We start from the raw sequence: 72,089 nt of genomic DNA, 5'->3' as shown, positions 1-72,089 counted from the left end.
TAACAGTTTGGTCAGAAAGGAACAGATTGATAGGCTAAAATATAGAACTCATTGGTGACACACTGTCCTTCCCTTGGGACACACATTGAGCTTCTGGAACAATGTGCCTTCCTTTTGTGCGAAGTTTTGAAGATTGGAAACGGCTACCAAACTTCGATGTATAATAGTTGAAAATGTATTTATTTATTTATGGAAAAAACATTGCAGTTGCTTTTTTAAAGAAAGAATGCATGTCTAAAGCAAATATGCATAATTTATCATTAGCAATACACTGATGTGGACATTTTGGTCAGTGCAGTTAACTGACAATTATTTATCTTTAATTATTACTTTTTATGTTTATTATTTATGTTTTTATTTAGGTATGAAGCTTATTTTGAAATAATATACAGGCTTTAGATTTTGTAATTTGTGAACTGTTCATCATATGAGTTGAGTTGTGGAATTGTGTAAATGTCACTGATATCATCTTGTGTAGTAATGTAACTGAAAACCTATGAAATATGATAAAGTACATTATCAGCTGATCAGTTTTTTGTAATAATGAATTCTTTGACAATATAAATGTAGTATTATTTGTCATACCAGTAAAGTACATTGAAACTGAAAACTGAGGGTTTTTATGGTGCAGAATTCTCCTGACATCTTAATACCAGCAGTGAAGTTATCGTGCTTGAGTGTGTGTGTGTACATAAAGCAAAACACGCTCTGCTGCTGAAAGGGCTTGCTTTGTTTTCTCTTCTCGCTCCATTATTCAGGCCTTTCATCCTGCTGCTGTTTTCTGTCACCTAAATCAACAGGTGGCTGAAGGGCCTGTTGGGAACTTTACAGATCTTTAGCTGCCCCAGATTTATAGGATGTAGTGTATCTCTCTCTCTCTCTCTCTCTCTCTCTCTCTCTCTCTCTCTCTCTCTCTCTCTCTCTCTCTCTCTCTCTCTCTCTCTCTCTCTCTCTCTCTCTCTCTCTCTCTCTCTCTCTCTCTCTCTCTCTCTCTCTCTCTCTCTCTCTCTCTCACAAGTTTTCCAACTACCTGCATTTAATGGATGGATGTGCATAGTCTTGTTATGTGCTTGCTGTCCTTTGGAATCTTGCTTATAGAAGTAGTTTAAAATAGAAGAAATACACACTGTATCTTTAATGCCATGTTTATTACAACCTAAGGTCAGATGAACTCAATTTATTTCTAAATGTCAGGCATAACATGGCATAATGAGATGTTTGAGACACTTTTTTAAAATGTGTACAAAGATGACCTGAACAGTGTTTTGGTTTTGTCTACCCTGATGAAGTACGACTGTAGAAATTCTAAAATAGCGCATTCACATTTTAAGTGTTGTTGTTTGATGCAATATAAAAATAAAGATAAAATCCTTTTTCCTGCAGAGCGCACCATGGCCAGACACGAGGTGCGAGAAGTGGAGCAGAGACAGACGCGGGACAGCCTGCGGGACTCTCCAGCGTTGCCTGAGATTGAGGATCTGGTCATCATCTATAACCGTGTGCCCAAGACTGCCAGCACCTCCTTCACCAACATCGCATATGACCTGTGCGGAAAGAATCGCTTCCATGTTCTCCACATCAACACCACCAAGAACAATCCGGTCATGTCCCTGCAGGACCAGGTAGCATCTCTATTACATGAGCTTGCTTTACATCAAAATGATTGCCATTTCTGTAAATACTATGAGATCATTTAACGTTTTAATTCAAATTATGTGTGCAAAATTCTTGTTCCTTTGCAAATCTAGTTATACGAGTCAACAAACCGATTAAGGCCATTTTCCCACCTAGTTTGTTTGAGCACTCCAAGCAGTCCCAATATACAGTGTAACTACTATATGTGAACACCACAAATCAACTCAGATTGCTCTAAAAGGAGCCAGTGTCTTTTTGTGTTTCAGTTAAATCCCATTTTAAGCCCATAACTAGATTTGGTTCATTTAAAATATACTATATGTGAGACCACCCTGAATGTCATTGAGATATTGCGATTTATTCATCACACTGGAAATGGAAGTTCAGAGCATTGCCTTGTGGGATACAGTGATCAAAAATACAGTAAAAACAGTATTATTGTATATTATTTTATATTGTGAAATATAAGTACAATTTAAAATAACTGCCTTCTATTTTAACATATAGAAAGTCTATAATTACTCCAGTCTACAGTGTCACAGAAATCATTCTAATATGCTGAATTTGTGCTCAAGAAACTTTTCTTATTATCAATGTTGAAAACAGTTGCTCTGCTTTTCTTTTGTGGAAATTGTGATATACAGTATCTCACAAAAGTGAGTACACCCCAACCATTTTAGTATATCTTCTACAATAATATAGAAATGAAACTTGGATATATTTTAGAGTAGTCAATGTGCTGCTTGTATAGCAGTAAAGGTTTACTGTCTTCTGGAAATAACTTAACATACAGCCATTATTGTCAAAATAGCTGTCAACAAAAGTGAGTACACCCTAAGTGATAACAGCTCTACGTCTTTTAACCATGCAAAGCCACATGTCCTATTCATCGTGTTCATGTTTTTGTCTGCTTGATAGGACCATACAAATTTGCGTATCTTGTATTAGAGCAGTTACAATTTGGTGCTTTGAGTACAATTCTCTCATACTGACCACTAGATGTTCAACATGGCACCTCATGGCATAGAACTCTCTGAGGATTGGAGAATTAGAATTGTTGCTCTCTACAAAGTTGGCCTAGGCTATAAAAAGATTGGTAACACCCTGAAACTGAGTTACAGCACAGTGGCCAGGGTCATACAGAGGTTTTCCAAGACGGGTTCCACTCGGAAGAGGCCTCGCAAGTGTTGATTAAAGAAGTTTAGTCCTCGTGCTGTGCGTCAGGTGCAGAAACTGGCTTCAAAAAACAGACGCATGAGTGCTGCCAGCATTGCTTTAGAGGTTGCAGAAGCGGGAGGTCATCTTGTCAGTGCTCAGACCATACGCCGCACACTGCAACAAGTCGGTTTGCATGGCCATCGTCCCAGAAGGAAGCCTCTTCTGAAGCTGGCTCACAAGAAAGCCCACAAACAGTTTGCTGAAGACAACCTGTCCAAGAGCATGAATTACTGGAACCATGTCCTGTGGTCTGATAAGTCTAAGATAAACTTGTTTGGCTCAGATGGTGTCCAGCATGTGTGGCGACGTCCTGGTGAGGAGTACCAAGAAAATTGTGTCTTGTCTACAGTCAAGCATGGTGGTGGTAGCATCATGGTTTGGGGCTGCATGAGTGCTGCTGGTACTGGGGAGCTGCGCTTTATTGAGGGGAACATGGATTCCAACATGTACTGTGACATCCTGAAGCAGAACATGATGCCCTCCCGTCAGAAACTGGGCCGAACGGCATGATAATGACCCCAAACACACCTCCAAGATGACAGCTGCCTTGCTGAGGAAGCTGAAGTTGAAGGTAATGGAGTGGCCAAGTATGTCTCCAGACCTGAACCCTATTGAGCACCCGTGGGGCATCCTCAAATGGAAGGTGGAGAAGCGACATGTGTGTAACATCCAGCAGCTCTGTGATGTCATTATGGAGGAGTGGAAGAGGATCCCAGCAACAACTTGTGCAGCTCTGGTGAATTCCATTCCCAGGAGGATTAAGGCAGTGCTAGATATCAATGGTGCTCACACAAAATATTGACACTTTGGACACAGTTTTGACATGTTCACTTAGGGTGTACTCGCTTTTGTTGCCAGTTATTTAGGCAATAATGGCTGTATGTTGACTTATTTTTAGAGGACAGTAAATCTGTACTGCTATACAAGCTGCACATTGACTACTCTAAAGTGTATCCAATTTTCATTTCTAGAGTGATTCAAAGAATAGAGAAAAAAAAAAAAAAAAAAAATTATAATTTTTTTTTTTTTTTCTCTGTTCTTTGAATAGAAAGTTTAAAACAGCAACATATTAATATTTATTAGGTGTTTAATGATTCCTTAATGTCACGATTCGATACATATCACGATACTGAACTCACGATACGATATTATCGCGATACTCCAAGTGCTGGTAACCCAATGCACAGGACAATGGTGACACCAGAATAAAAATATTCATGATTCTGAAAATACAAAATTATTTTAGACGAATATGCTTGCATTCTGTCACTGACTATATACATTTAAAATAATGTAGGCCACTTTTTACTGGTAACACAAGTCATTTGGCATTATCAGGACCCACAAATATTCCCCCATTGCATTATTATAAATTATATTATATATACCTTTTTTTTTTTTTTTATAACTATAGTGAATAAACTGTATTAATGAATGAAATGTTCAAGGTGTCTGAATAAATTTTGGTTTGACTGATACTGTGACATGATATATTGTTACACCCCTATTATTTATATTATTTGAACAATGAAAAATCTTTGCTGTCACTTTTGATCAATTTAATTAATCCTTGCTGAGTAAAAGTATTAATTTCTTTAAAACTAATCTTACAGACCTCCAACTTTTGAAGTTATTTAATCATTTAAAAAAAAAAAAAAAAAAAAGTAATATATTTTAAGTATACTCACTCACAGGTGATCAGAGTTTTAAAACATGCCATTCATTTTTAAATATGCTTACACAAGATAATTATTAAATAGCCAGACAACATCTATGAATATGCCAGCTGGCACATTTTACAGACACTCACAAGAAACCTTGTGCAGTTTGGACTGAGTTCACAGGTGTAGGGCGTTTGTACTGATGAGATTGTGATGGCATTTCCTTAATTTTCACTCTAACAGGCCAGGTGATGTCAGCACAGCGGCCCTGTGTTTCTGTCGCACACTTCCTCTAACAAGCCGTCTCATCTCTGGCTCCACCTCCATTATTCATAGCCTACTGTCAATATCCACACTGCTGCTGTGCCTTTGTGTGACAAGCAGCGTTGAACAAGCTGAACCGAGAGATAAAAAGAACAACAATGGGGTAAAAAAGAATGAAGCGCAGATTTTGTTGACAGCAGCAAAGAAATGCAATTCTCTATTCATCATATGTATTGTTAGGCTATATAGAGGAACGTGTTGTCAGCTAACGGAAATCAGTCTCAGGTTTTGACAAATGCAGCTGTTTTATTTGCAGTGTTGAAAGTGTTACCTTCAACAAAAAGCGTTCCTGCATCATTTTGACCTCACACGTGTCAACATTATTCAGCTCAGCGTGTGGCTGTGTCGGACTGCGATCATGAGCATACGTTTGCATTTGTATTCACGTCATTGCCATCCGCAAAATAAAATGCCTTGGAGCGGAGGGAGGGAAGGTGTTATTTGTGAGCGATTCTGCCAAGGTAATATCCAGTCTAGCTTTCAACAAAGCCTGTCGACGATGCAGGTGGTACAACCTTTTCCCTCCCGGGGGAGTATAGCTGTGAGACTATGGGGAGGATGTTTGGAGAAAACATTGCTGAAATGTGTTTGTGTCAGGTTTGTATTAAGTAGTCACTTGGCTGGTTTGTTCAGCAGCCTGTGACAGATGCAGTACGTCAGTGCGAGATTGTTATTTGAGATTTGGATATCGTTGATGCTTGAATGATGGGGGCATATCACACATGCATTAAAATAAATTTGGTGGTTTATAAACTGTGCACAGGGACAAATTGAATGTGTTATCTTGTGCTTACAGATGAGGTTTGTAAGGAACGTGACGTCCTGGCGAGAAATGAAACCAGGTTTCTACCATGGCCATGTCGCCTACTTGGACTTCACAAAGTGAGTTTTTGCTGTATTAATATAAAACCATAATAACAATCACTGTACGTAATTGCCTTATCAAAATTCATTCATAATTCAACAAATTCATTGTTGTCTGTTCCTAAAAAAGACATCCATCAGACAGCTACATAATTGACCGATATGAGAAGATACTTTTAGGTGCTTCTGCCCTCTTGTGGTTAAAAATGGAACAAGCCTTTATTTTGGAACAGTCTGAAGCTGCACTGAATATTGTATTTTATATTTATTTGCACAAATTTGCGGAGTTTATGTGCTGCTGTCATGAAAGGAAAAGGAACATATATCAAGTAGTTAAGAAATTCTTAAATTATTATTATTTATTTATTTTTATTTTTTTTCACTGCTGGTTGAACTGGTTGGAAAATGCATTTATCTTTATAGATTTGAAGTCTTTAATTTATTATTTTATATTCTTTTTGCACACATTCGTGGAGTTTATTTGGTGAAACCACAATTAATTTTATTTTATTTTATTTTATTTTTATTGAGCACACATCTATGGAGTTGTCATTAAAACACATTTAACATTTTTAAGAAATTCAACTTTTCACTCAGATTGTTGTTGATAATATAATTTATAATTAAAAAAAATGTAATTAAAAAAAATTCTAATATAATTTTTTCCAAATAGGTTTGGTATCAAGGGGAAGCCGGTTTACATCAACATTGTACGGGACCCCATCGAGAGGTTGGTGTCATACTACTATTTTCTCCGATTTGGAGATGATTATCGGCCAGGTCTCAGACGGAGAAAGCAGGGGGACAAAAAGGTATTGTATTTGAAGGTTTTCGTCTTAGAATATTTGATAATGCCTCCATTATGAAAAGTAACATTTCATGTTCTAACCATGTGAATGCTGAGATGCAATGTGTGTGACTGCATTTCAGACGTTTGATGAGTGTGTGTCGTCAGGAGGTTCTGATTGCACTCCTGAGAAGCTTTGGTTACAGATCCCGTTCTTCTGTGGCCATTACTCGGAGTGCTGGTGGGTAATATGAGCAGTCTGTTACTCTGTTTTTCATTTAACTCTCTTTCTCATTAGATAAATTGATTGAATCACCCTTTACTGATTTGTTCTCGAAACTATGTAGGAGCTGGAAATGATGTTGTTTGTCGGTGTATGCAGGAATGTTGGCAGTAGGTGGGCTCTCGAGCAAGCCAAGTATAATTTGGTGAATGAGTATCTGCTCGTGGGAGTGACTGAGGAACTGGAGGATTTTATCATGATGCTCGAGGCAGCACTGCCACGTTTCTTCAGAGGAGCAACTGAGCTCTACCGCACAGGTACTTGGCCTTTATCTAAGGATTAAAGGAATAGGTCAACCAAAAATAACAATTCTGCTCTACTACATATACTCAACGTTTTCATTCCAAACCTCACTTTATTTCTTCTGTGTGACACAAATGCTGAATACGATAGCTTTGTGAGAGAAACAGCCAGAAGTTCAAATGGAAACATTTATGAAAGTCCATGAGAGAAGTACATTAATAATGGATGAATGATTCTTCTGAGTCAGATCTTTTGGAAGAGAGTGACCAAAACATTATTAAAATTTCTCCTTTTGTGTTCCGTGAAAGAATGAAATTCATAAGGGCCCTATACTGTAAGTGTTGCTGCCTACATTATTTAAGCAGTGGGAAAACTCAGGATTTTCTTTGAACCAAGATTTTTAGAGCAGATTACACACCAAATGCTACCAGCACTAAAAATCTTCCCATTTTATTTATTGAAATTGCTTAACATCAGTTTTTTTTCCAACACGCATCACTTTGTAATTATGATTTTGAGCTCATATTTATAGCTACAATATGTAGATTTTTCGCCGCTATAGGTCGCCTATTCAAAACAAAGGCGTAGCTTGATGACGCAGAGTTTGAGCATGGAATCTTGGGGGATTCCGGTCAAGCGTATGAGGTAACACAGCACTGTTTATCATATTAGATACATTTGACTGTGTTGAAAATGATGTTATAATGTTACTCTGTGCGTTCGCTCGGCGGCTGCTGTGAGACACTTGTTGCACAATGCAGTAAGCTAGATTGATTTCAGAATATCATATTAATAAATGCTTGATAGGCTGTGTTGATAAATGGCATGCAATTAATTTTAAAACATATGATGGAGAAAATGCTGTATTACTTAGCTACTTGACAAAATAGTGTTTTTCTCTGAGGCATGGTAAAAGCATGGTACTCTTGGAAAATCAAGAGAACTAGGTTTAAACAATAAGACTAAACGTGTTGAGCTATATAACAATAATTCGTTTTCTGTCTGTAAATGTAACCAAACAGTTGTTCCCTTGTCTAATAAAACATGTAATATATTAAAGCATCTTTGGTGTTTCCATGGTTTCTACAAAATAAAACTGGAAACCGAGGGTAACGCGGGTATGACACCATTGACAGGCGACTCCCGGACACGTCCCAGATCCTTGGTTAAAATCACGATTTTTCTCACGATTTACAAAGTGTTGGAAACATTTGGGATATTGTAAGTACTCAAATGAACAAAATATATAAAACTGGCCTAGTGGTTTTTGGATATTTTACTGCAAAATTCTTACATATTGTGCTTTAACATATAAAGTTCAATACATTAAAGGCGCCTCATGTGTTACAGTGTTATTCAGGTATTCAGCATTGAATGATTTCTAACATTGATCCAGCATTGATGATACTAACCATTTAAACCTCCTGAGTGACCTGCATTTTATTATGTCTTTGACTTCAATTGCAGGTAAGAAGTCTCACTTGAGGAAAACAAGCGAGAAGAAACCTCCTACTAAAGAGTCCATCTCAAAGCTGCAGCAGTCCAACATATGGAAGATGGAGAACGAGTTCTATGAGTTTGCGCTGGAACAGTTTCAGTTTGTGCGCGCTCACAGCGTCAGGGAAAAAGATGGAGAGCTTTACCTGCTGGCTCAGAACTTCTTTTATGAGAAAATCTATCCAAAAGTAAACTAGAGTATACATTAGCATGGTCCAAGTGTCGTTTGGCCTGTTCATGTACTGTTCTGTCACTTTCACTGGGAAGAGAAGAAGAGGACATCTAGAATGTGGACACAAATGCCTGGAGGTCCTAGCCTAGAGGGCTTGAGGGTTTTAGAGCGTGTTTTTTTTTTTTTTTTCTTTTTTTTTTTTTTCTTTTCTTTTTGAGAGAGACTTTACACAGTGCTGATCACGATGCTCAGTATCAAGCAACTTTGAGCCCAGTATCTTTTTATGGACTTTCACAGCAGTGAAAAAACTTGACATAAACATCAAATTATCACATAATTCATCATGCCTTCCAAAAGAAAATGACAGAAGCTTTTTGGCCATCAGTCATTGAGAAATATGAATTTTGAACAGGGTCAAAAGGGTACTTTTTGTACCAGACATTTGGTACATTAGGAGCACCTCCTTATTTTACTACTAACTGTGGTTTTGTGAATTCCTAACACTTTCTTGCATTGTGTATATTGATTTTTAATAGAATGCCATAAACAGTGTTTACAGACTTTAGTAAAGGTATTGTAGCCAGAGGTTAGAAAGTGGTAAAACAGATTTCATATCTGTACAAATTGTATTTACATGTATATTTTATGTAATTGGACCAAATGGTTGTAAGAAATTCAAAGCTGTAGAGTTTAAAATTAGTTATTTAGAAAATAGACACTTTTGAGAATCCCACTGGTGCTTGCTTTCTTTTTTATTGCTCATTTTTTCCATCACAACTCCTGAAGACTCTAAAATAATGAAATAGAGGTTACACTGATCTCTGAGACTTTTGAATTGAAGACCATGACCTCCATGATCCTGTTTTTGTCTGCTACTGTATGAGACCTGATTAGTCAAGAACAGGTTCCTTGAGTCTTAACTACTGGTATCATCTTGTAGCTCAGTACTGGCTTAAGGTAACGTGGTCTCAACAGACTTCTACCCTCTCAGCAGTCCTAATTATAGTGTGTTCTACCAGAAGATATGAAAGAAAGAAAGAAAGAAGAAAGGCTCAAACCAACATTAGTTGTACACTCAATAGTGCCTTCATGAATCATTCATCCCACCCTGGTTCCAGCAGTTGTTCAGATTATTTAAACAATGTCTGTATTTGAAACTTTTAAAGCTGCCAGCTTTCCTTTTATATTTGGGTTCTTTCCTTTATCTTTCGTTACTTTTTTTTTTTTTTTTTTTTGTATAAATTGTCTCAAAGCATTTCAAATAAACTACTGTCTATGAGACCATGTTGTTTTCAGGATGCTTAGTTTCTCTTACAAACAACAATTCATTCCAGAGGTTTTAAACGGGACTTTTTTTTAGGACTCTTAATGTGTTAAATTAAGTCATCAATTACATGATAAACATATTAAAGTTTTACTGATTTATTAAATATATTGATCCTGTTAATTGATCATATGTGTATCAAGTGTTGCTTAATACAATATTTGTGGAAACTTTTTTTTTTTTTTTTATCCTTTGATTAAATAGAAAGTTCAAAAGAACAGCATTCAGAACAGAAATCTTTTGTAACAATTTAAACGTACTGCGTGTCACTTGTGATCAAATTAATGTATCCCTGCTGAACAAAAGTGTGTGTATATATATATATATATATATATAATATAAAATCTTGCTAAGCCCAAACTTTTTAATGATAGTTTGTTTTTATATTACAAAACTGTGCAGTTTTGGTTATTATTATTGTAATATACTATTATTTTCTTAATATCATTAATACACAAATGCCCACTTTCTATTTTCAAGTCCCGTCCTACATTTTATTTTCTTATAGAATAATATTTTTTAAAAAATGTCACGTGACAGAAAATGGGTTATGAGCACCATTGCACTTTGACTTTGCATATATGACAGATGTTATTGATGTAATCATGCTATCATAGAAGTGTAATAGTGTCTGCACTATATTAAATAACAAGTAATGGACATTTCTTATTATCAGTTGCTCAAGCTCAGTTTTACAGTTTTACCATTAAACAAGGGCAGGCTGTCATGGTGACTAGGAAAAATAACCTCTAATTCTAAAGTGGTAGGGACTAAAAGTAGGAGGAGAGTGAGCGTGTCCAATGTGAACAGTGCACAACGAACAGCCTTCATCTCCACACAGACAGACAGACAGCAGCAGCACATGTCTGCTTCACAAAAGAGAACTCAATTAACTTTTTTTTCCTTTTGCTGCAGGCGAAACAAAGCATTGTTTCATTAGGCAGATGAATACAGGCTGATAATTACTCCTCAATTAAAAAGAGCCTGTACCATGTATTGATTTGCAAGGGAGAAGGTTAATTAGTGTTCTGTTGATGTAGTGTTGCTATCATTTGTTTCCATGTCACTGAGTTTCCTAGCATGAAACATGATTTTTATCTGAGTTATTATTTGTTTAGAATATATTTAAGTTTATGACCTGATGGGTAAATTATCAAACACAGGGCTATAACATTCTGGCAGCCTAAAAGTTTAGATGTGACTAGCTGGGACATTGGCATGGTATTTGTGTCACTAACATTATAAAAACTAAACTAAAGTTGTTGTTGTTGTTTTATAATGTTAGTGACAAATACCATGCCAATGTCCCAGATAGTCACATCTAAACTTTTATTTAGTTTTTTATTGTATATACACTATATTGCCAAAAGTATTGAGACACCCCTCCAAATCATTAATTTCAGGTGTTCCAATTACTTCCATGGCCACAGGTGCAGTGGTGTAAAGCACGCTGCCACTGGACTCTAGAGCAGTGGAGACTTGTTCTCTGGAGTGACGAATCACGCTTCTCTGTCTGGCAATCTGATGGACGAGTCTGGGTTTGGCGGTTGCCATGAGAACGGTACTTGCCTGACTGCATTGTGCCAAGTGTAAAGTTTGGTGGAGGGGGGATTATGGTGTGGGGTTGTTTTTTTAGGGGTTGGGCTTGGCCCCTTAGTTCCAGTGAAAGGAACTCTTAATGCTTCAGCATACCAAGACATTTTGGACAATTTCATGCTCCCAACTTTGTGGGAACAGTTTGGGGATGGCCCCTTCCTGTTCCAACATGACTGCGCACCAGTGCACAAAGCAAGGTCCATAAAGACATGGATGAGCAAGTTTGGTGTGGAGGAACTTGACTGGCCTGCACAGAGTCCTGACCCCAACCTGATAGAACACCTTTGGGATGAATTAGAGCGGAGACTGCGAGCCAGGCCTTCTCGTCCAACATCAGTCCCTGACCTCACAAATGCGCTTTTAGAAGAATGGTCAAAAATTCCCATAAACACACTCTTAAACCTTGTGGAAAGCCTTCCCAGGAGATTTGAAGCTGTAATAGCTGCAAAGGGTGGGCCAACTCTATATTAAACCCTACGGATTAAGAATGGGATGTCATTAAAGTTCATGTGCACATAAAGGCAGGCGTCCCAAAACTATTGGCAATATAGTGTATATATAATTATATATAACTTCAATAAGTTTATTGTTAGTAGCATGGTAGCATTTAAATCTTTTTAACATCTTCTTAATTATGAGGAATGAATTTATTTATTTATTTAGTTAGTTAGTTAGTAGTTTCCCAGACCTGTTTTTCTAACTTACTTTTGCTGTTTGCAAAAAAAAAAAAATAGATGCAATGATAATAAAAAAAAAAAATTGATTATATGATATTGAAATGAATACTTTTGTCTTAATTTTTATATTCATTTTTTTGAGTTTAAAAACCAAAACCTTTTATCAACCCTGTTACCATATTTAAAATAATAATAAAAATAGTTATCAAAACATTATCACCTTTATGTCACAGAACCAGCCAACACCACAACACCAGATCCCATCACTCCACTCACACGATCTCAATCACCGGAATTCTAATCACACACACCTGCAAGCACTTATCATGGACTCCATATAAACCAGCACTCCACTAGCACTCACTAGGCGTTTCTCAATACCAAGTTCGCAAAGTTCGGACTTACGTCCTTGGTAGTTAGAACTTGTTAAGTTCGACTCAGGAGAACGGACTCCGGTGGACGGAGGACGCAAGGCCGGTGATTCTGCAAATGGCACAGCAGCATACTTGATAACATCACTCAGCTCGCTCTGGCTACTCTGGTTATCTCTGTATGTATATTTTAGGCAACAATAAAATGAAATGTGGTGTTATAAAAGACCACTCTGCCTCTTTTCGTTTTATTTAAAAAAGAAAAAAAACACACATATATATATATATATATATATACAGTAGGTACGGAAAGTATTCAGACCCCCTTAAATTTTTCACTCTTTGTTATATTGCAACCATTTGATAAAATCATTTAAGTTCATTTTTTTTCCTCATTAATGTACACACAGCACCCCATATTGACAGAAAAACAAAGAATTGTTGACATTTTTGCAGATTTATTAAAAAAGAAAAACTGAAATATCACATGGTCCTAAGTATTCAGACCCTTTGCTGTGACACTCATATATTTAACTCAGGTGCTGTCCATTTCTTCTGATCATCCTTGAGATGGTTCTACACCTTCATTTGAGTCCAGCTGTGTTTGATTATACTGATTGGACTTGATTAGGAAAGCCACACACCTGTCTATATAAGACCTTACAGCTCACAGTGCATGTCAGAGCAAATGAGAATCATGAGGTCAAAGGAACTGCCTGAAGAGCTCAGAGACAGAATTGTGGCAAGGCACAGATCTGGCCAAGGTTACAAAAAAAGTCTGCTGCACTTAAGGTTCCTAAGAGCACAGTGGCCTCCATAATCCTTAAATGGAAGACGTTTGGGACGACCAGAACCCTTCCTAGAGCTGGCCGTCCGGCCAAACTGAGCTATTGGGGGAGAAGAGCCTTGGTGAGAGAGGTAAAGAAGAACCCAAAGATCACTGTGGCTGAGCTCCAGAGATGCAGTCGGGAGATGGGAGAAAGTTGTAGAAAGTCAACCATCACTGCAGCCCTCCACCAGTCGGGGCTTTATGGCAGAGTGGCCCGACGGAAGCCTCTCCTCAGTGCAAGACACATGAAAGCCCGCAAACGTACAAAATTAGCGCTTTAGTAGGATACAGCGGTAAAGTTAAATAGCCTAAATATATAAAGTTATGAAACGTCACTTTTCCCTCAGCCAAAACGATTTGCCACGGAACAAATTATAGATTCATGAGACCAAAGGTCGCCCGTTAGATATACAAATGACTAATTATCTCATGTTTAACCGCTACAGAGACATCAGAGCCAGCGGCAAACGTCAGAAGGACTAGCCGAGGTAAGGCTGCTCTCGGCTGGGTACATGAGCGCTGAGCGCCCAGTGATCGCCTGGATCTCACAACTCCGACAACGTCAGATCAAATTTTCAGAAAGGCGCTATCTTTATCAATAAACCACACATTTGAGCTTTAAACCAGTACATTCTCGCCTGAAAAACTCTTAAAACTACATATCATGACATAACAGTTTAAATTACGCTGGTTTTCTCCTTTACTATTGACGCTTGCTGGTTAGTGCGAGATGCATTCTGGGATACCTGGCTGTCTCAAGTCCGCATAAGTCACCTCTCGATGCATCCTCGATAAAAGGGGCAGATCAAGAACACATTCGGGGATTTGAACTGTACTTGGCTAGATGTGAACTTTGAATTGGAACAGTACTTGGGCAGATGACATTTCACAAGTCCACAAGAACACAAGTACAGACAAGAATGCATATTGAGAAACAGTTACTGTTTGGTCTCGTCAATGATACGTTGTATTGCTACCCGACTACTAACCTTCTTAGACTGTGTTTCTGGTGAATTGTATTCACTGAATCTCCTCTTCTGTGGTGTGACAGAAGACCAGACCAATGAACATTATGGAGAGCGATGCTACAGCTAATCCATCTTCTGATCTGTTTACAGAGTTTGTTCAAACATTACAGCAATCACTCTTACCACTCACCTCTGCACCTTCTCCTTCTTCGACGCTTGGTGGTGCTGTGAGTCCCATGGCCCAACCAGCGACATTGTCTGGCATGGCAGAGGATTGTAGCAGATTCCTACTGCAGTGTTCGCATATATCTTCTCTCTCCTATCTGGCAGAGCTCTACAGTGTGCAAGAACATTATGGGAAGTCCAGTATGACTCGCCCAGTGGTGAGTTCTGTAACCATTAATCCTGAAATTTCTCCTCTGAATCGTACAAGATCACTAACGTTACTCTGTTTCAGCAGAGGCCCTCATTGATTTTAGTTCTACGGGGAACTTCATCTCCAGCCACTGCCTCAAACGTCTCAACCTCAGGAAAATTCCCTGCTTTCACCCACTGAACATCAATACCATTCTGGGAAAACCGCTGGGCAGAGGTATCATCACCCATTGCACTCTGACCATCACTCTACAAATAGGATGTCTCCATATTGAAAAAATCCCGTTCATGGTACTGGAGGGTTCAACAGCAGAAGTCATCCTGGGATGCCCTTGGATGGAACAGCATCATTTCTTGTGCCAATGGGGACATCATATAATGGAGTGACCAGTGTTTTCAGACCTGCCTTCATAATGTGTCAGCTCCAATTATCTCTCCAAAGACCCAAACATCCATCACTGTGAACTCTGCATCCATTTAGAACCCAGAATCCCAGCAGGAGGTTGAAATTCCCCATGAATATTGGACGTTCCAGGATGTCTTTAGCTACAAAACTTACACCACTCCGGCCATAGGACTGCACCATTGACCAGCTGCCTGGGACGGTTCTACTTAAAGGAAGGATCTATCCTCTGTTCATCCTGGAGCAAAAGGCAATGGACGAGTATATCGAGGAAACACTCACTCAGGGCTTCATTCATCCATCGACTTCCCCTGCCTCATCCAGCTTCTTCTTTGTAGCCAAATCGAGCTTTGAACTTCCAGACAATGAAGTATCGATATCATCTTCCCCTGGTCCCATCAGCCTTGGAACACCTGCGAGGCGCTCACATTTTCTCCAAGTTGGACCTGTGTAGCGCCTGCAGCCTCATCCGAATACGTGAGGGTGACAAATGGAAGACGGCATTCATCACTCCTGCAGGCCACTATGAATATCTGGTTATGCCATATGGCCTGTCCAACTCACCCTCCGTATTTCAGGACTTCATGAATTAGGGTGTTCCAGGAGTACCTTCATCGATTTGTCATTGTGGCCGAGCACTGCCAGCACATTACGCAGGTCTTACAAAAACTGAGAGAGTACCATCTATACCTTAAATTGGAAAAATGTGAGTTCCATAAGTCCACCATCTCATTCCTGGGATATGTCATCAACGAACAAGTTACTGAAATGGACCAGGGAAAGGTGAAAGCCATCCAGAATTGGTCAATCCCAACCACCGTTAAAGAACTTCAAAGATTCCTCGGCTTTGCAAACTTCTATCGTTGATTCATTGCCAACTACAGCAAGATTGCCTCTCCTCTCACATCACTGCTCAAGAATCGGCCCAAGTCTCTATCCTGGGATCCATCTGCTACAGGAGCCTTTCAACATCTCAAGGATGCCTTTTGCACTGCTCCAATCTTAGTCCATCCTGACCCTGAACTACTCTTCATTGTCGAAGTTGATGCTTCAACCACAGGAGTAGGGGCAGTGCTATCCCAACAGCAGGGGAATGCCTAAACTCCATCCATGTGCCTTTTTCTCCATGAACTGTCCCCGGTGGAGCAGAACTATGATATTGGCAATTGTGAACTTTTGGCCATTTAATTAGATCTCGAAGATTGGAGACACTGGCTGGAATGTCTTTGTGATGTCCGAAATCTGGAATGTCTTTGTGAAGCTCGTCGACTCAACCCCAGACAAGCACAATGGACTCTATTCTTCACACGGTTCAACTTCAAGGTAACTTACCGACCGGGTACAAAAAACTTCAAAGCAGATGCCCTGTCAAGAGTCTACTCACCTGAAGTATGTTCCACACCTCCAGAACCAATTCTCCCTCCAGCCATCTTCGCCAGTCTCATTCAATGGTCTGGTCTGGATGACCAAATCAACAAAGCCCTCCAAACCGAACCTGCTCCGCCAGGAGGTCCTGAGGGGAGATCTTATAAACCAACTACCCTGTGCATCCCCCTCATGGACTCAGTGCACTCCTCTCCAGGCTCTGGACACCCAGGCAGCCAACAAACCCTCTTGCTCCTCCATTAATGCTATTGGTGCTAATTACTGTAATCACCATAAAAAATATCAAACTGGAGAAGACACCCATTTTATATGATCCAGATGGGTAAAATTGAAATTGTGTGATAGAATAGATTATGGGCTCTGAAAGCATACTGTCATACTGTAATTTCTTTCTTTCTTTCTTTCTTTCTTTCTTTCTTTCTTTCTTTCTTTCTTTCTTTCTTTCTTTCTTTCTCTGGACCACAAAACCAGTCATAAGTCGCACGGGTATATTTGTAGCAATAGCCAACAACACATTGTATGGGTCAAAATTATCGATTTTTCATTTATGCCAAAAATCATTAGGCTATTAAGTAAAGATCATGTTCCATGAAGATATTTTGTAAATTTCCTACTGTAAATATATTAAGAATTTTTGTGAGTGGATATGCATTGCTAAGGACTTCATTTGGACAACTTTAAAGGTGATTTTCTCAATATTTTGATTTTTTTGCACCCTCAGATTCCAGATTTTCAAATAGTTGTATCTCTGCCAAATATTATACTATCCTAACAAACTATACATCAATCGAAAGCTTATTTATTCAGCTTTTAGTATAAATCTCAGTTTTTAAAAAAAATGACCTGTATGACCTGGTTTTGTATTCAAGGGTCAAATTTATACTTGTAATTATTACACAGCATCTAGTCCTTCTGGTAATTCTTCCTTCTTCCACAAGAGGGAGTATTGTGCTCACTGATCCGTCTTTCTCCTCGAATCAGCTCAGCTGGAACTGTTCAACAAGCCCCATTAATGCACCTGTACTGAGCCAAATGGTCCAAACGAATGGGGCATTGCCATTAAGAATACAGATTGCTCTATTAGAGCTGCACCGGCTTTCAGCTTTGGTGGCAGCTATAAATAAAGCTCTTTACTTTAGCCCCGGCAATTTGCGCCCCTCTCTCTCTGTTCACTTGCATAAATGACACACTACGGTTTAAGTCACTGTGTGCAAATGGTGGGCTGGTGATGCGCCTTTTCAGAGAATAAGTTTAGCATTTCTGAGAAGACTTTTAGGTCATGATGTCTTCAAGAAGCTTTTACCAAAATGAGCGATTTACAGGTCCAAATAGACTGGCATATTTAACTTCCCTGTTTGTAAAATTACAGATGAGCATTACATGATTGGCCATATTTTTAATAATAGGCTGAATGAGACTGCTTTCTTTATGTTTGAAGGATATGATCAGGACTACTTAAGGTTGAAAAGTAAAGCTCACCACCATTAGACTAGTACTGTGATTCTCTGTGCTGAAATAACCTCTAAATCAGAGTCAAAATAATGACCTCATTCAACTAATGAAGGCTGGCTGGGTTTGACAACCATAACCCTCTGGACCTTTGACAAAATCGCTGTTTTTCTTTTTTTCTGGGTAGATCAGAGGAGATTGCTGAGCTGTGGGGTAAAACTGGCCGTGGTGTTTTGAAATCGGTGCTCCATAAAACAAACAGAGCAGAGAGGAGGAGAGACACTGACCCCCTACTCTTCAGGACAGAAGGCAGGACCTCTGAGCACTTGGCTAAAGGGAATTATTATGCTTGTTTTGAAAACGCCTTCATCTGATGGAAACATGGTGATCTAAATCGGAAGGTGGGGGGGATAAAATGAAATTCAATGTCAACGGAGAGCCAAGGAAACTAGCACATTATTTCCGATCTGGGGGCGTTTAGGCTTCCTTGACTATATAAGCTAAAAATAGTAATTAAGGGAGTTTTTCCCATGATGTGGAAAGATAATTAGGAAAAGCTAAAAATGTAGGACGTGGTTTGACTTTACTATAAAAGGCAAATGACACAGGTACTGGAAAACTCTGATTACTCACTAGGAAAGAAATTGAAATAAACCACATAGAGACATTTCAATATGAACATCATGATTTTTATGATTAAGGCTTTGGTCTTACCCATTTGTTTTTATCTAATTGCTCTTTAGAGTTTAGGTCATTTCTACAAAAACATGAAAAAGACAATCATATTGTCCTTTAGAAAAACTGCCCATAACCATCTCCTTCCATTACTGTGGAAACAGCCTGAAGTCTGACGCTGGATGTGACCTTTGACTCTTAATTAGATTGATACTGTATATTATGGCTGTTTGACATTGAAAAATATTCTACCGTCCTTTCTCAGTGCCCCTCTTTCTCTTTAATGCAGAATTCAGGGAGGTAAAGAACCTAGCAGGCAAAGAGAGATGCAATCAGCATTTCAATCTTGCCTATTGTTCAGGCTTACTGATGAGCTTTGCAGTGCAGATAATGGAGTAAATTATTTACCTCTCTGCTCCCTCTTCTTTTGTACCTCCTTATTGTTGTCAGTGCTGTCAGTGAACCTGTGCAAAGCGGTATAGTCACAGGTTAAAGGCCTGCAGCAGATCTTGCTCAAAAAGTCTGTTTAAACGGTATTTGGATTTTTCCTTTTATCTTATCTCCTTTTCTTTTCTTAAGGGCCAATATACAAAACAGATGCCAATAGGATCCCTCGTATACACGTGTTATGAGTTTAACAATTAATATATGATGAAGTTGTTCATTTAAACATTTTTTTTTCAATCCAATCATTTTTTTCTCTCTGTTTTTTTTTTTTTTTTTTTTTGTCATCATAAGGGTGCATAATGTAGCATTTTGTCTTATTTCTCCATCTAGAACTTTCAATTGGCATAACATATTATTACGACACAACACGAGCATAATGTGTTTTTGTGTCAATTATGCCAAAAACAGAAGAAAAAAACAAACAAACAAAAAAAAAAATCGCTCAGGAAAAACAAAAACGATGGTATTATTACATTAATTTATTTTCTTATGTTAAATTTTTTTACGTTTATGCTCATTGAAAGCAGGACTTGCCGACATCTTGGAAGTGATATCAAATGACGCGTCTCCCTAAGGTTGGGGTTGATCGATGTACCCTGAGTTCACAGGTGGAATGTCCGACTTTGAGTGGTGTTCCAGACTTTCCAAGAACGAGGTGAGAAAAAGCCAAATTCCAATCTGTCTGGAACTCAGCATTACTTACTGCTCAAAGTCGAACCTACATATGTTTGTAACAAATTTGCGTCATGCCAGCCTACGGTCTACTTTTACCCGCCCTCAAACACTGTAGTTGTAGCTGAGGCCCGGAAGAGTTTAGTTCGTATTGTCGAGAAGACGCTGTTTTCTGTGCTGCGAAAGCAATCTACTTTACATGCACTTCCCAAGGATGGGGACTCGAATTGATACAGTAAATCTGGCATCAACGTTACTGTTTGTATCACAGTGTGTACACGTGCTGAGGAAGCCTTTGAGTGACATTCCAGACTTTCCAAAAATGAAATGAGGAAAATCCAAATTCCGAGCTGTCTGGAACGCAGCATTACTTACCGTTTGAAGTCGAACCTATGTATGTTTGTAACAAATTTGCATAATGCCAGCCTACGGTCTACTTCAGGGGTGCCCAATCCTGGTCCTGAAGATCTACCTACCGGCAGAGTTCAGATCCAACCCTGACCAAACACACCTGTCTGTAATTATCAAGTGCTACTGAAGATCTTAATTAGCTGGTTCAGTTGTGTTTGATTAGGATTGGAGCTGAACTTTGCAGGAAGGTAGATCTCCAGGAACAGGATTGGGCACCTCTGGTCTACTTTTATCCAACTTTTATGGTGTTACAGTGGTAAAATTATAAACATATTCTGAGACATGAAATGAAATGAATAACTCTGAATTTTATTAACATTAAATTGTCCTTCTCCCATTTTCACCCTTAAAAATTTTGGACTGTGCTGTGCTTTCCTTGCCTCCTCTGACGAGCCTCCACTGGTCATAAGACTCTTTTCCACCATCAGGCCTCTCTGATTTTGCATGTTTTTATGTCCACATGTTCTTCTTCAAGAAATGACAGTGGCTGTAGCATTTCTGTCGTAAATGGATTAAAGATTAAGTGGACATTTGAATATGGCCAATATTAAACAAGGATTTGATCATTCTGTAATGTGTAACAACAACAATCACCAGGTCGCTGGTGCTCTCTGCAGGCATTTGTTATAATAAATAATGTACTTAAAGGCACAGTATGTACGTTTCATCGCTAGAGGTTGCTTAGTCAAAACAATAACAAAGGTATAGCTTGATGATGCCATGGATGAGCATGAACGTTTGCCGTGGGACATGGTGTGATTGCACCGCCCAAAGGACGACCCTGGTTACTGTGGCATGAAGCAGGGTGGGCAGAGAGCCTGGTACATTTTACGTTGCTGTTTTCATTATACTTGTTTGCAGCAGTCTGCCGCTGCCACTGCCGCTTCTTTTGTTTTGTTGTTTATTTATTTTACAATTACTTAAATTGTAAACATACCCACATTGGACCAGTGGTTTGGAAAATGGATAGATGGATGATTCAGCTGCGGGTGCCATCTTCTGGCAGGACGCGGGAATTCATTCAGCACGACCCTCACAGTGCATTATTGGGGCTTTAGCACCGAATAGTTGTAGGAACTCAGTTATAGGAACTAGCCACTAGGATAGTTCCCCAAGAACTAATTTTCCCCGCAGGCCATGTTCCTGGTTGCGTTCGCACCGGAAATAGGAACTCTGAAGCGGCCGACAGCGGCTTCTTTAAGTGCAACATTTACAAACACTAAACACCGGTGGATGGAGGATGCCATGATCGGAACAGTGTTTGTTTTGTGTCGTGGGTTTCATGATAACGGAGATGGAATGTAAACGCATAATTTACGCAACTTTCAGTATTACATATCAACACAACCCTACAGACAACAGATAAATGCCCTTATTGCTGTTTTCCATGTTTTTGAAGTAAATATGTTTACACGGCTTTTTAAAAATGCTGGGTGCCAGTATTTGACAAGCGTTTGACCAATGAACGTACACTTACATCACTGATAGTTCTTAAAAAGCTGGTTTAGACCCTACTCTGAAGTAGAAGCTAATTTAGTTCACCCAAAAAGGAGTTCCTAGAACTAAAATCGTTCCTAGTTCATGCGGTGCAAAATCCGGGCTCTTTAGCCAATAGTTCTAGGAACTATTAAAATGTTCCTCTGGTGCAAAAGCCCCTTATGATTATTCTTTAGCTGTTGAGTCTACATCGGTTGTACACTCGTTATTGAGGCGCATTATGGGATTGAATGAGTACACTCGATAACATCCATTATGGTTTCGGACACCACTACAAAATGGCTGTCCCTTCAAACTTATTTAAGGGTATAAGGGCCGATTTCGGACACAGCCAATGTTTTTATTGTCAGCTGGAAAAATAGTTCTGAAAGTGATTGCAATGACTTTTCTATTCTTCCTTCACTATTTTCATAGGAATAAAATGATTATTAAAACTTTAAAGTTATATTTATTTAGATTTCTTTTTCCACTGTGGTGCTACAAAATCAGGAATGCAGGCTAGTTCATGTCATCTCAGTTACGCTAGATTAGGCAACAGCATGATGAACATTGGAGCGAGCGCATTATTTGGTGGAGGATAATAATGAAAATAAAAGGTAAAAACTCCCAGACTAGCTAGACATTTAATTTATTGGCATAATATTATATGAGGAATAGTGATATATAATGAGTTTTAATGAGTTGGCGAAAGCTTCTGGGTCGAGTAGTGGTAAAGCATAGGTTTCAAATGGAAAACCGCACAAACCAATTTATTTAAAGTAGGCTATTGAAAGACCCGTTGCTCTCCCTTACATATTTCATTGCGTGCTGTGTATCAAGGGATGCTAAAGAGTGAATTGAATCTGTAACCTGTGTAGCTATTTACAGACCAGTGTAGTAGGGGGGAAAAACAGAAAACTTAGAACACAGACAAACACTCACTATTTTACTCGCTGTCGGCCATTACAATCTCTGCTGGACACACTGGATTTTTCCAGTCTGCCTCGGTTAGAGGTAAATAACCTCCATGCAAATTGGTTTCACTAGCCCTGAGCCCCTCTTTTGCATCACTTTATTTAGCTGCTTTGAATCACTCATATTATTTCTTTTCGCTACTATTCAGTTCCACAAAAACCTCATGCTGACCGAGGGAAAATATTAGCTGCCTCAAAATATTTTCCTGCTTTTGCAACTTCACTCTACAATGTGATGATGACCTTCAAAAGACAAAATACAATTTTAAATCCCCAACTAAAAGTAGATCATCTCCCATGATTTTGATAGCTAGCCTACTTGAAAATTAGCAAATGGTTTCATATGTGAAATCAGTTAGGCTACTAAATTAAGAGTGTGTGCTGAGAACACATTCGTTTCTGAAGAACAATGATTTGTTTGCACTCTGCATATTAGAACAAAATCAGCATTCAAGACCCACACAAATTATGATGAAACTTCCACATGCATAAGCCAAGTATGATGTTTTTACAACATGTATACATTAAGACAGTATGTAGAAGGTTTGAATCTCTGATTCCTCATTCTCTTTAACTTGAAAGATTAAAATAATGGAAAATTAATAACAGGCTGCTCTAGTACTTACGTTCATCAGCCGCTAGGTGTCACTGCTTCCTTGTCGAATATGTAATATTTCTACAGCGAAACGTCACACTTGTTTGTTGATAGTACAGTCAAGGGGTACTGCTGCTGCTGCAGCTAAATGTTTCTTATTTTAACAACATTTTTATTTATAGGATTAAGAAGTAGAAAAAAATCTATATATACATTATTCATGAAATAATTTATATGACTGTAGTATTGACTGAGCACCTGACTCTCTCACACACACAATCCCTGCGTGCTAAATTACCTAAAATGATGCCTTCAGAAGGCACTGAAGTGTTTATACTCTAATCATTATCAACAAATTTAAATAAATAATTAACTCTATAAATAACTTGCAAATGACAATTAGTTTTGAGCCCTATGCTTTTAAGGGCTCCAAAGCTCTAACAGTGGTTGATGAAGAGTAAAGATGAAAAGAATAAGGTGATCATTTCTGAATGTAGCTATACCGCACTTTACTATACTAATGTATGTGTGTGTGTGTGTGTGTGTGTGTGTATATATATATATATATATATATATATATATATATATATATATATATAAATATAAACTGCTCTTCTATTCTAAAAAGCATGATGTACTGAAACTAGTATACCATTTGGACACCTTTAGCTTACTATTTTCAACATACTATAACTGGATACTAATTATAATCTTAAATAATAGAAGATGAATAGTAGCCTATATGAATTGGGATGCATCCAAAGTTTATTTATCAAATGCACAACAATACAGTTTGCAACAGTAATTGCTGGCAATGATATATTCTTTCTGCAAGTTCCAAATAAATTAGAACTCAGACGTAAATGGAGCAATTAAAGAGAAAAATAGGATATGAACGTATATAAATGTATACATTTTGCAAATGCTGCAATATGCCTTGTGTGGTATAAATATGCCATGTGAGGCAAATAGTGATGAAAACATAGGCTACTATGCTAATTTTATGTACTTTATTATCCAGTACGTAACCTTTACTAGCAAGTTACGGCCCTGCAGGACAACTTATTAAGATTTCGCTCACTCTGATCCACAACAAAGCAGGACTGTATCCACATATCATTACAGAACTGAGCGAAGTCTAACGGTGACCCAGCAGAAGCTCGCTCTCCTGCTGTGGAGAGGACACATGGCTGCGGGTTCTCTGTGCTTGAGTTCCAGAGCTTTGCTCGGGTCACACATTTCTGGAGGCTGCTTCCCTGACAACTGCCAACAAAGGGGGCATTGAAGAGAGGCACTTTGATGCCTAATCTACATGCGTTTGTACAGAGAAACCGGAGCCGCGTTAAAGGAAACAGGTGCAACTAATTACAATGCTCTACAGTCCTTTCTCTTTCCTTCTCGCTCTCTATTCCTTTCTCTTTGTATTTATCGCTCTCCCTTTCATACGATGACTATCACAGAGGCCTCGGAGCGAAAGGAGTTAGAAGCACAAATGTTAGGGCACATAGAGGGCGCAGTCTCTCCCGCACACCAGACATCAAAGCTGGCCACTTAAAAACATTCCATGACACTGCTGGCTGGCCCTGCTCACCAACGTGAAGTTGGCTGTTATTGAATAGCTTGATTTAACCTGTTGCCAAGTTAAATTAACCCACTTTAGTTTCTCTCTTTTCAAAGTCTTGACCTATGTCAGAAAAGTCAAATATGTAAAACAGGACTGCTGAGGGTAAAAGAGCCTCGCAATGAAAGTTTAGCTTGGAATATCCAGATGCTTGCCATCTTTTCCATGCTAGTTGCTCATTAAAAGTACTCTAAAATATGAAATAGCACCGAGAGGAACTAAAGAAAATAAGGCTGTCACTAGGGGTGTCTAGGTTATTTTTCGACAGTCCTGGCTCACAGGGTTCAGGTTCAGGGTTTTTTATGCCAAGGTTTTTTCAACATGTTTGTCATGTTAAAAATTAGTCTCTGACCGTGAACAGCAACATAAGTTACATTCATTACGCCATTAGATGGCGGCAATAATTGTCTTTATGAGCGAGTCACTCAGTTGAGTTTTATATTGAAACTTGTTGTGAACACGGAACAAGACGCAAATGACAAATGCTTTGACAAGCGCTGTCAGTGTCAGCAGGGCGCGGGAAATCCCATTAAATGTTAAAAGGACAAGATCGCAGCGGACATTCAAACAGATTTTTTTTATTATGAACATCGGACTGACCTGAAGAAAAATGCTAAATCGGAATGCAGGTAATACACTCGGTCACTCGATATCTCTCTCACAATACTTTTCTACATAATGCAGTAAGCTTCAATGAACAAAATGAATAGAGATCAAACATATGTTTATGTTGCTAAGAGTGGTTGCTGAGACAGATGCAGCAACATACACATTCAGTGGAGCAGCGATACTTATGTAATGCGGTCAGCTGTATGTTTTCAGGAATTAGGAATTACAGGAATTACAACGGCTTAGAACACGGCTCAACCAATCAGAATCAAAGGCCGGAACTATCCGTTTTATAAATTAAATTTGACATTAACCTTAATGTTTTTTTAACATACTTTTCTTTTTATTCTAAATTTTCCTCAGTTTAAACCCCCCTGTCATATGGTTAATAATATATTTAATGAGTTAGGTCCAACTGACCAGATTTACATGTAAATTAGTGATTTCTGCCAGTGTTTTAGACAAACTTTTATTTTTAATTACAATAATTGTGTTTCTTAATTATCAATGATGCAAAAAATAGATATATGTTTGCATTAAAATCGACCTGTCAGTTCTTGGGCTTGATGCTTTTGGTTGTGATCAACAGTGATATCGATATGACCCTTTACTCTCAAACAGATGTAAACACTCAGGTGATCACTCACTCACACTCAGTCTGAACAACTCCATTATGAGTCAATGAGTCCCATCTCTGGTGTCATTGTGCTTACATCTCAAGAGCCTGCAGCGATCCTCCAGCTGGAGAAAGCTGAGAGGCCTTCAGCCTTTTCCCATCTTTCCCGTACAATAAAGAGGTGTGACTTACCTTGAGTGACAATGCTTCTGGGTGTCAGGTTCAGTCCGTGGACCAGCCCCTGCATTATGTAACTGCAAACCGCCTTGACCGGTAAGATAATATAACTGATGTTAGCAGCAGGAACAATTAGGGCGGGGTGGAGACATCAAAACCTGTGTGTATCATTCACTGGAATCTGAAAAGCGACCAAATCAGAAGAGCTCGGAGCACAGACAGGTGTCTCAAATCAAAGCTGCTTTCTTTCTGAGGACTGCATACTCAGAACAGCTTCAGAGCCTTTTGAAAAGCTCTGTGAAATCTGACCAGCCAGTTGGGTGATTTGTCTTCCAAACAGAGTAAAGAAAAGTTTGTGAAAATGAGAGTTGAAGGAGACTTTTGCACTTGTGTCCTGATCTTACTAGGATCCCCGACTGCTCCTTAGAAGCAGAGGATATAAATTTGGAGCCTTATTTATGCCACTGCATTTGATTTCCCAGCATTCTTCTGCTCTCTTTGACAGCAGGAATTTGATGCGGAGGCAAATGGCCAAATCCGTAAAGATAAATCACCTACAAATGTAAGGTACTCAGAAACATAATGCATTATGGTTGGAAGAGAATAGCTGGCAAGCTGTAGCACACCTCAAAATCACTTACAGATTTTAGAAAACAAGGATATAAGCTGACCTTACCATTTTGTGAAGTGGAGCATATTTTCATTTTGGTGGCAGGTCATTTTGTGGCCGTAACAAGCGACAGATACAGTATGTACAAGCTCCAGCGTGGCCACTTTGCTTTAAAGATCTATTTATAACGTAATGTTGCACACAGCATGCCTGTCATCAGCACACCGCCGACTAACCACCGGCCCTAAACGACTGATAGACACACTGTGTAAATCACTGTCTCCACTTCAGGATGTGGATACAAACCACAAGGGGCCTTCAACTGGCCACACTCAAATGTGACTTTGTTTTTAGCGGCGTGGGCTGACATTTCCCCTGGGCTCTGTCTGAGGATCATACTTGCCTACTATCTGAAACGGGACAGTGAAGTCATTGTAAATCACACATTAGTGTAAACCTCTGCCTCGAGCGTGGGTCAGACAGAACATGACTTACGTTCTCATCAGGGTTGGGTCGAATCCAGTATACCGTACATTTCATATTTTGCACACTGACTGATTAAGTAGAGCATTAGAGAGAGGAATGCAGGTCTGAGTTTGGGTCCCTGGAGGAAGGAGATGAGGAGGTAGAGGTTGGGTCAGGATGGGATTAGGGGCGCAACGCACTTTCAGCCAAACTTTCCTCTCAGGTTTACTTGAGTCTTGGCCTTCTACTATTGCAATGTTGAAGTACTCAGTCAGGCTGTTGCATAAATAGAAAACTCTCATCTTTAGAGAACAGTGTAGCTTTGTTAATGTAATACACCAGTACTTGGTCAAAAGGTCCTAAATATCATGCATAGGTATAAGCAAGCACCCGTTTACACCTGGCTTATACCACAAAGCCGGTTTAGGTGGCTAGCCAGGTATGTTTCAGTTTAGTTTGCGCCAACCCTGGGTTTTAGGAACCATGATGTGGCTCTGCTTTTAGCGGTGTTCATTGCCATAGTAGCTAACAGCCTACAGCTAACCTGCTCCAGGGCAGGCTTGTTCTCTATAAAAGATGTTAAACTGAAATTGGACCAATCAGCTGTGAGCAAAGTGACACATCTCTGATGAAATAAAGTCACTCCCCCAGTTTCTCTTGCTCCAAATTAAAGGTCACTACATAGTAACAGTTTTTAAAGACAAAATTGTCTGGCTATAGCGAGGATTGTTTATTATAATTATTTAATATGATTTATATATTATTTATATAATTGTTATACCCCTAATCCATTACACATGAGCAATTTTAGTTTAGCAATCATTATGTAAACCAGGGGTGGGGAATGTTGGTCCTGGAGGGCCATTGTCCTGCAGAGTTTAGCTCCAACCCTGAAAAAAAAAAAAAAAAAAACCACTCACCTGCCTGTAACTTTAGTAATCATAAAGACCTTGATTAGCTTCAGGTGTGTTTAATTAGGGTTGGAGCTAAACTCTGCAGGACAATGGCCCTCCAGGATCAACGTTCCCCACCCCTGATTTAAACTAATCATTATTAGTGTAAATAAATATAAAAATATGCAGATAATATGTAATATAAATAAGATTTGGAATCAGCATCTTATATATATATATATATTTCTTCTTGCTGCGTAAATGCATTTATGTACTTCATATACTTCAATCTCTTAATCTTCGGCAGAAGAGAGAAATTAATCTCGCTGATTCTCTTGAAAGAAGTAAATTGCAGTTTCAAGGCATGCGATTGGCTGTTCTCTACTGATGTCACACTTTAAAGTGCACCAACTCTATAAACTCAGGATCAAAGCCTGAGTTGACAGAGAAAGTTGATGACCAGCATGATGGTACAAACAAAGCCTGACTGAATTGGTTTGGTTTTGTCAACTTGAAACTAATCCCATAACCCTGAGTTTGTTCGACAACTGCCATCATGGTATAGCCTTAGGTATTAAAATCTGACTTGGGTGATTTGATTCGATTGTGACAGTACTAAATAATAATACTAATATGTAATACGATCACTAAAACCACATTTGGAGGTGTTCAATGGCTTTGTGACTTAAAGGATTAGTTCACTTCAGAATTAAAATTTCCTGATAATTTACTTAACTAATGTCATCCAAGATGTTTATGTCTTTCTTTCTTCAGTCGAAAAGAAATTATGGTTTTTGAGGAAAACATTCCAGGATTTTTCTCCGTATAGTGGACTTCAACGGCTACCAACAGGTTGAAGGTCCAAAATGCAGTTTCAGTGCAGCTTCAACAGGCTCCACACAATCTCAGCCAAGGAATAAGGGTCTTGTCTAATGAAACGATCTGTCATTTTCTAAAAAAAAACATAAAAATGTATATACTTTTTTAATATACTTTATATATATATATATATATATATATACACTGGAAATCCAACCTCGAGAGGTCACAATAGATGTATTTCTGACGCTTGTTACTACCAGTTGTAAATGGTGATCTGTCTCGTTTGTCAGCTTGTTTCAACTGTGGAAAATGTGTAAATTATTATTATTATTATATTTTCAAATTAAAGGTACATAATTTAACACATATTTTATTTGATTCTTTTGCTAGGTAAGATACAAAAATATAAAGTGTCAAATAATAGAATATTTTCTAGAAATATGTTACACATTTTTTCACTATATAAATTTATACATAAAAATATATAGCTGCATTTGTATTTTATGCCTTAATATTTTGGGGTCTGTGGTATCAAAAAGTGTGAAAACCCTGTTGTAGGAAGTGAAGGATACATATCTAGTATTTTTAAAAGCCAGATATAAGCACCTTAGCAGACAGGATTGAACATGAATATTGGAAATGGATGTGCCTTAGTGCCTCTGTATACCACCTAAGAAGGCAGTATTTTTCAGGCATAGCCATAGTTTATTTATTTGTCTGGAAAAGGGAGCAAGAAGTAAGTGGTATTTGTTGGGGGGTTGGCTTGACTGACATGTCCAGTGTGCTGTTGGAAGTTAAATGCATTTACTGTTCTCTCCTCTCACACAAAGTGAGGGCTACGATGATCCTAATGCACCTGAGAGCCCAACAATGGGCCGGCTGATAGCTCCGGCAGAAGGTCTTCCTGCACCCCAGACACAGTCTCCTTTGTCCATTAACCTGCCAGCGGCAGGCCACTTGTCTCTCTGATCATGTGTAAGAGGCTGGAGGGGACAGAGTGACAATAAAACGCACACCAGTGTCCAGTCGTGTATATAGAACGCCAGACTTTGCTCTTGTTTAGGTATTCCACTTCCGTTGTTCTTACATTTGTAAGCAGGGCTGTCGTTCTTACATCATTGTAAATGAAGATACGTTGGATGCAAGGATGCGACTCTGACAAGAGCAGTACATTTGTTTGTGGCAACGTCTCCCTCACTACAAGGTGTTAGCTGAGAAAATCAATTCAGGTTGCTCAGTCTAAGAGTTCTTGAGTGCTCATCCAAATCAGTTAAATGAAGAGAGACTGTGAGCATTTGTTGGTGTGAGCCAAAGTAAAAAGCAATAATTGCCGTGTTCAAAGACAAATTACTGAATCTGCTCACCCAAGATAAATAAATGTTGGTTAAAGCTTTTAGCCTAGTAAGTTAATAACCTTTGTTTTACATTTAGAGGAGTGCCGAACTAATGTGAGGAATATAAATGTTGTACCACACCTCATGTTCCAAACAGTGAGATGTATTCTCTCATTCCCTCCACCCCATCAAAATTAGTTCAAACAAAAAAGAAAAAGACCTTACAGCAACATAACATTTATTACTGTGGTATGAATTTGGTCGGGGCCATTTCATAGCCACATCTGCAACTAATCCATGACCTGCTGGGATTTGTAAATAGAGTACAGTGAAGAGTTTGTTCCACTAATGCATTATAAACATAGAGGACGGCTCAGGGCCTTTGAGTTTAGGGTTACATTCAATATGGAACCGGATGCTTCACTAATGTAACACTTTGCACATGGTTCTGCATTTTGGAATTAATCATTTTCCATTGAAATCCCGCTGTCCTTTTGCGCAAAACAGAGAGAATGTTGCCGTCTCATTTCAGAACTTTGGTGTTTTCGGAAACAGGAGTAGAAAGGAAATTTGACAGGGACATAAATTCTTCCTTTTCTCTCTCTTTTTCCTACTCTGTTTCTCTCACAAGCTTTTCTTGAAGGTCCTGCTTAAAGTGGACAGCAGGAGCATTAATCACAGCCACAACTGCAGACAAACAAGGAAACTCACTCTTCAACCACGGCAACAACACAGTCGCCTCTGCCCTGCGCTGCGGTCTTAATGAAAGCTTTATCTTGTTAAACCACCAGCAAAACCAGCCTCTGAGAGTCGATCAGCACCTCTTTGCCCTTGAAAGCTGTAATGTCTTGTAGAACTTGTGTGAATATTCTACATCATGAAAAGCGGCCCACCCTGTTCTAGGTCTTTTTCTCTGCCTGTCTGTTTCATGGTTTTTCTGATTCTGCACTCAGGTTAAAGGCCACCTTCCCATGCTGCTCAAAAACGTCAGCTCAAACAAGACGCACCGCAATGAGAGTTAAAAGGACATCAAAATTGGTCTGCTGTCATCAAGGGTCTGTCTTATCCCTATTTGCCTTTCTCCAACCGATCCATCAGCGAGGTCTGATCAAAAAGGGATACCGTGTCTTCCAGCATTCCTTATTCCCGGGGATGAGTGTCCCTGACTGTCCCTCTGCCACCACTTCCTGTCAGCCAAGCCTGAAACAAAGACCTTCTCTCTCCAACTCCTTTTCTGCTCCTCCTCTCTCACTCGCTCTCTATAAGCCTGAGAATTGGGCATGAAATGCAACACATATTTATGAGATTATCTACTGTCTCGTGTTTCATTTCCATGTACGAAAGGAGAACATTTTTCATTCTCTCTGAGTGAAAACATGTGAAAAGGACAAAATGATTTTTGTGCAGTTGTTGTCCTCAGATCTCCAAGGGGACGTTAATTCACGTTGATCTTGTTTTGAACTAAAGCACTTTTCCCCCATACCATTAGAATGATAACAGCCTAAAATAATTCTCCTATCCCACCTCCCTCCCAACACGTACGTACAAACACGCGCACACAAACAATCTGTATAGAGATAATCCCGAGAGATGGATGCGCACAAAAACAGCCCAAAATGAAAAGGTCACTGAATTCAAAGCTGATTCAAAATGAAGCAAGCGAGGTTGTCAGCACGAAATGCAGCACAAGACTTCTTTGTCTCCTAAACAGCCAAAAGTCGACACAAGAGGAGTGATCAGAGGATGACTCAGTGAGGGGGAAACGTGCCCTGAAGCAAGAGGGGGAATAGTAGATAGCATTAGAAAGGCCTAAACCATTTATTTTAATTTTGCATTGCTAAAATTATGATGTATACAGCGTAAAATTAAAAAGCATTTGTGACATTTTCAACATACACTGCCCGGCCAAAAAAAAAAAAAAAAAGTCGCTAGGCAAAAACTAAAGAGTCTATTTCTAGCATGTTATATGTTTGGCAACGGTTCTTTTAACCCTTAAAGATGGAGTGTGTAGCTTTTCATTTCTTAAACAACCATGTAGGAAGACACATCATGGCCATATTCCAGGATGACAATGTCAAGATTCACCAGGGTTAAAATTGTGAAAGAATGATTCAGAAAGCATGAAGAATCATTTTCACACATGAATTGGCACTGACCTTAACCTCAGTGTAAGTTTTTGGGATGTACTGGAAGAGACTTTACAGAGTGCTCACCTCTTGCATTGTCAATACAAAATCTTGACCAAAAATTGATTCATCTCTTGATGGAAATAACATCACAACATTTATTTCCATCGAGAGGTGCATCATTTTTTAGTCAAGATCTTGTATTGACAATGCAAGAGGTGAGCACTCTGTAAAGTCTCTTCCAGTACATCCCAAAAACTTACACTGAGGTTAAGGTCAGTGCCAATTCATGTGTGAAAATGATTCTTCATGCTCCCTCCCAACCATTCTTTCATAATTTGAGCCTGATGAGTCTTGACAATGTCATCCTGGAATATGGCCACGATACTTAATACATGGTTGTTTAAGAAATGAAAAGCTACACACTCCATCTTTTAGGGTTAAAAAAAAATGTTGCCAAACATATAACATGCTAGAAAAAAAAAATCACTGTAATAATGATCCATCCATAGACTAAGTATTTGACTGTTACAATCCAAACAGTGACTTTTTTTTTTTTTTTGGCTGGGCAGTGTATATAACCATCCCAATCAACTATTTACTTGCTCTAAGGCCTCTCTTCTCACTACAGTCAGAAGCAAAAAATAAAACTGCATGTGAATGAAAGTGTTCAGGGTACTGTTCCAACAATTGTAACACACCAAGAATTCTAAACAGCACGTCACATGGGTGTATTCCATGTAGCCATTAACCTGAGAGGTCAAGTAAGAGGGAGAATGTTGGAGGACCATGTTTGTGTAACGTTACTTTGTGACTTCACAGGTCCAGGATTTCCTAATGTGTTTTTATTAGAGTGAAAGAGTTCATTAGCAATCTAGCACTGCGATAAAACTTTATGTATGGGTAGTAATGGATTATAAAACTACTAGAGGACTGTAGATAATAAAACATTTTCTCTGGAAGTTAGATTGATCCATAAACACAATTTAGCCTTGTTTACAAGCAAACAAACAAACAAAAAAATCTAATGAATAGAGATTTTATGATGGATGGATGGATGGATGGATGGATGGATGGATAGATGGATAGATAGATAGATAGATAGATAGATAGATAGATAGATAGATAGATAGATAGATAGATAGATAGATAGATAGATAGATAGATAGATAGATAGATAGATAGATAGATTGATTGATTGATTTATTACATTATCTACATAAAACAGTGCCAATGGCAGACAGTAAACAGTCTCTAGTATATCAAGCCAAAACATGTCTGTGAGAGTCCGAATATGTGTAATGGAAATACTTGACATACTCACAAAGATTAATCCATTTTGTCTAAAAGGGAACATATAGGCTTTTTAGTTAAATAATCCAGATTACAGTGTGCAGGCGTTTGCCAGGCAAACGAGAGATAAGATCTCCATTTCCTGCAATCAAAAGCTCTCCCACAATATAAGTCTTTATAAAAAGGCACTTACTCTGTATTTTCAGTCCCCAGTCATATTAGATGTATAAGGCCTATTTACATCCATTATCCAATTGGACTCAGGAAAAGGAACTCATGGAAATTAGGAGACATTTTAAAAGGGGACAAAAGGAAAGAACTGTATGACTGAGAGGCTTTTAAAAAGTTTGAATTCATGGCACATGATTGAAACGTAATTGTAACAATTTTAGTCTGTTCATTGTATGGTATAATTATGCAACAGAAACGAGGTGTTCTGAAGGTGTTATAAGCTACAGAATCTGCTCGTTTGCTATGTGTGAGTCTTACAAATGCTTCAACAGGTTTTTCACCTTCGAGTGACTCAACGTCAAGTAGTCCAATGATTCAGCACAATGATGTTTGCACTTACTGCCTTTGTTTTGGAAAAGTAAAACCTTTTGTCAGAGCAACTGCTCTGTGTCGACCTCTTGAAATTGAGTTTTAGCTTTTATATTCTGTGAAGGAAAGAGCCAGAAAATGTTTTGTTTGTTCACTGTCAAGCCATGGCATTTTCCATATTTGATATTAATTTGAATTTGTCACCAATTAATTGTTCATTAACCAGGGAGCATATCATCTGCAGAGAAATTAAAAATGCAAATTAGATATCAACCTAATATCAAACAATTTAGACTGGTGGTGACAAATGATTGACAATTATTCCCCACTTTTATTCCTAACTAGTGTTGCCATGGAAACCTTGATTCTCTTGCTCTGATTGGTTAACTACATTAATATATCGACCAGAAAAAAAAAAAAAATATATGCAAAAATATTTTATTTTCAGTTGACTGTTTAATGGATTGGATTCAGCCTACTTGACATAACCACAATCCTTTCTAACTGAATGTTTGAATCAATAAAAGGATAGTTCATCCAAAAATGAAAATTCTGTCATCATTTACTCACCCTTATGTTGTTCCAAACCTGTATGAGTTTATTTCTTCTGTTGAACAACAAAGATGATATTTTGAAGAATGTTAGTAACCAAACAGTTGACTTCCATTGTAGGAAAAAGAAAATTCTATGGAAGACGATGGCTACCGTCAACTGTCTGATTACTAACATTCTTCAAAACTATCCCTTTAACCCTGATGCACTCCTTTTGCTTGTCCAGAACAACATGAGTTATTAGGCCCAATGCAGAGGATATTTTCAGCAGTAGATGATAGTCGCGCCATTGCTGTCAGTAAGAGATGCTGGGCAGTGGTGCTTTGCAGCACTAAATGGGATGGTTGATTGAAAGATTGGGGCATCTGGCTGGGAGTGGCAGGCCAGAACTGAGTGGACTCATCTGAAGCCAGGCATCCAAAAGCTTTAGACATCCCTGGTCAGCCAAATGACCCAGGATAGAACCCATGTCCAAGAAGATTGCTTTCGGAATGCTCGGGATTGGCATAGGAGGGAGGGAGAGCGCTTATCTGCGGTCAATTACCATCCCGCACACAATGAACCAAATGAAAGATAGCTCAACAATCTGAGGTCTGGCAAAGTGTAGATAAGAGGGAACGGATCAGATATTACCAGTCAAGATAGATCTATCTGCAAATATGATGTATGAGGTGTGCGATATTCATCCTGGTTTAAGGCTTGACAGCTCTTAGATTGAGCTATCTCGGTATAGTCTATGTTTAATTAAGCACTTCAAATCACCTTGGGTAGAATCAGCACAGCTCCTCGCTGATTCACGTGTTTAATCAGGACTACTTGAGGGACAACTTGTGAAATTCAGCCATCTTTGACTGCTGTCTGGCAGTTAAAGCTGCATCTAATCAAGTATCTATACGGCATGTGAGGTTCCTAATGGCCTCTGGGTCTTTGTGAGCATGACTTCCGCTCTCTGAGGTTGGACATTGTTATTAACTGTACGTCTCAAACAAAAGCAGCCAGTTAAGGGACCGAGATGAGAGACCGGCATGACCTGAGTGTTTCATTTCAGGATGAGCTTAATTAGAATCGCTCCACATTCCCCTAAGGGCCAAAATTAGAGCCTATTCCTTTTCATTTTTTGTTGTTGTCTTTGTTATGCGCACATTGTCTTGGTTCATTATTTCCACAGGCATTTAAATTTGTGGTAATGACAGTTTGTGTCCACCGAGAGAAACGTCAGTTTAGGCCAAAATATCATCCTCTTAGTTTAAAAAGGGCAAATGAAAGACACCTTTTCTTAGTTTTCTTCAATTTTTTAGATTCGTGGCGAAAGCAATTAAAGGAAAAATCCTATGGAGAGAACCTTTTCCTAATGTGCGTGATGGCGAACATGCATTGCATTAATGAAACAATTCAAACTGAATAAAGAAAAGACCTTTATCTGATATCCAGCCAATTTAAGCATTCCTTTACCAGTTAACTATATCACTTCATTAGCCGATACCATGTTAAATGATCGAAATCTCATGAAATCGTCAGTTCCTTTTTTAAACCCAAATTGCAGCGAGTGCAGAGCCATTCTGCAGCGTATCAAAGATGGCAGAGGCAGGGGGGCCTTCTCCACAGGAAGTTCCTGCAAACAGAGTGCACCCACTTTTTAAACCCCATTTGTCTTGTTAATGGGCCCCACTGATTACCTGATTGCACTGGATGACTGTGGAGAAATCTGATTGCGTGAAATTATACAGAGCAAAAACTTTTGATTGGGGAATGGATCTGGGATGCTCGTTGCTACCATTTGACAGGGCCCCTGTGAAATTTGGCCTCATTGATTTCAAATCAGCAAAGTGTAGCGCATAATTGTAATCAGAGCCCATGTTCACTGAGCGGTCTATTTTAAAACCCAACTTCCTTGCTGTGCAAACTTTTGAGCCTTAACAGTATGACAATGGCATTAGACCTCGTTAATTACATGCCCTTTAAAATAACTATTATGAGGTCTAAACCCTTTCTGCCTGGAAGAACATAGAAAGGATTTTAGCCATGAGGGTCACTGCCTCGTACAATACGCTTTTATTAATCACAAGTCCAGCTGATACTTCAGATCTATTACTTCAATGTCTAATCAAGCCAGTCCAGTTCTTTTAAAATCAGGTAGCCATGGCAAATACGAGGGCTTGTCCAAATTGTATGCCTTTCACATCTGACATTTGTGTGATAAGTCATTTTTCAACCTTCAACAATGTTCATTGGGCAGTTGTGGAATAGTGTTATTTCAAAAATTGTTAAAAAAAAAAATATTTTAAAAAGACTTTTAGCTGAGAAAATATAAAATGAATGAACATGACCATGGCTCTTTTACACAAGAAATACAATACCCCTTAATCAACTTTAATGTAGCTAATGCTTAGAAAATGTCTATTTGATAATTGCAGCATTATTCTCTTATGTGTCCTTTTCCTTTGGTGTAGGCTTGATTAAAAAACCCTCTTCACATTTCACATGTGACATTGCCAAAGACCACAGAGATTACAAATGTTAAGAAGTCTCATCTCTCCTTTTCCCATGCATTTATGGACATCTTTAAAAGGATGAAACCTAAGAAATTTCCATTCTTCCACCAAAACTTTGATGCTTCACAAAGTTCATAAAGAGAACATAAAAGCAATCCATTTGAATCAAGAAGATTAAACAATGTCTTCTGAAGAGACACGTTAGCTTATATAATGGACAGATTTATTTTGGCTTTTATTCACATATAAACATTAATCAGCGCACATACATAGAGCACATCAAATATGGAAAACGGAAGCTCAACCGTACTTGATGTGCAAGAACCAATGAGGTTTGTTCTCGCATGTCAGCTTTTGAGCTTCTTTTAGATCCTATGAGGTTTGTTCTCTTTAAGAACTTTTTGAAACCTCACGGTTTTGGTGGAATAGACTTTCAATGGAGGGAAAGAAATCGTCACCTTGTAATTAAAAGGTTCTATCTGACATTTTTTGTCAAAATTGAGTTATACACATATTCTTATTCTGTGATAACTTATTTACATTATGTGATTTTTTTTTTTTTTTTTTTAAAGTTGTGTGAACGTTGGAATAACATGTCTTTACCTATTTTTTTGCAAAACATTCCTATACACTTTAAACCCAAATAAGTTGGCAAAACTAAATTTTTTTAAGTTAAGGAATTCAAAGTTTAAACGGAACTGGCAGATTTTAATTTTGTACTCGTACATTTGAATTGCTCTAAAATTGAAATGTTTGAGTAAACTAATTAATACACTTTAACTACATTTAACTTAAAATTATCATCTAATCTCAACTTAAATATTTTATTAGTGGAAACTTAGCTAGCTATAACTAGCTAACTGAATAAATGCTAACATGCTTTCATTATCATGGCATAGTACTTGCTGAATGAGTACAGTATTATAAATAACTTAATTTACCTGTTCTCAAACCAAGCCGCATGCTCCACTTGTCACCATGATGGTAAAAAAACATTACAGGAACTCTTCTAAATTAGCGCAACCAAATGCTAAACACTACTAAATCTCCCACTTAACATTAATCTTGCGCAAAAAAACATCGCGTAACAATTTTAGCATTTACTCTCCCTTTTCGAGTGCCATGGCAAAGCATGCTGGTAAATAGAAATCCTAGCCCAGTTTCAGTTAAATTTAAGTTCATCTAAATTAAAAGAAAGAGCTCAAATCAAACTCAAATAATGAGTTCATATTACTTAAATTGTGTCAGTTCTGTGAACTCAAAAGAAAAAGAAAGCTCTAAATACTCATAAAAGTTAATTTGACTGTACTAATTTGCTTAATTTAAGTTTGCCCTACTCAAACCAATTAATTATTTTGAGCAATAGGGTTTGCAGTTTTACGCTGAAATGAACACTAGTGGTAGTAAAACATCAACCATTTTTATTCCTTTTGAAACAATTTATGTTTACAGGGGCAGATTATAAGTTAATAAAAACTTGAATTTTCCTGAATTTTCAGCTCTGGTGTGAAGGGGACTTTTTTATGCAAACATTATATGATAAAATATATGTTATGACCTGAAAACATTTTTTACAATAGTGCATGATTTGTAAACTAATACATTTTGTAATTTGCATTACAGAACAAGCTCCACATGGCTTTTTTTGTAAACTTGCTTGGAAAATCACCTGGTACAGCATTGCACTTGATGTGGAGTGTCCAGTGACACACGAATCATGATAATATAGCTCAAAGACTTGTAGAAGCAAGCTCAATTGGCATGGTTGCTTCAGCAAATGCGTTTTTATCTCACATTTTCTTTTGTTAAAACTATTGGTTAGGCTTAGGGTAAGGGTTTAGAGTAGGTAAAACTTTCATTTCAATCGCAATAGAGCATGTTCATCTGTTTCAGATAAATCCAAACGTGCTTTTAGTGCCACTACTGGACATTTCACTTTGAAAGTGTAATGAAATGTGCAAAAAGCAACATTACTATCATTTTGTCTACAGAAATGTTGCCGTAGAATTTTTTTTTTTTTTTTTTTTAAATGAGCCTGGGTAGGAAATCTCTTAGGTTTCATAAAAATAACTTTATTTGTGATTTGAAGATAAACTAAAGTCTTATGGGTTTAGAAAGACATGAGGGTGGGTAAATGATGACATTTTTGGGTGAACTATCACTTTAAGGCTACATATTTCATCTTGTTTTATAGCTGTGACACCTTTGCCTACTGGTCGAGACCTTTATTTTTCCCTTTTAATTTGAAATGACTAAAAATATGAGATTAAATGAACTGAAAGCCATTGAGAATCATGAAAAGAAGCCTCTCTTTGTGTCTTGCAGCAGTATGAAGAACATGTGCTCCATAGGAATCAAGAGCATCTGGCAGTTCTGCTCACTTCATTAATTAACTTTCCATTGATCTGACATTCTGTGCTTTCAAGTCATTGTTTTTGTGCACACTGTTTGCGGTGTCTTTCCTTTGCCACGGTCAAGTTCAGCATTGCCATGGTTACAGCACTATATGGACATGAATGCATTCACCAGTTCAAAACTGACATTTAAATCAGATCCTAATAAATGTATAAAATATTATACAAATATAAATTATATGATACAACATTTTAAAAATAATTTTATTATTAAGAATAAAGTATGCGTCTGTTGACACTGTAGGAGGAAATTCAGTCCAGTTGGCGTCATCATATTGCTGTCCCACCAAACTTTCAACCACCTGCAAAAACTTCTAATGAAACCGTCACCAGTCGGGCAGAGTTTATGAGGGTGGGGAGGAATCGGGGGGGAAAATGTTAACACAGATGTCCAAATAAGAGTGTGAATGATTCATTCTGCCGAGATTAGCCTCCGTCTCCAACAGCAACTTTCCCAGGACTCAGGAACTCTCTGCCTTTCAGTGCAGCACACAGGATTGTCATCAGAAATTGATTTTCCTCCTGAAAGACAAATTGAATCGCATATGAAATACAACAGAAAGAACAAGAAAGTGCCTGTCTCCACGTCCTGTCTCCCCCTCATGCCTCATTCCCAGTACACCTCTCACCTCCTCTCGCGCCCTTGTTCCTTTCTGTCCATCCCCCTCGTCTCTTGTATCTAAGTGATCTGGAGTGTTCAAACCTAAATTAAGATCTGCGGCGAGATACACGGTTCCCATAGCTACCTCTCAAACAGTGTTGTGATTGCATTATAATCCGACAGTAATCAAATCTAAATGAAACAGGGATGATAAGGATGCTATTTTCAGTCAGTGTTTGTGAGAGCGAGTGTGTGCATTGCCTTTTCACTTTGTCCTTTTTCACTTTTTATTACCTTCCAATCAGCTCAGCCTCGCAGCGGCTTTTTTCATTACTTTGGGCCATTGTTTTGGACAAACATAGTTGTAATGAGCTGTAAGAAGAGGAGATTAGCCTGGTCAAATGATACGGTCTGACTGAAGGGATTTCACACACAAACACACACACCACATCCTCTGAAATAACTCTTCTAACTAAAATTTAGCCACATTAACCATAAATTTCCTATTGGCATCAAGAAAAAACTGTGGGATTTGTGAGAATATAACATTTCAAATGCTTACTTCTTTGATGTTGTTGAGGATGGCAAAAGAATCAATCAGAGGGTTGATTTTTTTTGACTTTGAGGAATTTTCTAAAGAAACATTTGACCACATACTGAAAAAAAAAAAAAAACATAATAATAATACAAAGTTCATTAAAAATGAATTTAAACTGTTAATCGATGTGGTGTTGCTCATCATTGTGTAGTTACTATTGGCTTTACTGTAGGCAGACAGCAGTATCAGTTTTATGGATTCATCCCTAGCTTGGCCTTGACTGAGCTACCTTGTAACTGGAGTCTTTTGTGCTCTGACTGCATTGTTTCTCATGAATTCATTTGTCCAAACCATTCATCTCATCAACTCCGTCTTCTCTGCTGTGCAGTAATGTGGAAATGTATTCCAAAGCTTTTTTTATTATGGACAAAATGTGAAATACACATTTTTCATTTTAAAAGTGCACTAGTAGGCCTTAGTTTTCATTGCTGGCTGCATTTGAAATCGCATACTTCCCTAATATACAGTAGGTAAAAACAGTATGTTACAAAAGTAGTGTGTTCAAATTCACAGTACTCATAAACAATGTTGGGGGGTAACGCATTACAAGTAACTTGAGTTACGTAATCAGATTACTTTTTCAAGTAACTAGTAAAGTAATGCATTACTTTTTCAATTTACAACAAAATATCAAAGTTACTTTTCAAATAAGTAATGCAAGTTACTTTTTCACATTTATTGACTGACAGCTCTCCTGTCTCCATGTTGAGAGAAATAAAGTGCAGGTGTTGTGTGCGCTGTGTGAACATGATGGTTATTGTAGTTCTAGACTAAATGTGAGCATTTACTCATCTCACTCACAAAAACATTCAGTATTCCTCAAAATGAATAAAAACAGTGAAATGCAATCTCAGAATTTTATGCAAACCTGTAATAATTAACTATATTAAATTACACAAACATACTTTATGTATTTAATCTCACTTTATTAACCAATGTCTTTGCTGCTGACCTTCAATGATCTAATTCAACCATACTAATAAGCAAAAATTACTTTAGATTAGATTTAGAAATAATAGGCTGCATCCGAAAACCTAGGCAGGTTATTTGTTGCCTCGCTGCCCTATCAGGCAATGACTTTGTAAGGCAGCGTTTGTGTATGAAGGCACCTCATGAAACTGATTTCAGACAGACTTCTGGGGAAGAGTAACAATTTAATGATCTACCGCAAATTAGCAGAAGCTTTGGTGAGAACTAAACAAATATTTAATTACAACAGTAGTAATTTCTCACTAGAAATTACATCAAAAGTGGAAAATGTTGGTCAAAAACTTACATTTACACACAAACTGACCAGCAAACGCAACTTTCAGACACCATCTTAATTTTTCTAGCTCAACTGTCATTGATATCCCACAATCCTGTGTGTTCCATTCTAAGGCAGTGAAGGATACGTCTATGCTGCCTTCAAAAATAGATCAGATGAAGGTATCTCAGGAAACAGGATGTGAAGCTAACACTGGATTCAGACATGCCTTGATGCTTTCCTACCTTGAAATGTGTCCTCTGAAGGCAGCATTTTCCAGTTTTCGGATGCAGCCCTTGTGTTGAACTTCCTTTTCTTGTATCCTTTTCTTCTTTATTCCAGAATGGCAGCACAGCTGAAAGGTTTGTTTGAGCTGCGCCCTCTACTGTACAGGCATAAATTTGCATTTCCTTCAGCCTGATAGGCTTATTCATTTCACTTTTGGTGTGAAAGGGCCTTAACATTAATTTTGCCAAAAAATATAACTTTTTTTATTGTTATTAAAAAACAAACAAGCAAGCCCAGCCCAGGTGAGAAAAAGTAACGCAAAAGTAATGTAACACATTACTTTTTTATAAAAAGTAACTTAATTAGTTACTTTTTTAAGGAGTAAAGCAATATTGTAATGCATTACTGTTAAAAGTAACTTTCCCCAACACAGCTCATAAAACAGTAGGCAAAAAGTACCCAGCTGACCTACTTCTTCCAGCAAGATTCTGAAGTGTGCATATGATGGACACTTTACTATCCCATGAAGTCATGGGAGAGGATTTGTGATTGGCAGTAAAGTGACGTAACCGACGATTGTAGGTCATATGATAATGACAACATGGTGAATGTAGTACGTTCGGATACTACATACTGCACACATTCATACTATATATACAGTATATATATATATATATATATATATATATATATATATATATATATATATCATATTAAAAGTACTAATAATTTTTTGACTAAAACTTTTTTCTTAAAAAAATGACTGGGTGCACCTGAGCAACATGATAGTACTGACTCTGAAAGGACAGAAAGGGCTTTTTTGTGTAAATATGAGTTATATTCTAGTGATTTATGGACTAATGTGTGAGTGACTCAGAAAGTCCGGTTCTATTTGTTTGACATGTCTGCAGGTTGTGTGCATGAGTGGGAGAGGAATCCCGCCGAGCACACTCCCTTAGGCAGTCAAGGAACAAACAAGGCTGGTGTGTGTGAGGGGCGCCCTAATGTCCATCATCCTGGTGAAATTATCCCTCCTGTTGCAGCCACTGATCTACAGACACATACGCTTGCAGCTAACCCCCCTCACCCCACATGCACACACAATGAGACAATACCCTCTTTCATACTGTCCTCATTTTAATCAGCATTAGAGAACTGGGGAAATCACATTTTCTCATCTTTTCCTGAGGTAGAAGCTCCTAATGACAGAAAGAATGGTAATTAGAGTGGATGAGAGGTGAGGACTGTTGAAGATGTCTTACATGAAAAGCAAGAGAATAGCCTTGGATAATACTTGTGACTTGATACTTTGAGCTTGTTTTAGATTATTTTTAAACCCTAATGTTCTGTCAAGATTGACTTTGACTGTCGAGACTGAATTCACTTTATGTTTGTGTTTATGTTTGGGGTCCAGAGACCTCAGTGATGCATGTGGAAAATTATAGCTAATTATAGCCTATAATACTTTCAATATTATATTAAAATAAAGGTTATTTAATATTATTTATATTATTAAAATATTTAATTTAATTTATTATTTAATTTATTTTAAATATTATATTATTAAAATATATTCATTTTAATTTATTTTAATTATTTTTAATTATTTTTATTTTCAGTTTGACCCCAAAACTATAAAAAATACAATATAGAAAAGAACTTACTGGAGTGCATTACTATAGTGTGTACACCAATCACACTATCTTAGCATACGAAAAATAAAATAAAATTTGGAAATGTCATACAGGAAACTGATACTTTAAAGTGATACTGATACTTTTTTTTTTTTTTTTTTTTTTTGGAGAAATGTAAAGGTCTTTGGGGTATTCAACCCCAAATAGAACATAAGGAAAAAAATGAATTTTTATTCTCATTTTACATTGCTATTATGCTATTATTATTGGGTTTTAAGTTTGATTTGAACTGATTTAAAAAATGAAACACTAAATAGTATAGTACAATTCACTTCAAATTATACCAAGGTGAACTTCATTCATTCATCCATTCATTCATTAATTGTATATATTTCAGATTAAGGTCTTTCTGCACCAGTCTATAAATACATACTATGGGAACATAACCAAAATGTGATATCCAAGTAAGGCTTCAAACCAAGGTTACCCTGCTGATCTACAAGCTTTAGCTGTTTTTTCTCTTCTAAAAAACTGTGAAATACTCAGATTCTTGCAGGTATGAGCTGCAAAAATTTTTAGAAAGGGAGTCCATGTAAATAAAAGGATAAAAGCAGTCCTTGAATGAAGTGGGGCTACAGCCAAGTGAAATATGCTCCCAATTACTGCGATGGCTGTAGAGGCCTAATAAAGTGAACGTCTCTACAAGACGCTGCACTATAATGGAGCCGGGCTAATTTGCTTTGACTGATGAATTTTCGTCTCCCGTCGCGCTGGGTTGAATAATTATGAAATTTATCACAAGACATAGCGACTCATTAAGGATTAGCGAGCTTTCATTAGAGTGATGTTGTTCGAGGGCCGTGGCTGTTCTGATCAGCATAATTATGGGCCCTACAGAGGGAGGGCCATGCAGGCAATGTGTCTTTTGTGTGTGTGGTCAAGAGGACATGAAAAAAGTGCACCTATACAGCACTCAATGGCTCATAATAAAATTGCTTCTGATTATATCTCAACAATTCATTTAATTCTGATCAACCCTTGGTAGCCTTGCATGTGACCAACTCTTGTATGAGGGTGGAAAAAAAGTTTGTAATTTTTACAGAAAATTTTGTAAAAATGCTACAGTAAAAACCTTTGCATAACTGTGGGTTACTTTACCACATAAGGTTAACAATTGTAAATGGTTTAACATCAAATAATATGTACTTTTACAGGAAACTACTGTCAAATTTATGGTTCTTGCAAGTAAAAACTATGAATTATTATAGAATTTACAGTGAAAAAAGGTAAAAGGACATTTGCAGTAGTCCCTGTGTGACAGATCATGTCTTTATATTTTGTTTAAATAGTTTTGTTTTTTCTTATGTGTGTTACCCTGATTGTGTCTTTATGTGTATGACCCTGCACGCCATCTAATTGAATTGAAAATCTAAAATTTGCCATGTTTTATGCACAGGATATTTATGATAAACTCTGATTTCCTTTTTTATTTATTTATTTAATTATTTATTTTTATTAGACCACCTGTATTATTATGTTTATCAGTACATTTTTCAAGTTCAAGTACAGTGTAAAAAATGTATGGTTGGTTTAACTTAAAAAAGTAAGTTACCTGCTTGCCTTATAATTTTGAGTTCATTGAAATTAAAAATTTGAGTTAATACACTAAAGGAGATTGGGAAACTCAAAATATTATATTTTCTGAACCACGTTAATTATCTAAGTTGGTTTGACTTAAGAAAAAAAAGTTGTGATCAAATCATGAAAATAATTTTTTACAGTGTAGCTTGATATATTAACTGTCACCATGATTTTGCCAAGTAAGACATGTTCCTGGATCAACAAATTTGGTTGATCCTGGAATAACATTCCTGTCTGAAAATTTTAGTCCTAACCCAATCCCTACCCCTCAACCTAACCCTACCCATAACTTATACCTGAAATCAGAGGGAAATGATAGAAGCACCTAACCCTGGTTGTAAGCCTAAACTTGACAAACTTTAAACTGTAAACCTCAAATCTGATTGGTTGATTGGAATGTTTTTCCAAGATGTTGATCTAGGAACTTATTGTACTTGGTGAAATAACATTCACCGTATATTAATGTTATATTACCTAATGAAATACAAGGTTATTAGTTGTAAATGATTCAGTCACCAATATGCCATCCTGCACGTCATCACGTTTTTAAGGCGATTGGCTGGCAACCAGTTGCTTTTTTTATTTTAGATATTTTTCATAGTGGTAAGATATATGTTATACCTGGATATGTGGATAATGTAATATAAATTTAGTTTTTACCTCATCTGAAATTCAGATCTGCAATGGTACTCTTGTCAATTAAACTTAGGGTATGTTTACACAACAACGATGTATTAAAAATGGAAAACTTTTTCCTTTGCTTTTTCCACGTACAGAAGACAATGTTGTCAAAACGATCCCCATTAACAAGGATCTGCGGAAACGACTAAAAATGCTGTTTTATGCTGCCAGGCCAGTAGTTGGCGATGTCACTTTGTAAAGAAACACTATGCGCCTACACGTAATATACACGCACATGACATCACAGTTTTCACATTTTGTAGTTGTTGTATTTTGTAGAGACAATAACGGTAGCCTATCATTTAAAAAAACGTGCACTTTTAAACCCGTTTTAAAAAGTTTGCATTTTCAGTAAACAAAGGGCCAAAACACATAAAAAGTTTTCAGTTTTTAGTTAAAACGGTGTCGTGTAAATGGCCCCTTATGTATACATGTACCATATCCTTGTCACAGTTTCACCAGTCTCCACTGTCTCACATACCCAACGCTCACTCTCACCCGAATACTGATCACCTGCACCAGTTCCCCATCAGCACGCCAATCAGCACTCCATTAGCCCTGCATAAAAGCACACACCTCACACTCAGTCATTGTCTGGTCTCATCAATGGACAACGGACTACTTAACCGCTCTACTTACCCTAAGATTCTCCTAGCGATAGTTCAACGTACAGTACTTCTTGTGATTCTTCCAGCGATCTCCTTGTGAATCCTCTCCTACACTCTCCTTGTGATCTCCCCACGTGTTCCTGTAAGTCAAGTTTGCCAGTCAGCCTGAATATTCATGCTCTGCCATCAACAAGGTCTTCACCCTGTAACACAACAAAACCTCTGTTATCATACTATCAACCTTCCAGAACCTGCAATATTGCCATACTCACTTGATTGTCTTTCCTGCACTTATGTTAACAAGAACACCGCTGTGGTTTGAAACTAACATCTGTCTCTGTGTCTGATGTTCCCCGACAATCAGAACACAGTATATAGATCTCATTTACTATTTAAAACAAGGAAAATGTTGGAGCTGTGACCTGGCAGTTAGCAACACATGTTGAGCTGTTGTGCTCATATGGGAGATGTAGATTTGAGTCCAGTTGACCCATGACTTCCTGTCTGTGCAAAAAAAACAAGACTTAAATTATAAAAAAACACACACTCAATTACAAATCACCCATAAGTATGTGTTTCTCCATTACATCAGCTACCCATGACTGGAAATTAAGACACAGTGGGCATCTTACAGCCAGTTTCCCAGATATGATTGTATAATAGTTTTAGTCTAATCTACTAAATGTGTTGTGAGTAGCCAATTATCCAATTGCTTGCGTGAGGACACAGTTTTATCATTGTTTACAACAATGTAATTACAAAAAAGCTTTGCCAAATAAATTAAAGAGATTAACATATTAGGACCTCTAATTGCATTTAAATGACATGCATAATGTATAAATGTTCACCAAAGATGGAGAGCTGAATTCTTGATGAAGTTTCCTAAACGTTTAGCTACACAAATGCTCCCCAATTAATTCTGCTGGGCCTGTTTCTCGAGTCCATGCGCTATTTGTTAAGGAATTATCGATTTGTATTTAATTAAGCTCACTTACTTGCTCGCTGCTGACACAAGATTGATCAAAGCAGTCAATAACAGCATATTAAAGAAATGACTTTGAGATTTTTTCTCCATCTTTATGACTGTATAGAACAAACAATCTGTCTTGAAATATGCAATTCGATATTTCTCAGTGTCACGCCACCCATCTAGGTGCTGCAGGCATGTTCCACTCACCTGGGTAAAGTACACTCGCCAGGCTCGTAATGGAAAACGGAGAAGGGTTAGCAACACATAGATGATATGAGACCAAAGACCTCAGGAACCATTGAATTCACATTTGAAAAACTATTTCTAGCCAGTTGACTTTTCATTTCGTTTGACCATAGATCAGCCCTCAATGAAGGGCAGTTTGCTGATTGGAAACGCCAAGCTACAATGCTAAATTCACTGAAAAGTATCAATTTTCAACCACTACCCTGCAACATTTTATAAAAGTCATTTGTATTTACAAATCAATAATCCATTATCTCTGTATTAAAGCAAGGCCTTGACACGGACACAGCTACATTGTAACAGCCGTGTGTGTGGGAATGTTGTCTTAGAATGGGGATAACACAGTGTTCTGTCCTATTCCAGTTCTTGTATCATACCTGAATCATGTCATATTGTGTTTTTATGGATCTAAAATGTCTTAAAGGCCTTTTCAGCCTTTTTCCATTGCTCCGTGATGGAGAGCCACTCAGTTTAACAGCATAATAATGCAATATCATGAGGGGTAAATTTCTTATTTGAAATGAAGCATCACGGTGAATACTCTATATCTCTTACCGGCTTCAATTGGTTTCCCCCAGAGGACACAAACTTCATTATGAGCTCTTTCTCTCCCTCCGTGGGGGTATTGATACTTTATACCATCTCTCTCTCTCACTCTCTGCTGTGTAAATAGCGCCGTTGCTTTATGCCTATGCGTTTCTTTTCCATTTGCGCTGTTTGTAATCACAACATAGATGCTGAGGGTACGCTATAGGACATCGGGAGATCAGAAACAGGGGCTTGGTGTTGCTCTTTTTTTTTAGTGGGATCCCCTAAGCACCCCTTCCTCATTATTGTGTGTGACTATCATATTGCAAAAGGAGAAGAGAAAGAAGTATTTTTTCTTGGCCATTTGTGAAAAGCTCATTAAAACAGCCCAAGAACAAACAAAGCTTTTCCTCTGAGCCCCCATTCAGAGTCATCCCATAATTTCCCACTAGTTTTAATAGTTGAGATAAATTAATTATTCCTTCGTGGAAAATACATTCTTTGCCATCTTTGGCTCATTGTTCTTGTTGGAGAGAATTGAGCCCAATCCTGTGAGAAATAGAGTTGCCTTTCCTGCAGGGAAATCAAACTGCTCACTGCAATCAGGCAGGACCAACGACAATTAAACCATTAGTATCTGGTATAGGAGACTCTTTACACAATGTACATCTTACTAATGAATCCAGAGGCAACTCATAATTACACAGTTTTGTCTCGTAAAGATTAGCTGCCCAGTGAAACTCTGTAGAACATCACAAAACGTTTCACTTCCTGCTTCTTCAGACTGGAACATTAAACGAAGACAGTTTTTAGAGTGACAACTGAAAATCAATTGGAAACTAATATAAAGATATCATTAAAAAATAAAACGGTCATTTTTCATTAATTGAATGTGTTCATGTCTTCATGACAGAGCACAATAACACATAAGATGGCATTACTTTTATACATGGCAAGTTAAACATTAAAGAAATTCAGTTTCACTGAAAAGGCCTTTTTGCAGAAAAAGCTGTTTGCATGGTTACAGGTTCTTTATTTGTGAAATGACAAACATTAAAGGGTTAGTTCGGAGCTTTACGAATCGAATCAGTGACTCGGAGCGCCAAAGTCACGTGATTTCAGCAGTTTAGCCGTTTGATAGGAGATCCGAATCACTGATTCGATTCGTAAAGCTCCGAAGCAGTGTTTTGAAATCGGCCCATCACTATATTGTTGAAAAGTCGTTGTTTTGTTTTTTTTGGCTCACAAAAAGTATTCTCGTTGCTTTATAATATTAAGGTAGAACCACTGAACTCACATGAACTGTTTTAAATATGTTTTTAGTACCTTTATGAATCTTGAGAGAGGAAATGTCATTGCTGTGAATGCAGGCCTCACTGAGCCATCGGATTTAATCAAAATATCTTAATTTGTGTTCCGAAGATGAATGAAGGTCTTACGGGTGTAGAACGACGGGTGAGTAATAAATTACATTATTTTCATTTTTGGGTGAACTAACCCTTTAAATCACTTTTTTTTTTTTTTTTTTTTTTTGCAGGAACCTGAGCAATAAACAACCCTACATAAGCAATTGCCATAGCAAAGAATTAATCTCTGTGTATAGAGCCTACGGACTATATGAACAGCCATTTCTCTCATTTGCTTTAGTTGAAGAGTATTGTGGATGTTGGTGTTTCTAAATCTCTTATGTTTTATAATTTTGTGACTAGTCAGCATCATCAGTTAATTAAATTAATGATTTAATAGATTATTTTCAGATTTTATTTAGGTTATGTGCATCAAGCCTTTTTGACTCTCTAGTAAAAAAAAAACAAAAACAAAAAAACAACTATTACTAACAAGCCTTTATTGTAGTTCTTCTTTGAACCAGTGGATGGCGCCACTGTAATAAGGAACATAAGCAAGACCTTGGCTGTTCGTAGACTGAATTTTCACCTTGTCCATGGAACCAAATTGACTTTTGTGCAGTTTGCATACAACCTATATATATACAAAATTGAAAGATTGAAAAGTTTCTTTCATATGGGAAAACATGAACATTGGAAAAGTTAGCAATTGCAACAAACAACAAAACCTCTTATTATATAAACAGAAAAATAGTCTGACATTGCAGGAGACATTATATTAATAGAATACTGAATACCGCTTGCTTATAATTTTTATATGCACAGCTTGAGCCATTTATATCAGTGGTTTTCAATCTCAGGCTCCCCACTGTCAGTCATATTTGAATGTATACATAGCCTATATGATTATTTTTCCTGTATAACAAAAAAAAACAAAAAAAAAAACAAGCTTGTTTCAAACTTTTTAAATAACAAAAACAAGGGCTCTCAGTACATTACAAATAATTATTTAGCCTATGTTTAATCTAACGATTCATCGCAAATTTTTTTTTTTTTTTTAAAGATGAGACAACAAAATACATATCATATAACCTAAGTAAAAATATGTTATGTAAATACTGCAGGTTATTGAGATGCAGAATTTGTTTATGCAGCCATTCATCATACCTTAAACTACTCTGCGACAATAGCCTATAACTGTTTAAATGAAATAAAACATGAGTAAATAAAGTGAAAAAAGTGCATTTGCAAACACAAACATTTTAGTTATGTTAACAATTGACAACTTGCCATGGTTGTAGTAATGCAATAGGCTATGAAAAGTTGCTGCTTTTTCTCCAGAGTTAGAAATATGATGCATATAGCCTATTTCTAGCAGATTTTGCGTTTTAATTGTGAAATTATTTCAATATAACTATTTCTTTTTAAATAATTGTACGGAGTTTTGGAGTCCCTTTGAAGTTTACTGAGGCCCCCTAGTGGGTCCCGACCATCCCGCTTGAGAACCACTGCCCTATTCAACCCCAAAAAGCAGACAGAGCCCACTCAACCGCAATCTTTCCTCCTTTGAACAGAGTGTGTCTAAGTCAATCTCGACTTCTCCTGATTGGCTGAACTTGTCATTCCGCTTGAATGGAGTACGTTCTGATTGGCTCCAGCCTGATTGACGTCATCCTGTGAGATGAGGTTTACTCTGGGCTTTTTTCTGTCACTGACACATGTAGAGCACAAGCGACAAGCAACGGCGAGACATCAGCGCGAGAGGACAGTTGCAAACAGAGGCGTTCGCTTCATCTATGGAAATTACTGAAGACATTCCCGAACGCTCGTTTAACAAATCAGCCGCTGATCTTTCCAGTGATAACCAGAACATTTGAAAAAAGGTGACGGCAACAGTGGAAATACAATCTGAAAACTCCATTTCCTTGACTCTTTCACAGCAGTGAGAAGTATTCATGCACGCGCTCCGTGTGTGAGTTTTTTGGACTGTTCGCGTTAATTTTATTGTCTACAGAGAAAACAGACTGCTGTACATTTCTCACCAACCATTCAACCATTACATTTCAAAGAGGTAAGTACATTACTCTACAACAATTCACGTTTTGTTTTATGAATAATAGTACATTCATAGTGTCGCGAGAGGGAGACACATTTGTTATGGAGCGACACAATGTTGCAGATTAGTATTAGAACCTCTACATTTGTAAGCATAAAAGATGTCATTTTTTATTTAGAACTTTTTTTATTATTATTTTGCGTTATTTGTGTTGCATGTCACGCGCGTAACAAATAACGTAATAACTATAGAGATTGTAATGTGGTAGTGGACATGAACGTTGCTCTTGTGTGTTTACTCGTATAAAGACCAGATATTTAGATATAAGCTCGATGGAAATTGCACGCGTTTCGAGTTTATAATATCATATTAATGCATAAGAAGTGCGCGCGTGCTGTACAGATGATCAACAATCCATAACATAAGTGCAATTCTGCATCTTTTGCTGTGCCTTGTGCATTGTAATACGAGCAGCTGTATTTAGGCTCTAGCACTGCGATCTGTATTACTGGCCATGGGTTGCTGATCTGTTTTATATTTCTGCACATCCCCTCGCTTAAATTGCCTGTCCGTGTAATTACTCGAGTTTGCCCATTTGACTTAAAAGCCACCCCCTCCCTCTCTTCAAATCTCCCCTCTTCCCTCTTACTGGGAATGAAACTTGACGATGGTCCGATCTTATTTATCTGGGGGAGTCACTTTCGGTCTCTGATTCATCTCCCTTTAGATTTAATCAGCACTAAGGTATTGCTTGTCCCTAAGAGCCTCCACTAATGGGGTTACTGAATGCCTCTCTCCCTCTCTCAGTGCAATGTTTTCTACCCCCCGCCTCTCTCTTCTCCTCTAATTACCTTTCAACAAAGATTTGGCTTACAGCCTTCCACGAATATATCTTAAATTTTAATCTTTCCCACTTCGGTCCAGCGGTCCTCCTTATGAAACCTGGGAAAGATTAAAATTTCAGATGTATTAGTGGAAGGATGGAGCAGAAGTGCACGCATGCGGTACTGATGGATCAACAGACCAAAGTACAGAACTGCAATCATAAATGAGGATTCGTGGTTAATGTGATTTCTGTCAGAGGCGGATATTTCTGTAGGCCAGCATTAACTGATTCTTGCATATGCTGAATGATCCAACATACCGGGGGTAATTTCACGCGGCAGTGACCAGTCCCCAAAGCGAACGCTGCTGAATGTTCTTCATGATGTTGGCTGGAAATCCGTCATCTGATAACCTTAGTGAAAGCGAGTGGAATATGTCGACCTCTGAATGGATCATACAACTTCAAGGGTTTCCCAATTAACTGCTCCAGTTCTTGGCCACAGTAGCACTTGGGTCTCTCTCCCTCACACACACAAAAACACACACACACACACACACAAAGGTTCAGGTAAATGTAGTTTAAAAGCAATGTAGACAACCTAACAAAAGACAGCGCCTCTTTAATTGTTCCAGCGACTTTAATGTTATCAGCGAACAGACATTTATCACAAATGGACCAAAGAGCTGACTTCAGCACTTAGATAAAGATCAAGGACAGCCTGCCACTTAAAACAATTCTCAGACTTGCTTGCAGGCATTATATGCATTTCAATTATTTCAAAAGAGCTTTTAGGAAGTGTGCCTCTGAAAACATTTAGTGTTTTGGGTCACCGTTCAGGCTCCAGGTGTTTTAGATATTGCAATGACAAAACTTCTGTCAGAAACTGACAGTCATGAGTGACTTTGCAAGATATATGGATTTAAGTAATGCTGATGGTATTTGAATACTTTTAGGGTCACAGTCCTTTTTTTTTGTTTTATTTTTTTTTTTAAATGGTTTATAGTTAAATATTTTTTGTAGGAAAGAAAATTGTGCAGAAAAGCTTTGAGGAAAAAAAAAAAAAAAAACTTTTTCATGATATCCTATAGCCACACAGATTTAAAAACTTCTTAACTCTTGACTGACTGCTCTGCTCTAACCATGTCTCCCTTCTGTCTCTTTATGTTTCTGCAGACACAATGGTGAACCCTGGAGGAAGTGCCCAGCCCCCACCTGTTGGAGCGGGATCTCTGTCGTGGAAGCGTTGCGCGGGCTGTGGGGGAAAGATTGCCGATCGCTTTCTCCTGTATGCCATGGACAGTTATTGGCACAGCCGCTGTCTGAAATGCTCCTGCTGCCAGGCACAGCTCGGAGAGATCGGCACATCCTGCTATACCAAGAGTGGCATGATCCTATGTAGAAACGACTACATCAGGTTAGACACATTTATTATTGAAGTCACAATCATGTGTTTGAAGACCGTGTCAGCACTGAGGTCTTTTTGTGTTCATAAAGGGCATTCTCTCAAGTTTCTTCAGATTTCTGATGCGCTTTTGAAATTAATTTTAAATGGGGTCTTCAGTAATGTGTTCTGATCTTTTGAGGATAGCTTAGTTTTGCTCGGCTGCTTTTTCATGGTCTTTGAAGCCAAACTTCAGATAGTTCATACATCTGGACATTATGACAGTCCAGCGACCACATGAAATGACATTAGGCATGTAATGATTAGATGAAGTGATGGTTGTCAAGAAAAAAAGATATTAAGGAAAAAGTTACAAGCCATCAAGCTTCTCACGGAGCAGAGCGTATTTTCCATTGAGAACATGTGTCTCAGATTGTGCCGTCAGCGGCCCTCGTTAAAGCGCGCTGGTTAAACCCTCAACGGGACACTCTTAAAAAAGAGGTCAAGCCACTGACATGTTGACAGAGCAGAAGACGAAGGAGATTCTTTCTCCAGAACATCTGCAAGTCTGTGGCTCTCGCCATATTTCATCCTTAAGCAAAAGGAGCCGCGCTGCTAGGGCCGTGTGTGTGTTTGCTTTACGAGATGCTAGAAAACTCCATTGGTAAGGCAGAGCTGACCTTCGACTCTGCAGGAATTTAAAAGAGTTTTCACATCCTCTCTGCCATGTTTTGTTGATCACAAAGAGACCATTTAATTAGCAAAAAGACCCTTTTTAAATATTTATGCAAGTAAGTCTGACACCCAAAGCGGTGGCTGGGTGACGGCCCGGCAGTCTCACTCAGCTGATGTGGATGGCCTGATTTGACAGGCTGATCCTTCAACACTGTGACCTCTGCAAGGGCAAAGTGAAAACCCTGAGAGAACTTCTCGCATTGAGAAGTTTGAAGCCTTCTTGGATTATTCCTTTGGTTTTGAAGAATGGAAAAACACAGTGTGAGTGACTTTGATAACGGAATGCCTATATTTTTCTTATTAAAACAGGAAGGGCAATTTAAAAGTTAATTCTTAAAATGAAGTATCCATGATATATTCCGCTCTTCCCGCCAGAAAGAGTGTTTTTTGGCAGAAGTACAGTCATTAGTGAGTATTTACCTTGGCATGCGCTTCGCCCTGGATAATTCAGCGAAGCCTTGCACTGACACTGCTGCCGGCAGGCTGGAACAACAGGTGTCAACCAGAGCAAACCTGAGACGACCAGTCCAAATGTGAAGAGTGCCTTCACTCTTTCCACTCCACCTGATCTGAAGGGATCAAGTCTACAAGACTCGCCGCTAGAATCGGGCCTGTGAGCCTAATTAAAACGAGCAGGGAGGGAAAAGTAGCTACACCTTTCTCCTTGTAATGAGAGCGCGTTGGGCGGGAGAACGGAGCTAAAACGCAGCTCGCGCGAGCCTGTGATCTGAGGAGAGATAAGAGAGAGGGGAAAAATAACATCTGACAGTGAGTCCACACAATTAAAAGCTTTAATTAGAGTCCCCCTCCATTTTCCTTTAGTCCTGATGGGTTTTATCTAATGAGATCTAGTGCCTGGCTCCTATCCGCTTCCAATGACGTGTCCGAAATGAATGAGAGCCACATTGCAAACAAAACATTTAATTAACCAAATTGGCTTTTGAGAGAGCTGGAGAGCAAGGGAGAGAGAGAGAGAGAGAAGAGGGGATTATTGCGAAGGCCAGTCCCCTTAGGGGATTTTAAAGGGGCCTCCCTTATTTTTGTAATGGATTATTAAATTGCCCTTGCTGTGTAAATAATGAAGTTACATATCCAGAATTATATTAATACCACTGATGCAAAAAGGCTTAGCGATTGATTGGTATGGCGCGAGTGAAAACGCATCCCATTTTCCCTAATGGCAGATGGGGGGAAATGACATGGGATGATAGGCTTCTGATACCACTCAGCTCGAGGCCACCAGTGCCAAGCACAAGGGCAACCGGCGTGAGTTGTAGATTTCAGCAGTTTTAGCCCCAGAGAAGCAGGAGGGACTCATTTGAAATCATGTTGTCCTTAAGCCATGGCTGATATTTGCGTGAGCTGAAGAGAACAGAGAGAGAGAGAGAGAATTAATTTGGGGAGTGAGCAATCATGTGACCGTTGGGTTGGGGGGGAACGCTGTCCTTTTAATTGAATAGAGCCAGGTAATTAAATGGCACTTTTCCAATAGAACGTGCTAGGTAAATCTAATAGTTGGTTATTTAATATCACTTTGAAGTCTGCCCACTCAAGCACTATGACAGCACGGGAGCATGTGAACTATTAAGCCAGGAAATACTTGGATCTCAGAAATTAATTAAATCGCATGCAATTTAGGGGAAACGTTTATCTTGATTTGTCATAACAGAATTAATTCAAGGCCTTCAATCCACTTGGGACTAGATCTGTTACTCTGAATTAACCGAGTGTCATTTGGCTGCTTTCAGCCCCCTCCGCCCGCTCTCTTTGCCGTGAAATCTCCCCCTACCCTTCCCTTCCACCCCACCCACCTTCTCTCTCTCTCTCTCCCGCTCTCCCTAATGTAACATTGCCATTATGCAAAGCCCTGCTTAAGTATCAATATGGCCCGGTGCTTTTAAGGTGCTTTGGCTGCTAATGTTGAGAGGCATTTTTATAATGGACTGTGTTGCAGAAATTATTGTTGTACCAACTTACATCACTCCACTCAAAAGGTTCCGCTTAAGAGGCCGAGCTTCTGCCAGATGGCCCAGAACAGCCCTGCTAGGTTGTATTTTACCTCACAGTTGGTATCCAAATTAAATCCTCTAGACATCGCCTATGGAGCGCAGACAGATTTCTTGTCTTGCTTTCGTAATGAAAGACAGTCGTAGATTGTAGCCCTTCTTTATTCTGCCTGCTCCAAGACTGAGCAAGTCAATAAATCAGCATTCCGCGATGTTTCGCTGACAAAATCCTCCTCCTCTGATTGATCAAGGACCTGAATACCTAGAAAGTGAGAAAACAACAAAGGAGGAGCTGATTTGAGGAGAAGGAAGCCAAAACTGGTGGTGTCATTGCAATTAAAGAGTCCCTTGGCTTTAATTATGGTGACCCGTGATATCGCTCCCCTATGTTCCCCTCGTCAGCACCAGAGTTCAATGGCGAAAGAGACCATTAGAGGTGAGGAGCAGACTGATAGCAACTTAATTGAGCACCTAAAGCCTTCAGGCCTTTAAATCAAATGCTATCAGCAGCCATTCCCTGCTCAAATAATTAACCTGCTACGCTACGTATAGAGCAGCAAGAAAATAAAAAGGTTGCCTGGAAGACAATGGGGCAATTAAAAGGGGAGCACACTCTGAGCCCGGATCCCAAATAATGCGTACTTGTAAGCGAATTTAGGTGCGAGCGCTCTGGGATTGTAGAATCAAGCACACGTCGCGGCTCGGCAGATTGCTTTCTCAAGGCCGGGGGAAGATGTCATTTTACAGGTGAATCAAACTGCAGCGTTTAAAGACCTTCCCCCCTGACATTTGCCTAGCATGACTGGCCCATCGACGCCATTGAAGCCATGCTGTTGTCACAAGCCTACAGCTAATTACGTTTGAAATTGAGTTTTGATTGAGCTGCTCCAATCGATGCCACAGCCAAATTTGTTTTCCCCTCCCCCCACCCTCACTCTACAACCGCCGCTGAAGAGAAACTCTGAAAGCTTCACTCGCTCATCGTGTAGTGCCCTTAATAAACGCCACATGCATATGCAAAACGTCATAGATGACAGCTGTTTCGATGTCGGAATGCATATGTTCTCATGTGTGCCGTGATGCTATATCGACTTCTACACAAAGCACATTATCGGTTTATGAGTTGGAAGTATTTTGAGGGAGGAAATCATCCTTGAATCTGTAACCGTGTACACGTGGAACACGCTCCCAACGTTTCCTTCATCCCTTTCCTCTCTATCCTTTTTTTGGCCTTTCCCCATTTCTCTCCCTCTATCCTTTTAACAGTCTCTTTCTTTCTTGCTTCCTTCCTCATATTTCCCTCCCTCTCCCTCTCTCTCTCTGGAGCTTGTCAGATGCTGTGGTCTTATTTGATTGCATAGGAAAAGTGCAGTGATAGAGCAAACAGCCAGTGAGATATGATGACAAATGGGTCCAGATCCCAGTAAATTACTTTCTGCTCAAATCGAAATTTCATTCAGTTTGTTGCTCGGCAAGATGAAGTAATCTAAATTGTGGACTCAGAAGGCAGATAGAAAGGAAGCAGGAGCAAGCATTTCATTATCAAGAGACTGAGAGAGAGAGAGAGAGAGAGAGAGAGGGAAGGTTAGAGACGAAAGAGATGAGCAGAAGCAAATCTAAAGTGTTGACACCATGATTGAAAAGGTTAACCCATGCACATTATATATCAACCCGGGTAGCCGAGGGTTTCTAATGGAAAGGCGGCGGTGACTGAGCACTCGCTTGAGTCCTAATGGCAAAAGCGCTGTGTCTCCGCCTAGATGTACAATCAAATATTCTTAGGCCCTGATTGCTTATGTTCTAGGTTATTATTAGGTTGCAAAAAATGAACACCAAAGGTAATACTTAGTCCCAGTGGCAGAGGCTTTTGGAGGACAGGATGCAGGATTTTTTCATTTGGTTTGCTGATATTACTATGATTTTATTTTTCCTACATCAGAATATTGAAGATGTAATTTGTTCTGCGTGTGTGTTTGAGAGAGACAGAAAGAGAGGGAGAAAGAGGCCTGGGTACAAGATTGAAATGATTTAACCTGTTCTTGCGAGGATTTCATTTACAGTAAAACAAGGCCAAACAGGTTAACAAACCTCTTTGATGCACACAGAAGTATTTATTAGTGTCTGTGTTAATAAGGACCATGTGTAATTTGATGGTTTACTTACCATAATGTTGTTCTAAATATGACCCATATGACTTTCAACTGTGGAACACAAAAGGAAGTTTTGAAAAATGTTCACGCTGCTCTCTTCCATACAATGAAAATGGATGGTGACTATAGCTGTCAATCTTGAATAAGGACAAAAAAATAGTCGAGTCACCTTTGTTTATATAGCGCTTTTTACAATTACAGATTATAAAGTTCATCCACATTACTCACAATACACTACTGTTCAAAAGTTTGAGGTCTGTATTTTTTTAAAAATAAATGATTACTTTCATTCAGCAAGGGTTGAAAAATGTGACTAATGACATTTGTAATATACAAAAAAAAAAAAAAAAAAAAAAAAATTGTAACACTTACAAATACAACTTGGGGTTTTAAAAATGTATTGGTAAATGTTGAAATTACCAGTGACTATTAATAAATGCTGTAGATTTATATTGTTCATTGTTAGTTCATGTTGACTAATATAGTTAACTAATGTTAACAAATAAAACCTTATTGTTAAGAGTTACCAAAATTTCTTTCAAATATTTTTAGTGGCACAAAATGGCATATTAGGATGATTTCTGAAGGGCCATGTACCACTGAGGACTTGAGTAATGGCTGCTGAATATTCACAATTAGATTTTTTTTTATTAAAATAAATGCTGCATTGGTGACCATGAGAGACTTCTTTCAAAAACATTAAAACATCTGACCAGCCCCAAACTTTTGAATGGTTATAGCCTTCTGAAGACATTCAATAGGGTTGTTTAAAGAAAAGACTGAAATTTGTTATTTTTAAAATGTCATTGACTAAAAAAAAACCTTGACTTGAATATCTTGCTTGATAGCCATACAGTGAACAAAAATAGATCATGTCAATAAATTAGATATTGATCTTGAGATAATGGTATGAAATTTGGCAGTAATGTTTGTCATCCCCCACGTAATTACCTTTTTTCTAATTTGTACGTACTATCTTAATGAACAATTTTGTCCGTAGTTATTCATTTTATATTTTTGTTCATGATATATTCTGCCACTTTTCACTGATGGTAATTTCTGTCATGCTATAACATTCACAGTGTTTTGATTTAGGCTTTGCCTGAGACAGATTCAGTCTTACATTTTTCTCTCTTGTTTCGACAATGCTAACATGTCTCTGTTTCTTTTCACAGGTTATTTGGAAACAGTGGGGCATGTAGCGCGTGTGGTCAGTCCATCCCAGCCAGTGAACTGGTTATGAGGGCACAGGGAAACGTGTACCATCTCAAGGTAACCTTTAATCTTTAAGTGACCACTGCTGCTCTAGAATTAAATGCTCTATTGCACTACAGAATCCTTTCACCCTCCATAGAGTCTTTCAATGATTGTTTCATGGCGTTCTATATAAAGAGTTTTTTTTAACCTATGATTGATACGGAAAAAAAAAAAAATTGTATTTTAGTCAGTATTTTTAGCAGTATCAAATGCCCATCTAGAATCTTCAGAAGAAATAATGAGAAATTAATATAATTAAGTAGATAATGATTTAACCTTTCCAGAGATTGATCAGAGATCTAATGCAGGTAATGTGCTGAGGATTGTGGGTAATGCAGTCCTTTTTATTCTCTCCTGCAGTGTTTCACATGTTCTACCTGCCGGAACCGGCTGGTCCCTGGTGACCGGTTTCACTACATCAACGGCAGCTTGTTCTGCGAACACGACAGACCCACAGCACTCATCAACGGCCATTTGAGTTCACTGCAGACTAACCCTCTACTGCCTGACCAGAAAGTGAGAGCTGCTGTCTTTCTGCTATCAAAGTGTCCCACTTAGATTCCTCTAATATATGTTCAGGACCATATATATACATACATATTTACATATACTCGTATCCAAACACACCATTCAGTCAGTCACTTATCACACTTATTGCTTCTTATTTCTGTTTTATTTACATATTGTAGTTTTAAGGTACAGGTTGTTAAATGGCAGCATATATAATGCTGAGCTCCTAACCCATAGTCAGGTCAGCCGTAATTCATCCTGGCTGAAAGCTAATTTATCACAATTATCGTTAACTTGCTAAAATGAGTTCACAGAAAACTCAAGCTTTTTAGTTACAGGACAGGTAAGGTGAAAATGATAACCCTGACACATTCATATTCAGTACTGATTATGTATAATTAATTTGCAGTGTTCCACAAGATGTAAAACATGCAAAATCCTGTTGACATAAATATTAATTTAACAAACTACATCACTTTGCTCCTTAAAGAAACAACAAATGGTGTGTTTTCCTTTCTTAATCTAGGTTTGGTTTTACAACAAGACTTAAAATAAGACAAAAGCTAGCTGGCATCAAGCATTCTGTCCCATTTTTGTCTGTGTTTTCAACTCCACAGTTCTGTCTGAATATTTGCTCCTCCGACGCTGCACAGCAAGCTTTAAATAAACAAAAACAGACGCCAAGCAGGCAAATTATTTACCTAATTCCACTTCTCGCCTTTGGGACCGTTTGCAATAAGACTTCATTGTGTAGTCAGCCACCAGCCGATTGTATCACTCGGCAGCACTGAAAATAACGGCTCAGTGACACATAATCAGTATTGATATGGAGACAACAGGGATGTGGGGGCTCGTACGGGAGAGATCGGACAGTTGTTGAGTCTCCTAGTGAACATTTATTTCACCTTCAACAGGAAAAAAATAGTTTGAGGAGAGCTGTAGCGAGCGGGGAAAGAGCTCCATTAAGCTCAGTGCTCCGTTAGAGGCCTTTTAAGGCATCGTCACTTTTACAAATTAGCTCCAAGAGCGTCTTGCGTTTCAAATTGAAAGCCTTTGCATTATCAAGCTTAATTTTAAATGTCTGTTTAAGCCCCCATCCTTCCATTCCTTCTCCTTCCTCTTCCCTGCTCTCGCTCGGCGGCTGCCACTGTGTAAATATGAGGCCTCATTGTTTATTTATGTGCCGACATCAATTGTAGTGAAAACAGCTGAATTATTAATGCTAAAATGCAATCTGAATATTGGCCTCGCTGCTTTAATTATAGCGGAGAGAGAGTTCTTAAATACACCCAGATGCCCCTCTTCACCAGCAGGAATAGAGAAGGTCCACGTTTCTCCTCAGGAGATACTTAAACAGTCGTGTTTTCGCTTGGTACATATAGATTTGAATCATTATTAAGAAACTTAGCTTAGCTGTTCACCGCCGCAGTGAAGATACACTGTAATTTATGATATTGCTGTGCATATTCTCTGCTCAAATTTAGCAGTTTGTGTAATTCTACTGCTTCTCCAAACCTATAGAAATGAGCTGGGAACCGAAACAAGCCAGTACAGAATGGCGCGTGTGTGCAAAAGAGAGAACCGAATGAACGCTTCCCTAGACAGATAGGAGGCCTCGTCCGGCAGCCATTGTTTTTATTATGTGCAATTTCATGGTGACATAATTGGTGCTGTCCGTGTCCACGGCTGAGGACATTTGATGCTCATTTATTAAGTAGCTCCCCGGCTTCTCCCTAATCTCTTTGTTCAGGACAGACAAATTACCTTTCTCATGCTGAGCCTGAACCCAGGGGATCCAAACCTTCACAGCCTCCGTCTCTTTAATTAGCCCTCCAATGTGGGGTGGCGTGGGGGGCTTGCAATTACTATTACAGTAGCCTGAAACCCCTTAGTAACTTGAGGTAAGATGGGAAAAGCAAATTGCCCACCTAGAATGTTTAAAAAACAAAAGGAAAGGAGAATGTTAGGGGGGACAAAGTTTGCCATGACTGTCTGTGAAAGCAGAACCCTGGCACTTAGATATTGGGATAATTGTCTCAGCTGCGCAAGAACTTAGCACTCTAGGGACTGTGGCACATCATTGTTAAAAATGAGACAAAAAGAGACCAACTTTACAATATGTGCTTAAAATGCAGAGGAAATAGGGCAGCAGATGGATTTAAAAGCCTTACTGATCAATAAGTTAAGCAGGGGGCTTTAGCAGAGCTGGCGGTCTTCATTTGACAAAAGAAATAGAGTATGTTCTTTAAGAGGACATGCAATTTTTATGACTCTATTTGAAAGCTATTTTATATAATTTCAGACAAGTTGTAAAACTGATTACCCGTGAGATCAGGTAAAAATAATCATTTAGTTAATTTAGGTCAGTGACATGACACTTTTTTTTTAAATCTGGATTTATTAAAAAAATACATTTAAAGCTCAATTCACACTTTCAGTGACTACACTTCAATTATGAATGATGAACAGGATTTTAATTTCTGTTTTAAGGAAAAAATAATTCATTTAATCTATTTCATGTATTCATACTTGACCAACACACAAAAAAGAAAAAGGAAAACTATATAAATAAACACAGGAAATGATATCATAGAGAGGACCCCTGCAGACCTTCATTACTATGTGTCAAGGTCAATAAGTCTCTTAAAATATCAGATAATTTGACATTTTATGACATGGCAAGTGAGAATATATTTTTATTATAATTAGGTTTGTAAAAAAAAAACCTTGAAATATATATATATACTTTAAAAAAAAAAAAAAAAAAAAGACAATTATTATTAAATTATTATTATTAATAGACAAATTTAGTGTAAGGAAAATGTTATAAATTTTTATTTGATAGTTACACCACTTTAAATCAATAAATGTAAATCATTTTTTGAAAATGGTGTGCAAATGAATACATTTCTAACAGCTTGGCACTTTTTCCGTTTCCTTTTTTTCTTTGACAAAATGTGTCATTGACCCATTTAATGGTTATAATTTCCTCTGATTTTTTTTCTCTGTTTAAGTGTGTCTAACAGGTCTCTCTCTTTGTCCTTCAGGTGTGTTAGGACGTAGGTGTTGCTCAAAGCAGGATGTGTGCCTTCATTTCAGCCCCTCGCTCATTGTCACAGAAGACCTTTTGGATCGGACCCCATCCCACTCCTTTCCTCAAAGCTCCGCTACTTTGAACCAGAGCTCCAAACTCAGGCTTGAGCTCCACCTTGACCTGCAATAGCCAGAGTCTCCCCTTTCACAGCCCTTTACTCCAAACTCCTGAATCATGGATGGAAAATACCCATGAGGCGGAATACTGAGGACTCCATGAACTGACCCAGGCGAGACCTCTGATCCTGAGGGACTCAAAGACTGACACACAGAGAGAGAGACCAGCCGGAGGATGTTGTTTTTGGGTAAAAAGAGACAGAAGGGTGAAATTTAAATGACAAATGAAGCTGATCCACTGCAGCGTTTTTTGAATCTGCTTTCATAACACTTGTTTGAAAATTTAGTGGGGGAATACTGACTTTGTTTTTTCCTTTATATTTTTGTCTTACCTTGTCTATTCTCCTTTTCTTCACAACATGGTATCTTCTCTTTCTATATTTTAGATGTTGTAAAGGGAATGTGTTTCATTTCGGATGATATAAAAATCCTGAAGACTGGGTTCAAAGAAGTATCCGTGGCTTTTTTGTGGAAATCCAATCATGAACACTCTTGGTGTATTTGTAAAACTACCATGTACAGTATGTATGCATGTAAATGTTTTTGTCCCATTGTGGCTACCGTACATACTACACAGCAGCTAACCCTGTTCCCTTTCCCTCCAACCCGAAATCACGCAACAAACAAAAAATGAAGCTCATAGCTGTCAACCTATAAATGCAGAATGAGAGAGAAATCTATTTGTGATATTTTCAGAGACATTTGCTCCAATATGGTGTATTTAATTAATAAAAAATGAGATTAAAAACATCCCTTTTTTAATCCTATTTAAATCTTTCGCTGCATTTCTGTGTCAAAGATTCTTAATATGAAATCTGGCTGGCAGCCGAAGTGAAAGTCCTCATGTGAAAAGTTTGTTTTTGTGCTCAATGAAGTGTTTTAAGCACCATATATTTACATTGGGTTAGTTCTAAATCTCTCACAGGTGTTCTTGTTGCTCAGTCACTCAATATGAATTATGTACAGTATCTGAAAGAACACTCTCTACATCCAATTTTCCATCAGGAGACCAAAGGATTTGTATGATCGCAGTAATTCATCTTGCTGAGTTTCTCCCGAGAACGGAGCTCATTAGCAAAACTATGCTTTTGTTTATGAGCCTCCCTGAATGCGGCGCCATCGTGTACCATCTATCCATCCTTTAATTGTCTATCCGTGTTCTTATGCCGTAATTATGAATGCAGATGACGGGGTGGCTAATTGAACATGGATAAACATGTATACTTTCTTCTCTTTTCATATGAACATGCTATTCATTCCACGGTCCTTGTAGCGAATGAGGACGGGGGGTGGAAATGCCCCTTTGAAGATTCAATTACCGCAGGGGGAGAGAAAGGTGTTGCAGCTTTTTGGGCCCGGACTGAATGGGCTATTTGCAGAACAAATCGGCGTTTGAAGCTGTTGCTCGACTTAATGGGTATGAAGAGGGTCTGATTTGCATTCCCAGAATGCCCTGTTATAATCCGCACTCAGTTGTCAGACAGGTGGACAGGGAGCATGGTGACAATCTTTCATCATATCCATAATTTTTATAGCACTTTATTACAGCTTGTGGCAAAGTCTAAAACATATCTTCATTAAATCAGAAAGTATATTTTGTTTAGCTCATACACTTCAAAGTTCCAAAAGGGGGTTTTCACAAGGATGCCATAGAAGAACCATTTTGGGTTCCCCAAATAACCTTTCAGTGAACAAGTTTTTATTTTTATTTATTTTTTTATATTCTACTAACAATAAGTAACTTTGCAACTACACGTCAATTAACTAAGAGTGTTAGTAGACTGTAATGTTAGGGTTCGGGTTAGTAGAATAAGTTGATGTGTACTTGCAAAGTTACTTATAGTCAGAAGAATGTGTGTTAGCAAATATTAAGCAGACAGTCTACTAATACTCTAATGAGAGTTAGTTCACATGTAGTTGTGAAGTTGTTTATAGTTAGTAGAATGTATAAAGTGGACCATCGAAATAAAGTGTTACCCATTTTGTAATCTAAAGAACCCTTTTCCACTATAAATAACCTTTTGTGCATTGGAAAGTTTACATGGATGTTAAGGGTTCTTCATGGAACCATTGATGCCAATAAAGAACCTTTATTATTAAATGTGTAGTTCAGGAGATCTTGCTACAAAACGTTTTTATCCATATACTTACTGACCTGAAGTGAAAATGTGCATTTTCTGTTGAAATATTCAACTTGATGTTCATGTTATTGCTGGGAATATATACTACTTGGAAAATGTCCGCCAATTTTAAAACATCTGTTGCTCAAACCGTGTTGAGGGAGATGTTTAAGAACACTAGAGCTACATTGTGAGAGCAGAAAACATCTCAATGCACCATGTACAGTTATTTTGTGGAAATACACTTTGCTTTTATTAAAGCAACATGGAAAGTGTAGTCATAACAGGTGTAAGAGTTTGCCTTTTTTCTCAGTGCATCAGGAATTCAAATTAGCCAGTCTAAATACACAGCCATCTCCTAAGTGCTTTAGCAGAGTTTGCCTCAGTTGTAAAACTCGAGGAATGTCTTTTGGTCTCTTCTGTAGGGAGAATCAAGCTAAAGTACATTTAAATAACTCTCAACAAAATGATTCCAGAAGAAAATCATAGAGCTCAAAATGCTTTTTGTGTGTGTGTGTGCGAGTAGAAAAGACACGCGGTCTCGTTGTGAAACCATAACAGTTGTCCGCTGATCGGTACAAATGCTCATCTAACCTTCTAGTTTAAGAGTGTCCTCTAGTTATTTTTACCATATGGTGCCGGTATAATGTGTAACGGATACAGGATCTCTAAAATACTTTTATGAGCAACAGGTGATTGTAGTCCAACAACAGTTGGTGTTGGACAACAGCTCTTCTAATTTCAGCAGAAGTAACAGTTGTGATAATAATTACATTGGTCGTGATGACTATAACATATTGTCATTATTTTCGAGTTATATTTAGACACGCTTTAATGTCAGTATACTGTGCATAACATAGCTTAGATACTTGAAAGCAGCTAGCTTGTTTCACTGGAACAAAGGTCAGGCTCACATCTGTTCAAGTAATTTAGTGTTTTAACTGCAAACACGAGGGCCGTGTATGTGACAATTATCTGCTAATGTTAAAGCAATTACCGGAGTAAATTGATCCTAATAAATGGAAATGAATTCAAGATTTCTCCAGCATTCATGTTTTACTAATTAAAATGTTCTCATGTGAAAGGGCTTTGATTTGAAATTGCATATATATATATATATATATATATATATATATATAAAAGTTAGTTCCTGTCCTTGATTCTGATTGGTAAATAGCTGTGTTTTATTCACGATAAAACACGGCTGTGACCGCTTCACCCAACGGTTCTGTGTATCACTGCACAACACCCTTAACAACCACTCTTAGCAACGTATACTGTATGTTCTCAATTGATATTGTTCATTGAAGCTTACCTTATTATGTAGAAGAGTGTTGTGAGAAAAACATTGAATGAGCGAGTTTATTACCTGCATTCAGATTTAGCATTTTCCATTAGGGCATAATTATGTTCATAATAAAAAATCTGTTTAAATGTCCGATGTATTATCTTGTCCTTTTAACAGTTAAGGGGTTTTCCCGTTACTGACAGCGCTAGTCAAAGCATTTGTCAGTTGCGTCTTGTTCCGTGTTCACAACAATTCAGTCTTTTCAATGTAAAAGTCTTCACTACTGACTGACACACACATAAAGACAGTCTTTGCCGCCATCTAATGGCGTAATAATGTAACTTCTGTTGCTGTTCACGGTCAGGGACTATTTTTTTCCGGCGGAAGGAAGGCTTTAGTGAAAGTTTACTTCATGAAAGTTGCATTGATACATGTTTTTGGCTTTATTATTTGTATTGTGTGGTAATCGTTTTATAAAAGCAGTAAGGTACTCGAGGCTAGTGCTGTATCGTGAATAAGCCACAGCTGAAGGGTGTGGTTAGGCACGACGCGAAGCGGACTTATTCACGATACAGCACAGCCTCTCGTACCATATTGCTTACATATATTACACGGCTCTGTGGAATACTTGATTCTGATTGGTCAATCGCGCTGTCCAGCGATAACAACCGCTGAAAACAGATAACACAGGTTCATCTGGGTTACTGAAGAAGGTTTTTTTTTTTTTTTTTTTTTTGCATTTGATGAGCTAATAAAATATTAAAACTCAGTCAAATCAATATTTCGTGTACAGTTATTTAATTATGTCATCCAGTATCGTGGACTCGCTCTCTTTATTTAGAACTCATACAAATGCAGCTGTTGCCATTTTGTGTTGTTTTGTTCACGGTTGGATTATAAGATAACAAACAGGTACGATTTTAAAACATTTTCATCTCAGATCAATATCTCAAATCCCCTTAATTATTTATATGGCGAAATGCCGTTTAATAAGTGGTATGACTGTACCGTATCCCTTAAATGTTAACGTTAGTTTGAACTTTCCACGCTAGCAACTGTGCTCTCTGCAGAAGCTTTGCATTTAAAGAGCTAATAAAACATTTGTACTCAGATCAATATTTTGTGTCTAATTATTTACTTATGTGGCAAGTAGCCGTGTAATAAGCGGGATAATGTACGTCCAGCCGGTTGTTATCTCAGAATATTTCACCTTCAGGCTGATGCTAAACAGCTCCGCCTCGCGTCCTGATCACCCTTTCGAGGATTATCCCGAGATAACAACCGACTGGATGTACATTATCCCTTATATATATATATATATATATATATATATATATATATATATATATATATATATAATATAATATTTTAGCCCTGCCTTTATAGCTGTAATTAATATTGTGTTTACAACAATAATTCTGTACAGAATATATACAATTTAATATAAAGCAATTAATATGTTTATAGGTTTATATATAATATGTTTTATTTTATCTTTAGCTCTGCCTTTATTGCTGTACTTACAGTGTGGTATGAATGAACAATGTTAACATGAAACATTAATGTTTTCCACTCCCAGAGCAAAACTCAATGAATGGAAGATAGTGAGCGACATATTTCAAAAATGTCATTTCTCCACTCATAATCCATATGTCAGATGTGGCTTTGATGTGGGGCAGAAGAAAGCGAGTTAATGGAGCTAAGCCACCACAATGGAGCCACACAAATGGCTTTTCTGCTCAGGGAGAAACAGGTCATACAAAGCTTCCCTTTGATTCAAAATGTGTATTATGTAGAAGAGAGACTAGTGAAGAGATAAATAGTTTAATCAGCACTTAAAGCCAAATTATTGGTCAGGAGAGGATTGTTTCCTAAGAATGTGGATGTTTAAACAACAGTATAGTTGGAAATAAGCGGAGACAATAAAATTCCTGATTTTCTTGTTTAAAAGATGTATGAATGAGAGAGAGAGAGTGATAGGAAGAGAATCTCTTAGCAGCGAATGAATAGGCTTTGACATGTTTGGGCCTGTAATGCTGTGATATTTGAACAGGTCACAGCTTGCTTGTTGGAGACAGGGTACATACAGAATAAAAGAGAAAGGATTAAGTACAGGAAGTAAAAAAAAATCACTGCAGGCCTTTTCTCTGATAGGTGCTGAGAGTGTGATATATTGTTCTGTGAATAGAGGTGTGCAGTATTTTGGAAGTGGAGTGTCTGTGCGGCTCCCTGTGTGGGTCTGTTATGACTCCCTGCTTCAGGACCATACAAGAGACGTATATAGCAGACGTATAGGCCTATAGAAGACTCATTTTGCAAAAAAACACAACAAAACAAAACAAAAACAACGATAAAATAACTTAATCAGACAGATTACCATACAAAGTGCATACTTAAATAGATTTTTGCTTCATGCTAAATTTACCTAAAATATTTTAAACAAATTGTCACAGTTTCATTGTGTACAATCAATTTAAATTTGTAAAATAGTAGTTTACTTAAATCATTTGCTACATGAATAATTTCTGTTGTTGTTAGCATAGCATTGCTGAAACTGAGAATAGCACCATTTTTAGTTCCCAGCATGCTTTGTAAATGCTAGAAGAGTGACTAGTCTTTTCTTTCTCATGCTTCCCACATGCCCAATTCATGTATGGTATAAAAAATGCATTTAGCATGCTAACATGTGCTATTGTTAGCTGCAAGTAATTAGCTTGATAGTAGTTAGCTGCAAGAGATTTAGCTAGGTTGCTTCTAATAGTTCACACAAAAATAAACATTTGTTGTAATTTCCTCACCTCCGTGCCATCAAACTACTTTGGTGGTAACACTTTGGAATGTTCTGTGATTTATGAATAACTACGCAGGAACAAATGAGTAATGCAATATTAACATAACTACTATTACCTAACAAGAAACTCTGATTAATAATTAGTAAATAGTGCTCAGTTTGAACGAGGTAGTTCACTATTACCTAATCAATAATTACTACATCCCAGAGGACTATATACTATATACTACTATATACAGGTTCACAATTAATGTGAATAATGCATAATGTATAATTAATTCTAAAGTGAAGATCATGGTAACCTAGTAATAACTGAAGTATTACCAAATAGTATTTACTAATTATTTGGAACAGTATTCTAAAGTGAAAAGCATGATAATGTAATGACTTGTAGTAAGCTTTTGAGGTTTTTGTAAGGTTTTCAATAGTAATGACTCAAGTGTTACTACATCCTTCTAAAGGAATTACTGGCCATTTGGATCAGTATTCTAAAGTAAATATCATGGTAACCAACTGGTAATGACTCAAGTGTTACCAAATTCGTCAGAAGCAATGGTCCAAAACCTTACAAATAAGACCAATGGTATTATCCAAAATCTTACAAAAACCTCAAAAGCAAATAATATAGTACCAAATAATTAGTAATTCCTTCTGAAGGATTCGGTAATACTTGAGTCATTACTAGTAGGTTACATGATCTTTACTTTAGAATTAAATATACATTGTGCATTACTCTCATTAATTATGAACCTGTACAGTATATAGTAGTTCTTAGTAGTTCTCTGGGAGGTATGAAAAAAAAAAGTACTTATTGATTAGCTAATAGTGAACTACCACATTCAACTAAGCGTTATTACTTACTAATTCATTAATCAGAGTTTCTTGTTAGTTAATAGTAGTACTAGAACGTTAATATTGTGTTACTTATTTATTCCTGTGTAGTTATTAATTAATGAAGGAACAGTATTCCAAAGTGTTGCTACTTTGGTTGTTGTTCTTCATGTAACCAATCATGACGTGATGAGTTATGCATAATAATATTAAGTTGGAACGAAGAAGTAAATGACATAATTTTATTTTATTTCAGTTCATCCAAAGAAATATTTTTGAGTGTTTAATAGTACATATAATTTTTTTTTTCTCATTTCAACAAACAAAAATACACTAATATATATACAAATTGGCAGGACGTAAGGATTTGAACGAGTTCGACAAGGGCCAAATTTTGATGGCTAGACGACTGTGTCAGAGCATCTCCAAAACTGCAGCTCTTGTGGGGTGTTCCTGGTCTGCAGTGGTCAGTTTATTATTATTGGGGTGTTCCTGGTCTGCAGTTGGTCAAAAGTGGTCCAAGGAAGGAACAGTGGTGAACCGGCGACAGGGTCATGGGCGGCCAAGGCTCATTGATGCACGTGGGGATTGAAGGCTGGCCCGTGTGGTCCGATCCAACAGACGAGCTACTGTAGCTCAAATTGCTCAAGAAGTAAATGCTGGTTCTGATAGAAAGGTTTCAGAATACACAGTGCATCGCCGAAAGCGCCAACAGTGTGCACGCG

At 37.9% G+C, this 72,089-nt stretch overlaps 2 protein-coding genes and 2 long non-coding RNA genes across 5 annotated transcripts in view; 2 read left to right on the top strand and 2 right to left on the bottom strand.

The window, feature by feature from the left end:
- Positions 1-10,368, top strand: part of hs2st1b (heparan sulfate 2-O-sulfotransferase 1b) — a 72,264-nt gene extending 61,896 nt beyond the window's left edge. For both annotated transcript variants that reach the window (XM_051897528.1, XM_051897529.1), the window contains 6 exons: positions 1,384-1,622; positions 5,635-5,720; positions 6,376-6,514; positions 6,633-6,730; positions 6,872-7,029; positions 8,483-10,368. In XM_051897528.1, coding sequence (XP_051753488.1) covers positions 1,384-1,622; positions 5,635-5,720; positions 6,376-6,514; positions 6,633-6,730; positions 6,872-7,029; positions 8,483-8,709 — 947 coding nt within the window. In that variant the 3' untranslated portion in view covers positions 8,710-10,368. The remainder of the gene's footprint in view (positions 1-1,383; positions 1,623-5,634; positions 5,721-6,375; positions 6,515-6,632; positions 6,731-6,871; positions 7,030-8,482) is intronic.
- Positions 10,369-40,062: 29,694 nt separating this feature from the next.
- On the bottom strand, positions 40,063-43,094 carry LOC127514343 (uncharacterized). Its single transcript, XR_007930607.1, has 2 exons — positions 42,567-43,094; positions 40,063-40,398 (listed from the first exon to the last, which is right to left on the bottom strand). It is a non-coding gene; the product is annotated as an uncharacterized LOC127514343 (long non-coding RNA).
- A 226-nt stretch (positions 43,095-43,320) lies between these two features.
- LOC127514690 (uncharacterized) lies at positions 43,321-53,651 on the bottom strand. Its single transcript, XR_007930685.1, has 3 exons — positions 53,404-53,651; positions 47,145-47,316; positions 43,321-47,063 (listed from the first exon to the last, which is right to left on the bottom strand). It is a non-coding gene; the product is annotated as an uncharacterized LOC127514690 (long non-coding RNA).
- lmo4b (LIM domain only 4b) lies at positions 51,910-65,101 on the top strand. The gene is made up of 5 exons (XM_051897777.1): positions 51,910-52,274; positions 54,259-54,499; positions 60,533-60,629; positions 60,975-61,130; positions 64,172-65,101. Exons 2-5 carry the CDS (start codon positions 54,264-54,266, stop codon positions 64,178-64,180), a joined length of 498 nt encoding a protein of 165 aa, XP_051753737.1. The 5' UTR covers positions 51,910-52,274; positions 54,259-54,263; the 3' UTR covers positions 64,181-65,101.
- Positions 65,102-72,089: the final 6,988 nt, after the last annotated feature.

Source organism: Ctenopharyngodon idella, chromosome 6, assembly GCF_019924925.1.
Source record: "Ctenopharyngodon idella isolate HZGC_01 chromosome 6, HZGC01, whole genome shotgun sequence".
In the NCBI taxonomy this organism is placed as follows: Eukaryota; Metazoa; Chordata; class Actinopteri; order Cypriniformes; family Xenocyprididae; genus Ctenopharyngodon; species Ctenopharyngodon idella.
Note: the sequence above shows the minus strand (reverse complement) of the source record. Positions and strands in the feature narration are given on the sequence as shown.

Bases quoted from the DNA above. Each gene is read 5' to 3' on its own strand.
- lmo4b (XM_051897777.1), top strand. From the start codon at position 54,264: ATGGTGAACCCTGGAGGAAGTGCCCAGCCCCCACCTGTTGGAGCGGGA. The intron at 54,500-60,532 runs GTTAGACACATT...TTCTTTTCACAG, and splicing joins TGTAGAAACGACTACATCAG to GTTATTTGGAAACAGTGGGG. The intron at 60,630-60,974 runs GTAACCTTTAAT...TCTCTCCTGCAG, and splicing joins GAAACGTGTACCATCTCAAG to TGTTTCACATGTTCTACCTG.